Genomic DNA, 67,214 nt, shown 5'->3' with positions numbered 1-67,214 from the left:
CACTCTCTGATAAAATGGGTGCTGACGCCCTTAAGAAAACTGCCCTCGTCACAAAGAGAGGGATAGGGATCAGGGAGGCCTAGATGCTGAGACTGTAGCTAGTACAGATACTCCTCCAGCTGGGCTGGGCATTGAAGGACAGAGTGAATAGCCAGTTTATACTAGGAGTTAAGAATAACATCAGCATCGTTGCGGTTGCCAGAGCCTTAAAGGGTGGAGGTGCTCCCTTTCTGCCCGTGGATGAGCTTGGAAGCAAAGCCCAAGAATCTGCAGATACTCACCTGCTGAGCGTACTCGTTAAACTGGGTCATAAAGGTAGAGACATCCAGGCACAGATCTCTGCTCAGTGCCTGCAAGATGTCATGGGAGCTCTCCAGGCTGTGCAGATTTGAGGTCACAATCAGATGTGCCATCTGCCTGGGGGTCTTGACATCCAGGCCTTGAACCTAAGGGGACAGATCCAAGCAGGAGAGCAGAAAGCTAGAGATATGCAGATAGGAAGAAGAAACTTACTCTTCATCCCATCTAAATCCTCCCTCCTTCACTTCTTTCAGGCAGCTTTCCCTGCCTGGTATTAATCTTTGTTGTGATCTCTTGGAACACTTAGCTGAAAACATATAATGTAGCACTTTATTCTACCTTTGCTACTTTGTCTTAATTCTCTAACTATTTTGTATAGGTGAGTGTTAATTTTCAAACATTTGAAAGGGTGTTTCATGAAAGAAGGAATAGATCCATGCTGCTTAGCTCCAGAAAGGAGAAATTGAGTGCCATGTTTCTTCCTATATCTCTTGTCTCCCCTTTTGGTTAAACATGGAGCTAAGCAAACAGTGGACAACAGGAAAGGCTCTGATAGGCTATCACACATAATATTGTGTATTAGAGATTGTTATGCTCTCAGTAGATAGGAAGCTCCTTGAGGAAAGGGATCTTGCCTTGTCTAAACTTTGCATTTCACTTTGCTCTGAAACATAGGTGGCTTATAGTGTTTGTTGACCTGAATCGGCTAATTTGTGATAAGGGTTTTCTTTCCTGCCCACCACCCCCACCCCCAAAGAGAGGAGAGAAAATGTTTTTTTGTTGTTGTTGTTGTTGAAAAAAATAACTTAAGGCTGTATCCACATCATTGATGGTTCATGGTTTTGGAATCAGGGTATCTGGAGTCTAGACTAGATCTGGCCCTAACCTCCAATCTGACCATAGACAAATCTCTTTCCCTCGCTGGGTCTCAGTTTTTCCACTGTGGTTCTATGGTTCTAGAACCTGGCTGGGCCCCCTGACTGCCAGCCTAGAACTTTCTATTGCCTGAGAGAGGAGGAGCCTGCCTAGGACCCTGTCTGATGGATTGGCAAAGGCTGTCCTGCTGACTCCAGAGTTTGGGTAACATACACTGGCCTCCTCCCTGGGTTGCTCTACAGGTTCTATCTTGCTATGTGCCTGGTGTAACATGGGGATTAGCCAGAGGCAGGGAGGGTCCTGGGGAGAGGCTGCTCCAATGCCCTATCTCTGCTCCATGACCTGGATTGAATTACAAGCAAGTCACAAAGCTCACCTGCTTTCTCTGGCCCAGATGTGATAGGTATCAGCTCCCAAGAACTGATTTTTAAGTTTTTAGCATAAGCATTTATATGTTGGAAACTGGAAAATACTACAAATCAGGGCTTGATCGTCTAGACTTTAAAAACTGACGGAGACAACATTAATAACGCAGACTAACCTTAGGAGTGTGTTGTGCATATATCTTTCCCCTAGAAAGTTGGTTGTTAAATATTTACTAGCACATCTTTGCCAGAGAGGATCCTAAGAAAAACAGTGATGTGATTTACTCATGGAAAAATAGTTAGAACTGTACTCACTCTATTTTTTTTTTGAGGGGGCTAGGCAATGGAGTTAAATGACTTGCCCAGGGTCACACAGCTAGTAAGTGTTATGTGTCTGAGGCCAGATTTGAACTCAGGTCTTCCTGAATCCAGGGCTGGGACTCCATCCACTGTGCCATCTAGCTTCCCCTGTACTCACTCTAAAAGATGTGAAAAGACCTTGTATTGTTAGCACTTTGTTTTGCATTTTTCCGTATAATATACTTATATAATATTGTATATTAGAGATTATTATGCTCTCAATAGACTGGAAGCTCCTTGAGGGCAGGGATCTTGCCTAATGTAAACTATTCATTTCACTTTGCTCTGAAACATAGGTGGTTTATGGTGTTTGTTGACCTGAATCGGCTAATTTGGGTTCTCTCTCTCTCTCTCTCTCTCTCTCTCTCTCTCTCTCTCTCTCTCTCTCTCTCTCCCCCCCCCCCGCCTCTGCCAATGGAGAGAGAGAAAATAGATTTTTGTTGAAAAAAGTAAAATTGAATTGATTTGCCTACTCATTTGGGAGGTCTTCCTGTGGTATTTTCTGAGCTCCTTAGACCTTAAAATTGGTTTTGTTGGGTACATGGATGTCCAGGCTTAGCTAGTTTGATATAAGTTCTCATTACTTCTCCTTTCTTTATGGTCTTCATAGTTTCATAGATTTAGAATTAGAAAGGATCTCAGAGATTAACTAATTCAATGTCCTCATTTTAGAGATGAAGAGATTGAGCCCCAGAGAAATTAAGTATCATGAGCAAAGGATACAGAGCTAGGATTTGAAATCATACCCTTTGACTCAAGCACTCTTCAGTGTTCCACATTGGGCTCAGAATGGGCAAGGTCAGGATGATAAAGGACAATGCTTGTTGCCCAGGGTAGGTTGCCCTGGGAGTGTAGATGTATCCTTGCAAAATCACAGGTTACTGTTCACTGATTGATCAGAAAGTGAGAAGATACGGAACTAGGTCCCCCAAGTTGTTCTGCTCCATATTCCTCTTTTCCTTCATTCACTCTTACCACTAATTATAAAGGTGATACTATTAAATCAGGGAAGCAATGGTGTGGTGGATAGAGGGCTTGCCTCAGAGGTGGGAAGACCTGGGTTCTAGTCCCACTTCTGACACATACTCTGACCCTGGGCAAGTTATTTAACTTCTCAGTATCTTAGGTGACTCTCTAAGACTATAAATTAAATAATACTTGCTGTTCAGTATTAGCATAGGGAGTTTCCTATGGCAATGAAATCAGGTCCAGACCAAAAATTCAAGGAAGACATTCTCTGTCTTTAAGAAACTATTGCCCCATGTGAAAGGCAGGTCATCTGTAAAATTGTCATGTTTTCTGTTAGACTATAAGTTCTTTGAAGGCAAGGAACATCTTTCTTTCCATCTTTGTTTCCCCAGCACCTAGCCCAGTGACCAGTACCCTAGTAGGTGCTTAGTAAGTGTTTGTTGGATTTGAATTTGTTGAATTCCCATCTTGGCATTGCATCCTACAGCAATTAGCAGTGTCCTTCTAGGGTAATTTGACAGCGTTTCTGGCCCTGGGTTCTATCTCTGATGAGGGGCCCTGATGAGAACAGGTAGTAGGAGAGTGCAGTATTCTTGTGGTATTTATCCTCACAGGTTAGGGCTGCATCTTATATACCCCAAAGCATTTCTCAATCAGTCAGTGCCTATGGATGCACTGTGGAGGGATTTCATGTAAAGTGGAAAGAACATTGGCTTTGGAGCAAAAGGTTCTGGATTCCAATTCCACTCCTGATGCTAACTCACTGTGTGATCTTGGACTAGTTACTTCAACTCTCTGGGACTCAGTTTCCCAATCTGCAAAGTGAGGGATTTGGATCAGAAAGTCCATTTCCACTCCAAATCTATGATCCTAAGATGCTTTTGGACCCTGTTGATATGTCCAGGCTGTGCCGTCTACTAGGGAAAGGAGCTCACAGTGTTTACTCCCTCTGCGCAAAGGAGAGTGGCCAGCCCATGATTCACCTGAAATTGTCTCCTTCCAACTTCAAGAGGGCCTTGGTCCTAGTGTCCGGGGGTTTGGTGAACAAGAACCATGATTGTAAAAGTGACAATATTAAATCAGGGAGGCAGAATGGTGTAGTGGATAGAGAGAGGGCTTGTCTCAGACTTCCTTCTAATTCCCTTATGAGATTCTGAGAGATCTTTTGCACTTTATCCTATCCTTCCATGCTGAAAAGTCCTGATTTTAGTGACAGATTATGGAATCTCTGGGACTATAGAGTTCATCCAATCCAACCCTCTTTCTTTCCTTTTACCCTCTCTCCTTACTGCCACGTAGGAAGTCCCTCTATAGTGTGTCTCTGATAGACAGTCATTCATCCTCTGCTGAACACTTCCTGTCATGGTGGAGAGCTCAATACCTCATGAGCCACACTGTCCCACTTTTGGACAGCTCTCTCAGGAAATTCTTCTCACTCAACCTCTTTCAGTCTCAGTCTCTTCATCTGTATGATGGGACTAATAATAGCATCTACGTCACTGGGTTGTTGTGAGGCTCAAATGGGATCAATACATATTTGTGATTTGCAAACCTTTAAACACCATATGAATTTTAGCTATTATTATCACTAGTGTTATTTCAATTAAGTAGAAAACTGCCTCTCCATAGCCCTAATTGAATAAAATTTCACTAACATTTGTTGTTGTTGTTTAGTCATTTCAGCAATGTCTGACCCATTCCGGGATTTTCTTGGCAAAGATACTAGAGCAGGTTGCCATTTCCTTCTCCAGCTCATTTTACAGATAAAGAACTAAGACAAAAGTGACTTGCTAGGGAGTATATCTAAGATGAGTCTTCCTGATTCCAAGCCCAGGGCTCTATCCACTGTGCCAACTAGCTGCCACCAACATTTACCAAATGCCTATGGGGCAGAATAAGTCTAATCTTTCTTCCGTATAACTATCTTTCCATATAGCTACCTGAAGACTGGCTTCCCCTTCCCCATGAATCTTCCTTTCTCTATACTAAATCTCCCTAGTTTATTTCTGTTTTTTTCTTTTTTTCTTTTTTTTCTTCTTTTTAGGCAATTGGGGTTAAGTGACTTGCCCAGGGTCACACAGCTAGTAAGTTTCAAGTGTTTGGTCTGAGGCCAGATTTAAACTGAGTGCTGGTGCTCTATCCACTGCACCACCTAACTGGCCCCCCCCCAATTTATTTCTTTGATCCCTGTTTGGCCTAGTTTTGATTCCCTTCACCATCTTGTACCTTTTTCTGGAAAATCAAGTTTATTAATAATGGCCCCCCTCTAATGTGGTGCTCAGAATACTCCAGAAGTATAGTTTGACTTCGTATCACTTTTCCTCCTTACCCAAGTGACTCCCGGCATCTCCCAGTCCATTCAACTTTCCCTTCCAAATCTCCCCCAACTCTTTGATACCTCTTAAGTCATTTTAGTTCAACCAGTAGCATATGGTCTAGTTAAGCTGGTGATGATGGTTTGAATGCTCCCAGAAGTAGTACAGACTGGGGAGGTTATAAGCCCTGAGAGGGCAGCATGTTCTAGGAGAGTTTAAAAGTGCTAGGACAAGACTAAATTTGTATTTGACTCAGGGAGGCTCCTGAGGGGACAAATGTAGGAAGATTGGGGACTGTGGTTCCACTTTTAGATGCAATTGACTGAAAACAATGAGAAGGGGCCCTAGGTGGCTGCTAGTATTGGTATTTACTCAAATAAAAAAAAAACCCAATCCCTTAAATAAATGCCATTATGAACTTAGCCAGTCAGATTGTGGAAGTAGCTTTATTGGCGAGTATAAGAAACAGGTACATGGTAGATGGCAGCTCTGTGTGGTACAGGGAACATCTGGGAGGGCACACAGCCGGCCAGATGTGTGATACACACTCAACTATAGACATAGAATTTTAGAATCTCCAAGTTGGAAAGGACCTTAGAGGTCATCACCTGGTCTAATTCATAGCTGAACAGGAATTTTCTCTGTAGCCTCCTCCAACAAGGAGCCAGTCAACTTCTGATTGAACGCATCTAGTTCCCTATTTTCTGACGTATCTCTGAATTATTGAGTTCTTTTTCATATTGGACCAAAAGCCATCTCCTTATAATTCCCACCCTCTGATCCTGGTGCTTCCCTCTGGAACCTTCATTGTTGCCTCATAGGAGTCTAGGTACCTAATGAGAGATGGTCCCTATGGAACATTCTATACTGCCTGATTTTGGGGCCCCCACCCTCCTTCCTACTGTCATTGGCCTGAATTTCCAGGTTACACTTAGCCATGGAATGTTAGGAAAAAATAGATTTGAGCTACTAACAAAATCAATTCCCAGAAGTGACATGTCTCAGTCTCTTCCCCAATTAGAATCCTTGTTACTCAGGGCCAAGCCCACTTCTCCTTCTCTTGCTCCAAAAACACCCAGCACAAAAATGAGTATACAGCAGGGCTCTGTAAGGATTTATCAAATTGAACAGCATTTCACCTGAAGTGACTTGTTCTCACCAGAATGTTGGAATAACCGAATTCATTGCTACTGATTTCACTAAAACTGAGGGAGATGCCTCTGGTAGGTTTGAAAGATGAGTGAGTTGAAAATAAAAAATCAGATAAATGCAGAATGTCAGAAGTGGAAGGTACCTTAATGTGCCTCTAGTCTAACATCTTCATTTTACAGATGGAGAAACTGAGGCCCATGCTGGCTAAAAGTGATCCTCAAAATCCCACTTATTCTATGAAATTTAAAATATGAATTTAAGCCTGGAATGATGGAAAGCATTCCCAGATAGGCTGTATAGGTTGGGCACATGCCTCAGGCTTTAGAGATGGTCTATGGAGAGACTATCTCCATTATACTATGACATGAGGTCTGTCCCAGTCTCAGAGTATCAGGAGATATAGAAGCAGGATCTGATAGGTGCATAATCAAGAGACTGTTCCAGAGATGAGACAAAGAAGAATTTCTTGGATAGCTCCTAAAGCAAAGAAATAACTCTTATTTTAAATGGGCAACCACTATTCCCTTTGCCACCTTAGTCCAATCTGATTCTTGCCCTCAGGACCAGTCTGTTTAGAGACATCCATGCTAAGACTACAGGAGGAGTAATACTGTCCCAACCAGGAAAAGGAGAGAGGTGGGGCTCTCTGGGCTCTGCTAGGAGCAAAGCCTTTGACTCTAAGTGCTGAGACTGGTGCTGTTGGTGAGGCACCGACTGGAAAAACTTACTCCATCGAAGTTTGGGTAAAGAGCCTGCAGGTCACTGAGCAGGGCCTGTGAGCAGAATGGGCCCAGGTTCATCTGCAACCAGTCCCTGGTGTCAGACCCTTGTCTGTTACATGCTGAGCCTGTGGGACCAGAGATGGGTAGTTAGAGAGATTCCAGTATAAACCACTGTGTGTGTGTGTGTGTGTGTGTGTGTGTGTGTGTGCCCAGCACACCCTGCTGAAATGCTGGCTGTATCCCTTTTTTGGGGAAGAACCTGGGTTCTGGTTTCAGCTTTTTCACTAACTCCATATAACCTGGGATTTTACCTCACTGGTATCATCTGGAAAATGGGTATCAGGAAGGCCAATGAGATGGTGTAGGGGGAAGTATAAAGTATAGGGGAAATGTATAAAGTTCTAGGTGTGCTAAAGCCCCACTGTAATCTAGCTACCAGAGAGACTGAGGCTGGTAGATGGCTTGGAACTGCAGTGAGCTAAGCTGATAGTGTCCTCACTAAGTTTGGCATTAATGTGGTGAGCACTCAGGCTGCCTAGGGAGAGGTGAATTGGCTCAGGTCAGAAAGGGAGGTCAATGCCTCCTAATACCAATTAGTAGTGAGACTGGACTTGTGAGGTTAGGTTAGACAGGGAGAGGGCCAGTCTTAAAAAAAAAAAAGGAAAAGGGGGTGGGGAGAGAAAAAGAGAGAAGAGAAAAGAAAAAGAGAAAGAGAGGAGAGAGGTGAGGGGGAGGGAGAGGAAGAGAAAAAGGGGTGAAAGAGGAGAGAGAGAAGGAGAGAAAAGAGATGGTGGAAAGAGAGAGGGGAGAGAGAAAGAAGAAAGAAAAAAGTACTTTATAAGTGGTAATCTGTAAACTTAAAAGCATTCTGGAGAATGTAGTTTTTTTAAACTAAAACTTTGTTTAAAAAACCTATTGTTTATTAGTACTATCATCATTGTGAGCATACATCATTGAGTTAATGGTTAGGGATTTTAGGTCCTACCGGTCTCAGCAAATTGTGCAGCCAAGTACTTCTTCTGAAATCCGTATACAGCTTGTTTCTGCTGAGGCGACAATTCCTGGAACACTCCCCCAATGGCTTTTATGCTAGAAAACAAACCACCAGATTGGTGATCAGGTTTAAGCACCTTACCAAGGTCTTCCTCTCAAAAGATCCTCCCAGCTCATCTGTACCCAGCAGGCACCAGAATGAGAAAGCTAAGAAAAATGGAAAAGAAGAAATTTTCAGGGAGTAACACAATGTCACCTACTTGCTAACAATGATATTGCAGCCCAGCTCTACTGACCATTGCAAATATCTCAACAACGGGAGGAAAGGAGTCTAGCTTTAGGAGGTCTGAGTTAGAGGATCTCTAGGAATGAAAGAAATTCCTTGGGATTGAGGTTAGACAATTAAAGAAAAAAGGAATATTAGTGGGAGAGGGGATGCAGAGTTGAGAAAAGAGCTAAAAAATTCTCACTGTCATATAAAGTAAAACTAGCAGGCCTAGCTTATGGATGTCTTGTAGTGCTCAGTGTGGGTACTGTCTTAACTTCTTTTTTGTCAAAAGTTTTCAAATCAGTTTTAGGAGATGTTTTCCTTTCCACAATGGGAATATGTCCTTAATTTCATAGTTAAAGTCAGTGTGAAAATAGGATTCCCTTTACACTTATTTCTTAAATCATAGGATTCATAACAGGAAGGGACCGTAATAGGAAGAGATCATCTAATTTAGTGCCCCTTCCATTTTACAGATTGAATAAATTGGGGTTCAGGGAAGTTAAATGAATTGACTAAAGTCATACAGGTAGTACGTAGAAGAGCCAGGACATGAACCCAAATCTTCTGTCTCCAAATCTAATGTTCTTTTGACTAGATGGCAGCCATTCTATCTAGTGAGGCACACCTGTATGTGTATGAATAGTGTATCCTTCTGGGTATTGCTAGAGGGCAGGGATGGGATCTTAGGCACACGCAGTGTCTATATAGGAAACCACGGCAAACTTAAAATGTATATAAATAAATGCAGCTATGATTACTATCAATAGTCCAGGCTCATTGTCATCAAACACATATATTCAGAAGAAGACTTAGAAGTCTTATGTGACCAGTAGCTCAGTATGAATCATTGGTGTAAGATGATGTGATATGGTGGCCAAAAAAAAGCCTCACGATCTTGGGCTTCATTAATAGGAGAGAAGCGTCAAATTATATAATTGAAAGGAATAGCAGGTTGTACATAGTAGATTTGTAGTTTCATGTGTAATCATCTTTTTTTGGGTATTCTGCTATGTTATGTAAATGCATATTTTATTTCTTAAGTTCAGAATAAAATAAATAAAATTTAAAAATGAAAAAAAGAGGGAATGAAGCCCCCTCTGCTCTGATCAGGCCACACCTGACTATTGTAGCCAGTTTTGGGCATAACATTTTAGAGGAGCGAGTCAGAGCCTATCCAAAGGAGTGCAATTAAGATTATGAGGGGACTTAACAACATACAAATACCTATGGAAGAAACTGAGGTATATTTTTTTAGCCTGAACAGAAGATTTAGGGTGTGGGGAATGAGGAGCACATGGAATCATTGGACTTTGAGCTAGAAGTGACATTGCAGAACATTTGGTCCAAATTTTTTATTTTATAGACAATGATTTGTCGTTGTTCAGTCATTTCAGTTGTGTCTAAGTCTTTGTGACCCCATTTGGGGTTTTCTTGGCAGAAATACTAGAGTGGTTTACCATTTCCTTCTCCAGCTCATTTTGCAGATGAGGAAACTGAGGCAAACAGGGTTAAGTGACTTGCCCAGGGTCACACAGCTAGTAAATATCTGAGGTAAAATTTGAACTCAAGAAAATGAGTCTTCCTGACTCCAGGCCCAGTGCTCTATTCACTGAACCCTACTTAGCTACCATAGATGACGCTAGTTATATTCAAATATTTGAAGGACTATCATGTGGAAGAAAGATTATACTTATCTTGCTGGCCCTGGAGAGTAGGACCAGAAGCAATGATGAGAATTTACAAAGAGATCAAAGTCTAGGAATGGAATTGGTTTCTTTGAAATGAAGGGATCTCTCTAGTACTGGAGGTATTTACACAGATATGGGATGATCCTTCATTAGGGAGAATAAGATTTTGTTTTTTTGCTAGGAGGGAAATTGGACACCATTACCTCTAAGATTCTTCTAGTTCATGTTCTATGGGTCTCCATAGCAACAATGAGTGTCCCTAGCTCTCAGGGCCAGTACAGTACTTACAAGGCCTGGTAATGTGAACATGTCATGGAGAGTGGCAGCATCTCTAGGCTGGTGGAGTTCACCCCTGGGAGCAGGACTTTCAGGCGGGCAAACCACTCTTTGGCTTTTTCTGAGGACATGGTGGGGACCTCTGGAAAGATCATATCTGCTGCCTTGAACATCATGACGTCCTGTACTTTGGAGTTGGCTAACAAGTCTGGGCTCTGGGATTGCATCCAGACATGAAAGAGAAAAAAAAGACATACATGGTAAGCCCATGCATATTTAACCTGGATCAGATGATGGTACAGCTGTTGTTCTGGGGGACACTGGTTAACTGGTCTTGTATGAATGGGTGCATTTACCCAGGCAATAAGTACACATATTGCAGAATGGCTGAGACCTGGGATATATTCTGGTGACTCGGATATGGTCTGGCCCCTGCTTACCATGGCAACCATCTTTTCCTCTAAACTTCAACCCACACCCATTGTTCCCACAAGGAGCAGAAGTGATACAACCTCAGCCTCGGTCTTGCCAGACTAGCCTCTTCACTGTTCCCTGAAACATGCTGAGGTCCTTCTTGTCTCTGGACCTCAGCTCAAGCTATTTTCTCTGTTCCTCTGTGCCCATTCAAATCTTCCCTGCCCTTGAAGCATTCACACAGCTGGGCAGTTGCACAGACAGAAAAGAATCCATTCTCTGCAACTGATTTGCTATGTGACTTAAGCAAGTACCTCCCCTCTCTGGGCCAGGGGTAGTAGTAATAATACCTCCCATTTGTATAGTGCTTTAACGTTTGCAAAATACTTCACACAGGGTATCCTAAAAGGCTCAGTGCACTAAGCCTGCATAGACTTGTACCTCCTAACAAGCCTTCCGCAGAGGCACTACAGGTATTATTCTCCCCATTTAATAGAAGAGGAAATTGAGGCTCAGAGAAGTTAAATGAATTGACAGTGGTCACATAGTAGCTGATCAGAGGGGAGATTTGAACTTAGGTTTTCCTGATTCCAAGGCCAGCACTCTCTCCTATATGGAACTTTGTCCAGAAAACCCATGGGTGAATCCCAAATCAGGTCATGGCCTCTGAGAATGAAAGTCAGTATTCATTTTAGAGGAGTCAGATACTCCAGTTCTAGCAAGAATTAGGGACCAAGAAAGTCCAGAAAAGCATAATGGGGTAGAGTAGCTTAGAAAGTTTGGGTACCATTCTGACTAGGATGGTATGTTTTTCTTTTATATAGACTTCTAATCGCCTTACCCTGGAGTCTTATTTCTGAGTATCTTCTCTTTTCCCTTTTAATTAAACCCTAGGAAATCCACTTTCGTGATCTGGGATATGCTGCAGACAAGATATGCAAGAAGGGAAAGGGGGAGCCAAATTAGGCCAGTCATAGCAGGAGGAAATGCTAATTAGAGAGCAGGTGTGGTAGATCTCTGGCTGGCTGCAGGGACTGAGAAGGACTAAGAACAGAATGTGGTTCTCTTTCTCACCTCATCCTGTTAGATTTGGTATAGAACAGGGATTCTTCACCTGAGGTGCCTGAACTGGGATTTTAAAAATATTTTGATAACTTTATTTCAATAAAATTGGCTTCCTTTGCAATCCTGAGTATTTTATGCATTTAAAAACATTATTCTGAAAAGGAGTCCATAGGCTTCACCAGACTCTCAAAGAGTTCTAGGATATAAAACCCTTGGGGCTCCCTCTGATTAGAGACAGAAGGAGAGCTCCTCCCGGATCCTCCATTTAAGGGGGTTGCCCACACCAGCCATCTCTTCATTCCCCACCTTGTTGCATCCATTAAGACTTTATCATATTCGCGTGCGGGCTATCCTTTGTCCTCTCCTTTTTTGGCTTTTTTCCCCCTTCTTTAATTGTCTCCTTCCATTAGAATGTGAGCTCCTGGAGTACAGGGACTGTCTTTAGCCTTTTTTTTTTTTTTTTTGGTATCCCCAGTGCTTAACACGGGGCCTTGTACATAGCAGGCACTTAATAAATGTTTATTGATTAAGTGACTGATTGAATGGTGAAGGTGAGCACTTGGTAAGTAAACCCAAGGGGAAGAGAAGGGTAATAGGAGAAAATAAAGGGGAGTAGGAGAAGAGGAAATCAGAAGGTTAGGAAAGAGAGAGGTGGGTTTTACTTGTCCCCTGGAAGGAAGGTCCCAGCTGAGGGTAATCAGGGGCTTACCTTCAAAATGAAGGTGTTAAAGTCTTCCAGGTAGGAGGAGAGGTGGCTCAATGGGTCCTTCCTGGTCCTGATGGCCTCAAGGACAGAACCAGATGCAGAGGGACTATAGATGATGCCGCTGTGGGTGGTGATTTGGGCTAGGACACTGTCTGAGACAAGGTCCAGGGAATCCAGCTGGAAATTGGTCATTGGTTGGGACAGACAAAAAGAGCAGATTTTCTTGAGAATGAGTATGCATGTGTGTGTGCCTTCAAGTGTGTGATTGCGAAAGTGTGAGTATGTGTATATGCACACACAACCAATATATATGGTTTGTTATATTGTTTCTGTGAGTATGTTTGCAGAAGTGACTGGGCATGGGTGGTATTAGTAGTACATACATTCCCATGTGTCCCAAAAGGATTTGTGTGACTGTATGCATGAACTGTATGTATATACGAAATGTATGTTTGCCCAGCCTGTGGGCAGAGTCCTTTCCAACCATTGTTATCAATAGGTCTCTCTCATGCTTTATTTTGCTAATCCTATCATCTAACAGATTTAACTATTCCCCCTAGTTTCATGAAATCCACAAAATGGATGTGTGGCTTCTCTGCCTTTTTTCAAGTCATTGGCCCTGATCTGTTCAACTTTTAAAAATTAATCACAGAGTCCTGTGGCACTCCACTTGATACATGTCCAAGCTGCCGTTGGGTTCAGCCATTTCTGAACCTACTAAATTGTACTATCTCCTAGTCCATAACTCTATCTTTTCCAAAAGGATAACTTTGAGAGACTAGCAAACACCTTGCTGAAATGCAGGTAAACTGAGTCTATGACGTTCCCCTAATCTGCTAATCTTTGTTATTGATCAGTCATTTCAGTCATGTCCGACTCTTTGTGACCCCATGTGGGGTTTTCTTGGCAGAGATACTTGAGTGGTTTGCCATTTCCTTCTCCAGCTTGTTTTACAGATGAGGAACCGAGGCAAACAAGGTTAAGTGACTTGCCCAGGGTCATACAGCTAGTAAGTGTGTGAGACTGGACTTGAACTCATGAAGATGAGTCTTCCTGATTCTAAGCCCAGTTCTCTCTCCACTGTACCACCTAGCTGCCCTGATCTGCTAATTGAGTATCTTTGTCAGAAAAGAAATTGGGGATAATTTGATCTGACTTATTCTGTATGAACCTGGCACATAGTGATCACCAGTTCTTTTTTCAAATCTTCATAAAGTCATCCCTTTAATGATAGACTCAAGCATTTTTCCAGGAGTCCCCATGAAAACCCATGTTTACACTGCTTTTCCTACATTACTACATTCTACTTCACGATTAGGTTAATTGGCTGAACTGTGAGCCCTTGAATCCCTGAATAGCAAGGGTGCCAGAATGTTACTCACCCCCTGGAAATCACCCTTCAGCGTAATAAGGTCTTTGTAAGAGGCATAAGAGCTGAAGGTACCAAAGTATTTGCGCAGCCACAGCTGGTCAGTCACAGCATCCTGGGCACAAGCAGAGCCTGTGGGAAGAGGGAGGGTTGGGAGGGTTCCTGGAGCCAGCTCTGTCCCAAGACAGAAGGTGGTGGCAGTACTGAGATGATCAGTACTGAGATGTCAGTCAGGGAGATGAATGGATGAATGATGAAGCCTGTGACCTAGCTCCTTGGGTTCTGTAACATGACCTTAGATCTAGAGAGGAAAGGGGCCATCTAGATCTGTAGGTAGCAGGGCACATCTCCTATCTACATTCTGTAGGTACCAGGAGCTGTTTTTTTTAATTGCAGCAGAAACTGGTAGCATTCCATCCTCCACCCCATTCTTCAGAGCAGATTCCATCCCCAAAGACCATGCCCACTGCCTACTGCTGTTGATGGCAGGGAAGAGAGTGAGCTCACCCTCATGGCTGGGGCTAAGGGTTTGAGTTAGCTCAGAGAGGAGGATTTGAAGGCTATAGGTCCATTCCTGCCTTAGATCAGAATAGAGTCACAGTTCTGGTGACCATGTATTAGAAACCCTACAGAATAAATTGGACTGGGGGCAGGGAATCTCAGGGTGATCACACCCTGGGCTGCTTTGCCTAGGGAATCTCTGACCCTTTCCTTAGCAGACCCCCCTTCTGGGCACCTGTGTTTTGCTTCTGGGTCATCAATACTTGTTGCACAAAAGCATAAATGTCTGCCGGATGTTCATATGTTCCATTAGCCTTGTGGGTGTCCAGGACTTGGACCCTGGAAAGGACAGGGTTAATTCATTAAGGGATGTGAGAGGCAATTTTATTGGCTGTTCCTCAGGCTGGGACTAAGCTCATTGATTTTGCTATTCCTGCTGAACTGACCCCTGAAGTCTCTGTATGGGAGGAAGCCTTTGACAAATTCATTTACACTATGATGTGAGGGACTGAATGGGTAACTCCTCCCAGAGGAGCTTACATTTCAAAAAGAGGAGTGGTGAGGGTGATATTTAACCCCACTAGCAAGTGATGGTGCACCATGGGGACTCTTAGAATAGAACTCTATACACACACTTCTCCTACTAAGAAATCATCAATGCCTTCCAATTGCCTAAAAAGGCAGCCTGGTACAATAGGAGCATTAATTATCTCTGGAGTCAGAAGCCCTGGGTTCAAATCCTACCTTTGATGCTTACTATCTGTGTGACCTTGGGTAAGTAACTTAACTTCTCTGGGCCTCAGTTTCCACATCTATAAAGTGAGGAGGATTGGACTAGCTGGTATCAGAGGCCCTTTTTCTGTCTAGATCCAAGAGCCTATGACAGAATCCAAACTCCTTAATCTGGCATTCAAGACCCTCTAAAATCTGATCCCCAATTTACCTTTCTATCTCTTACTATTCTCCCTCAATCATGTTCTATGCTCTGGCCAGGCTGGTCTCCTCTCTCGTTCCAATTCTAATTTCAGATGATCCAAGTTCTTTCTGCCCCAGGACCACTCCAGAACACAGTGCTTTTCCCCTCCTCTGACCTCATTCATCCCTGTGGCCCTCATTTGGTCCTCGGTATATAAGACCTGGTGACATCAGTTGTCTTTCTGTGTCTACACAATTTGTCTCCCCAACTACTAAGGCTCATGCTTTGTCTCTCCACAAAAGTGACTCATACGGGACTGGACACACAGTAGGTACTTAGTAAGAGCTATGGAATTAACTGTGCTTGACTGGCTAAACAATGTCCTGGCCCCTGGTTATTTTCCAGCCCTCATCACCGCCTCCAGGTTCACCCAGGCTCACAGGGCAGCTAGGGAGTCGCATGACATGTCGATGGGTAAAGAGCCAAAGTTCTGAGCATCCAGGCCGGTCAGGAAGAGGGCCAGTTTGTCTCCGAACCAGGCAGTATACTCCTCCGGGCCAAACGTCAGCATTGACGGGCTCAGGTGGCAAAGGATTTGCCCCAAGATGGTGCGTCCTACTTCGGCATTCGGAAGCTGGGTGAGGTGATGCTGTGGTCAGAAGAGTCCAAAAGCACAAGAGATATTAGGGTCAGCCTGACCCCTGGGTTCAAAGGAGAGGTCTGGAGCCTGGGAAAAACAGGGATACGGACATGGTCTGGGCAAGGCTGCTCTATGATTGGGGCACGGTCCTGGGGCTAAGATCAGGGGTTTGGTGAGGGAGCTGATTCTTCCCTGACTGATCCATGTCACTGGACATAAGGAGGACCAGGCAAAGGCAGCAAAGGCTTGCCACCTTTCTAGATACGTTCCCCTGGCCCTGTGGGTTAGCACTCAGGGCTCCCTTACCTCCCGGGCCTCCTTGTTGAAAGCATCCAGGAATGGTCCAATGTCAGCAGTATTCAGGGATGCCATGACCCTGCCCACTCGGACACTGTCTCTCAGGATGTCGCTTGTCACTAAGAACCCTGCTACTTGTTCAGGGCTGAGGGTGCTCAGTGTGTCCATCTGGGGAGAGGCATGGAAGATGGGGTTAGGAGAGGGTAGGAGTAAAGGAGATGGGGAGTCCAACTGGGGGAAAACATATGTAAAACTCTTGGTAAATTGTTATTATTTTTTTTAGGGCAATGGGGTCAAGTGACTTGCTCAGGGTCTCTCATCTAATAAGTGTCTGAGGCCAAATTTGAACTCAAGTCTTTCTGACTCCAGGGCCAGTTCTCTATCTACCGCACCACCTAGCTACCCTTCTTTTTAAATCGTAATGAGCTACGTAAATGCTAGTTATTATTAGCGTCTTTTGAGCACTGGAGAAAGGGAAGACGTGTCTCACCTTTTTTTTTTTTTTTTAATATGAGGCAATTGGGGTTAAGTGACTTGCCCGGGGTCACACAGCTAGTGAGTGTTATGTGTCTGAGGCCGCATTTGAACTCAGGTCCTCCTGACTCCACTGCGCCACCTAGCTGCCCCTGTTGTCTTACCTTTTGCAGCAAGTCTTTTCGTCCTCTTCCCTCTGAGATCACCTTTCCCTTATATATATCTTGTATGATCATTTTTTTGCGTGTTTTCTCTCCCATTAGAATGCAAGCCTGAGGGTAGGTGATGTTTTTGCCTTTCTTTGTATCCCCAGGGGTTGGCATGGTCTGGCATATAGGAGGTGCTTAATAAATGCTTACAGAGAGGCATAGGGAAAGTCTAAGGAGAGGCCATCAGAATGACCAAAGGAATGGCAAAGAGGACCAGTAAGAGATGGTGTTGAACAATCTGGTGACTTAACAATTGCAAGTCTCTTCAGGTTGTCCCAGGTCCCTTTGGGCTCAGCCAGCCTCATTTTTGTGGAGCAAACAGGAGGGAGTAGGTTCAAAATGGGTGAGGATTGAGCTAGATATTAGGACCTCCCCGGGGTCAGAGTGGTAAATGCTGGAAAGGGAGTTTGAGGAATGTCTTCCTGGACAGCTTCTAAAATACACTCATGATGCAACTGGGAGGCAGGAGACTAACTCATATGACCTGCTGAGGAGGTCACTTCTGAGAGCTTTGGTACTACTTACAGCATTGAAATCTCGATACAGTTTGACAAGATCATTGTAGGAGGCTAGGGAGCTGAAGGAGCCCAGGTTTGCCTGCAACCATCCAAGGCTGCCCTGGGTGTTTTCAGAGCAGGGAGCACCTGGAACAGAGGGGGAAAGATGTATGGCAGCAGCTGGGGTGGGGGCTTCCCAAAGGCAGGGCTGCTTGGGTGTCTCTCTCCTTTCAGGCCAGGGGCTCCTTAAAGGTAGGAGCTCAGCTCAGACCAGGAAAGACTTCACTGCCCAGCTGTTGGCACAGCCATAAGGTGCCCATAAGGGGCCCTGGTGTCTGCTAACCTCTCTCTCGACTCTGGTCCTGAGTTGATGGTCCTGAACTAATGTGGGCCTTGGGTCACTCAGCTTCTCTTGCTTCTGAGTAGACAGAAGGGTAAGATCTGGTAGAGTCCTCAAAAGTGACATTGAACATCAAGAATGCCAACGTGTCTTACCTGTCTGCACTGGGCGGGACACCAGGTAGCCTTGGGCAAAGTTGAACACATTCTGCCGGGTGGTGGGAGCCATCTGGGAGAAGCTCTGCTCTAGGCTGCCCATGCTATTGGCAAAAGGGAAAATTCAGTGTCTTCTTAGGACCCCTGACTCTTCTTCTACCCTGATTTGGAGTCAGAAGGCCCTGGGTTTCAACCCCGCCTTAGCTACTATCTGTCCACATACCCTGCTTGTTCCTGCCTACCACCCAGTGTCCCATGCCTTTGTCTTCCTGCTTAGCATAGTAGGTACCAGGATCATAAAAATTCCTCCAAAAACTTAGGCATTCCAGGCTTGGTGCCTGGGGAATCTATTACGGGAATCTCTTACAAGGTCCCTTTCTCCAAGTGAAGGTGTCCTAAGGACAACTTTTGCCCTGTCTTTTCCTGATGAATTAAATGCCAAAGAAGATGAATGGCATGGAACAGACCCAAGAGTCATGTGGATTTGGAGAGGCAGTCACCCCTAGCATTAGGGGCCTTGTTCTAGGCGAGAAGTGACTGGGGGAGAGTGTGGTTTGAGCCTCTGAGGGTTCCCTTCTATTCCCTGGCCTCAGGGAATGGGTCAGTCAGCCCAGAAAAAGTTGTCCCATGCTTCAGGCTGGGCCCCAGGGATAGCAGGCTAACCTCTTCCCTCTCCCATTATAGAATTGTAGACTTAGACAGTACAACTCCTTCATTTTACAAATAAGGAAACTGTGGCCCACAGAGGTTAAATTACTGGCTCAGGGTCATACAGCTAGCAAATACCTGAGGTAGGATTATAACCCAGGTCTTCCTCACTCCAGGTCCAGGGCCCTATCTACCATACTATGATGCCTCTCAAAGGTATGTTGTCCTCCCAGGTCACAGGTACATGGCTCCATGTATATCCCAACAATATGATTAAATATGGGGAGAAAAGGAAGGGGACATATATGTATATATATATGTGTGTGTGTGTGTGTGTACACACACATACATGCATGCACACGCGTATACACACACACACACACATACATATTTGGAAGGGGCAAGCTTCATGCTTTTTGGGAACCCTGGGAACTGGTAGGTTGAGGCTAAGCTCCAGCAAAGAGAGCTCATGGTCTTACACAATTTGGAAAATGCCACATGGCATGTTCTTGGGAAGGCCAGCAAGGGCTTCAGCAGTGATGCTAGGCAGCCAGAGGCCAAGCTTGTATCTGAACCAGTCCTTGTACTCCTGGGGGCTGAGGCGAGTGAGGCGTGGATGCACTTTGTTGAAGATAACAGCAAACATGGCGTCCCGGACGGGCACATTGGTCAGGGCTGAGATTCCCTGCTGTAAAACCAAAAGGAGCCTGGGGCATCAGGACATCATAGGCCTGGGCTTTCCCCCTTCCCACCCTCCCAGGATCCTGGGCCCAATAGGGGTGTATTGTAGGGCATTTATGGGGATCATCTTCCCCTACCATAATTTCGGGCCTTGATTATATTTAATTCAATGAGTGATTCTATCCTCTATCATTTCTCTATGAATACAAGTACTATTATTAGTAACTAGCATTTATATGGCATTTTAAGCTTTGCGAATCACTTTACATATGTATCTCATTTGATCCTCACAAAAACCCTGAGAGGCAGGTGTCATTATTACCCTTACTTTACAAATGGGGAAACTGAGACTAAGAGATGTCAAGTAACTTGCCCAAGGTCACACAGCTAGTAAGTGTCTGAGGTAGGATTCAAACTCAGCTCCTCCCGACTTCAAGTCCAGTCTTCTGTGCATTGTGTCACCGAGATGCTTTCCTTGTATGTACAAGTCTTGTCTCCCCAGCCTTAAGGGCAGGGACCTCACCCTCCTTTCTCCTCTTTTGTCTCCTCTCTCCTCTCTCTCCTTCTCTCTCTTCACATCTGTCTCCTTTTCTCCCTCTCTCTTTCATTATTTCTCTCTCTCCCTCTCTCTCTCCCTCTCTCTCCTTCCTTCTTTCCTCCCTCCTTCTCTCTCTCTTCCTATCTTTCTCTCTCCTTTTCTCCCTCTTCCTCTCCTTCCCTCCCTCCTTTCTCTCCATTTGTCTTTCTCTCTCCTCTTCCTCTCTCTCCCTCCCTTTCCTTCTCTCTCTCTCTCTCTCTCTCTCTCTCTCTCTCTCTCTCTTTCCTCTCTCTCCTTCTCTCTCTTCACATCTGTCTCCTTTTCTCCCTCTCTCTTTCATTATTTCTCTCTCTCCCTCTCTCTCTCCTTCCTTCTTTCCTCCCTCCTTCTCTCTCTCTTCCTATCTTTCTCTCTCCTTTTCTCCCTCTTCCTCTCCTTCCCTCCCTCCTCCTTTCTCTCCATTTGTCTTTCTCTCTCCTCTTCCTCTCTCTCTCTCTCTCTCTCTCTCTCTCTCTCTCTTCCTTCTTTCTTTCTCCCGAGACCATAAGTTCTCTAACATCAATTAAATACTGTATTTATTTCATCTGAATTTTGGCCCTAGGATAAAGGGGTACCAGGAAGATTGTTACATTTGAACATTTGGGTACAGGAACAGTTTCATTTTTATCTTTATATTCCCAGTGCCCAACACAAGGCCTGGAATACAGTAGGTGCTTAATAAATGCTTCTTGATTGACTGTTTGCGAGCCCTGTGTGAGAGCAGTAATCAAGCCTGTGCAGAAAGTGTGATAATAATGTGATAATAACCTCTATTTGGGAGTATGGAGTTCTTTTCTTGCTTCTGATTCCTTGCATTTCCTGGAAATACTCTCACATCTACCCAGAAATCTTAGGACCCCAGGGGTAGCTCCCTCAATCTGCTTTCCATGGGTGTTTAGCATCTAGTTGCCCCTATCTGAGGGTACTGAGTTTTTGGTTACCTGTTGGGCCATGGTGACAAATTCTGTGACAAAAGCAATCATGCCGGACATAGTTCTGCTTTCTAGTGTCAACAGGAGGGTGCTCACAAGGCTAAAGTCTTCTAGGACTCCAGGAGTAAAGAACACGTGGGCCAGCTGTGTTGACGTGAGGTTTTCCTGGACATCAAACTGGCAAAGAGATATCTTCACTATACTTTAGATTTCTCCCACTCACTCCTCTTTTATATCAATTATCTCTCTTAGCCCTAAACCATCCCTTAGATGAAGATTGGATGAGGAATGCTGTCCTCATTGACAAAAGGGTAAATGGAGTCCCAGAGATCAGATGATCTGCTTAAGATCCCCCAGTGACAGAGAGAGACAGAAATGACACCAGAACCCAGGGAATCACTTAGCATAGACAGAGGTACCTCTAAACAGATGTTATAATCTGGGAAGGGAGGAACCAGAAGGAGAAAAAAACAAACAAACAACTATGGCTCCTCTTACTGGCTGATAGAACACATAGGAAAAGGAAAGTTTGAAGGACCTTAACCCTTCCCAGTAAGCTGACTGTTAAGCTGTAGTGGCCTTGCCAGAGGAGGACTCAGCACAGACTAGGGGCATACCCAACCTGCTTACACTATTCATAGGAACATAGTCTTAGAGCTGAGAGAGACCTCGGAGGCCACTCAATCGAATCCCCTTATTTTAAAAAATGAGGAAACTGAGTCCAAGGAGATTGAGTTACTTGTTAAATGACAGAACCCAAAGCCTGGATTTCCCCCTTCTCCTGACTACCCCACAGGCCCACACAGGAGTCTCAGTAAACCCTCGGTGGGTGGTTTAATGTTTGTTGCAGTAAGAATGCTTTTTTAGCAGGTGATGGGGTATTGGGACTCACGCCATTGAAGTCATCCTTCAGTTTTATGAAATCTCCATAATCAGCATCAAATGCAAATGGCCCCAAATTCTTCCACAGCCAGTCCTGACTGCTCATTGTGGCTTCCATGCTGCCATCACAGGCCGAACCTGCGGGGATAGGGGATTTTTCCGAAGCAGACCCAGAATTCCAGGGTGCTTCCTCTCTGGGGCTGCTTGTAGGATGCTTTGGGTAGAACTTCCCTCCCCTTGCTCCCCTTGTCCTTTGGGTCCCTGGGATTACCTGTAGTGTTTGCCTGGATTCCAAGGAAAGCCACCAAGGACTGGGCCACGCCTTGTCTGTTCTCTGGGGCCATGGAGGAGTAGGCAGCCCCAAGAGATGCCACACTGAGGAAAGAGCACCAGATGGCATTGGGGCTGGCTTACCACCGCACAGAACCCCCGGTCATCTGACCCTTCCTATGTTCGGCAGAATCTCAGCATCATAGCATGTGAGAACTGGAGCAGATCTCAGGGGTTACCCAGTCTGACCCCCTCATTTTGAGAGGAGAAAACTCAGGCCTAGAGAAGGCAGTGATTTGCCCAAGGTTATGCGGTGAGTTACTGAAGGAGCTGGGCGCCTGGTGCCCGATAAGGATCGATCCTTTATATCACCAGGATGTCCTTACAGCTGATGCCTTTAAGCACAAAGAAAACCTATTCACAATTGGTGTGGCCTTGGCCACGTCACAGAATCACATAATATGGGTCTCATTCTCAGTAGAGAAGAGGACTTGACCAGATGATTCCTGTGGTCCTTTCCAGCTCTAAACTATATGTTTCTTGAGCTCCCATGCCTGAAATGTCCTGTCTCCAAATCCCTACCCATTGATATCCTTCTCTTCCTTCAAGAAATAGCTCAGGTACCATCTCCTCTAAGAATCCTTCCTTGATCTTTCTCCTCACTCCCACCAAGCTGAAAGTAATCTCTATTTCCTCAGATTTTTCCTAGAGCACTTCAGATCTCCCTTTGCTCTTAACACACTTTACTCTGTTTATATTTATCTCCCATCTCCACACCTTTGCACTGTCCATGTCCTCTGCCTGGAATGCACTCATTCCTTACTTCTGCCTTATAGAATTGGTCCCCCCTTCTGCTTCCTTCAAGATTCAGCTCAAGGACCACTTTCTACTTGAAGTCTTTCCTGATCCCTTCCTCCCAAACTACCCTGCATTTAACTATTGTGCACCATTTGTGCTTCTTCTTCTTCTTTTTTTTTTTTATTCATTCTGTATATGCTTATTTGGGCAGCTACATAGCACAGTGGATGGAATGTTGGGCTTGGAGTCAGAAAGACTCATCTTCATGAGTTTAAATTTGGCCTCAGACTTATTAGCTGTGTGGCCCTGGGCAAGTCACTTAACCCTGCTTGCCTCGGTTTCCTTATCTGTACAGTGAGCTGGAGAAGGAAATGATAAACTACCCAGTATCTCTGCCAAGAAAATCTCGAATGGGGTCACAAAGAGTCGGATATGACTGAAATGATTGAACAACAACAAAATATGCTTGTTTACATGAATGTTTCATCCATACGAATGCATGCTCCTTGAAAGTAGGGATTGTTTCATTCTTTGTATTTGCATGAACAATCTGTCAATCAATCAACATTTACTAAGCACCTACTCTGTGCTTATTGTATTATGTTATTGTATTGTATTACTGTATTATGCTGAGCAGTGAAGAGTGCCTGGCGCGCTATAGGCATTAAATAAATACCTGTTGACTGGTAGCCAATTATAAGCATTGTGAGGGCAGAAACTCTGCCATTTTCAATCTTTCTCATGCCAATGCCTGGCATAGAACCTTGCACATGGTGGACATTTAATAAATGATGGCCAAACTGATCTACAACAGGGAAAAAGTCAGCTCTTGTCACTGATCTTTCGCCCCTCCAAAGTCCTTCCCCACTAGTTTGCTTTGGCCTAGGATTCTTTTGACATCCACTCACAAAGCTTGGAAGCTGTCACATCCAGAGATGTAGGACAAAAGGAGCTGGGTGTCCTCGGCACCCAGGCTGGGGAGGAGAGGCAGGAGCTTGGTCGAGAGGAAAAGGGTCCAGTCTTCTGGTCTCCAGCTTAAGAATCCCCCTTGAACCTGGCCCACCAGTTGCTTGAGCATCTTCCTCCTGACCACTACATTTCGGATGGCCCCAGTTGACTGATGGAACCGGGAGAAGAGAATGGGAAGTAGCAGAGGATTGAATGAGAGAGAGAGGCCTTCTTAGTCTGAGAATCAAAACCCTTTAGGGGCCGGGGCTGCTTTCCCCGATCCTCTTTTCAGTCATTAATATATCAGAAGAAATTAGCTCATCAAATCAATTTTCCCAGTGATATCTTCACTTAGGAATGTGAGTTTGGACAGGGTTGGGGGGAGAGAAAGACAATTTTGGAATCTTGGATATGGTGCTGGGAGGATACACTTGGGTGCATACTGTAGAGGTGGCCCAAAGCAGTGGGTGAGGGTAATGATTGAGCCACTGGAGGGCTTCAGGAATTCCAGGACAAGGTTGAGTGGCAGAGAAAAGGGAAACAGGCTAAACATGTAGGGGACCCCTGGGTTTCCCATGCCATGATCATGCCACCAACCACCCCCCTCCAGTCACTGGCAACCTCAGGGCCAAGTGGAGTTCTCACCAGCTTCAGTTCCATGGTGAGTTGGCTCAGGAATTGGTCCACAGCTTCTGCAGGCATGCTCTGGAGCCTGGCAAGGACCAGATCCATGTCTTTTTCAAGGCTGATGGTGCCAGACTGTATGATGAATGAGGCCAACTGGATGGGAGTCATTTTGTCCAGCAAAGAGAGCTACAGAAGATGTAGGGACAAAGTGAGCCAGAGGCCCTATGTAGGTAAGATCCTGAGCCTGAGAACTGAGGGGACTCTGAAGGTTCTGCAGCCCATGTCAACTGCTCTGCTCTATACTAAGCTTTGCATTATTTGTAGGGGGAATATTGGAATTGGAAATAAATGATTGCATCTTTTCCTGACATCCACCTGGGCCTTAAGACAGTGTGAGTACAGAGAATGAAGACTCTAATATTAATTGATAACAAAGATAACCAGAAGGAGAAACCCAATGAAAAGGCTTAGGACCATAATGGAAAGGACCTTAGAAGTCATCTCATCCAACCCCTTTATTTTACAGATAAGGAAACTGAGGCTCGGGGAGAGTATGTAGCTTGTTCAAGTTCTTGTGGTTATATTCTAAAGTCAAACAGGAATCTTAGTTTTTGTTTATCTGTTTTTGAAAAGAGAATTTCTATGCTGTTCTGCCCCCTTTGGAGCAATAATGATAGCAGCAGCCCTAGCAATCCCAGTACCCCCAGCCTGCCATAACCAGATAATTCAGGCAAAACCCCAGAGGCAGAGAAATGTGGAAGGGAGGAGAGATTTAATTTGACCTCAGCATTTGAAAGAAGGTAATGGAATAGGTTCTGGGACCCTGAGAAGAAAGGGAGAGACAGCCTACCCTCTCACTGGCTTCAAGCCCAACCCACCTGAGCAGGGACCACTCACCCCTTGGAGTTTCGCATTCCAGTACAGCAGGTCCTGGTAGTCAGCGAAGATACTGAAGTTCCCCAAGTATGTGTCCAGCCACACCTCAGAACTGGGTATGTCATGCCCACAGGGTGTTCCTTAAGAGATACAGGTCTGGGGTGGGGTCTTTGACCTGGCTGCAATCAATCTGGGTCCCTGGGATTTTCTCCCCCTTGGGTACACCCTGCCTATCCTCTGGCTACCTCAATGCCCATGAGTACCTCCCTTCAGGGGCAGGGGCTGGAAACCTAGTCTTCTGGGGAAGGACTGCTAAGGTCCTTTCTGACTTAAGATTTTAGGATGCTATGACCCAAATGGGATTGAGTGGCTAACGGAGGCCTGGAATTTGTATATTTCATTTCTTCAGCCACTAGTGAGGTGGTACAAATGTGGACCAGAGAATTATACTAGCCCCTTCTGAGTCAAATAAAACTTTTGTTCACCATCATAAACTGTTCTCACTAGACCCTTAACTGCAGTCCCAGGGTGACTCCTTACCTACGATTTCAGCCTGACCCTTAAACCTAGTCCTAAATTGACTCCTATCCTAACTTCAGACTGACTCCTATCCTAGTCCCAGACTGACCTTGGCCCCCAGTTGATCCCTAACCGTAATTATAGCTACAGCCCCAATAGCAGTGGTGGGGAACCTGCGGCCTTGAGGCCACATGGGGCCCTCTAGGTCCTCAAGTGTGGCCCTTTGACTGAATCCAAACTTCACAGAACAAATCCTCTTAATAAAAGGATTTGCTCTGTAAAACTTGGACTCAGTCTAAAGGCCACAACCAAGGACTTAGTAGGCCACATGTGGCCGGCCTCAGGGCTGCAGGTCTCACCTCTGCCCAACACCATGTCCAGAATCAGCTCAGTTCTAGGTTTGAGAATACCCTCCCCCTCCCAGTCCCAGCACCCATCTCTTGAATGCATCTCCTTGGTTATAGAGCAGGACCTAGAGAGAATGTGAATGACTCAGTGCAGTTCATATCCACCACAAGGGACAAAGTCCATGAAGGATGGAATATTTATTCATAGCTATTATCATGAAGATACTGACATGGGCACTGTGGTAATAGTCACATACCTGACTGAGCTCTGGCTGTGAGGAAAGCTTTGCAGAATCCATATACACTGGGGGCTTTGGGGGCAGGGATGAGCTGATAAACATTATTGAATCCTTTCAATCTGTTGGGGGGGGGAGGAGAGCACAGAAACGGAAAATCACAGAAATGGATGGTGAAGGTATCAGACATAGATGTGTACAGGTGACAGATGGGGTAATTGAAGCCCAGAGTGTTGAAGTGACTTGCCTCAGATGTCCAATCAACCAATAAACATTTATTAAACATCTACTGTGTGCCAGGCACTGTGCTCACGTACCTTGGTGTGTCACATCGACAGCTATGTTCAGGTCCCTTAAACCATTTTTTCCCCCTGAATACCAGCTAAGGTTTTTGTCCTTAATGAGTTTTATGCTCTAGAGATTAGAGAAGGAACAAGAAATCCCATCTCCCACCTTACTTCACTAGAAAAAAAATCAATTCTTGTAGAGACATTGTTCAATAGTGACTGCTGTCCTTCTCTGATCTCCCTCAGCTGGACCTCCCTCCCTTCTCCCATCACCTGAGCCTGGCACTCATCACACTGCTTTGTATCATGGCTCTGTATATTGCTTACTGCCCACACTAGACTGCAAGCTCTTCGAGGCCAGGAACCGGTTCTTACCCTCATGGGATGATAGATTTAGAATTAGAAAGAACCCGAGAGGTCATCTAGTTCAAACTACTTCTTTTATAGGCTAAATGACTTACCCAAGGACACACAGCTAGCAAGTCACACAGCAGGATTATATATTTTTGTTTCTTCCCTAGGGCTTGGCACAATTCTCTGCACATTGTAGGTGCTTAAAACTGTATGTTGAATGAATGAATACGTCGAGAGGGATTTGTTATTCTGATCTGAACTGAAACCAACTTGTGGCAATTTTGTTTTTGAAAAAAAATTTTTCTGATGTATGGAACAAACAGGAGTTGCAGTAGCTAACGAGGCTCTTGGAAAACATTTAAAGGGATATTTCTGTCCTGTTTTTGTTTGAGGTTGGCCCATTCCTTGGGACCTCTGTTCCTCACTGGCAGTAAATGAGGCCCAGGAGAGGGAAAAAAATCCCTTTTTCTCTGGGTGTCAAGAGACCATTTAACAGGTTACGAATAGGTGGAACAGACCTGGGTAATCGAGTAATGAAGTTGGCACCGCAGGTCCCTAAGTTCTGTTTCCTCCAGTCACCCGTGTGAATTTCCTGGAAGAATCTCAGAACTGAAAGGGACCTATTTCGGAAGTCAATTATGCCAACTTTCCACCCATCGGGGAAGCCCTCGTGCTGTGTCCTTGGCATCTGAGCTGCCTCTGAAAATCTTCAGCGACAGAGCCTGCACCCTGTTTTTGAAGTAAAGCCCATTCCACCCTTGGATTTCTCAAATGATCAGAAAGATTTTCCTTAGGTTAATGTGTTTCTTTGTGACTCCTACCTATTGCTCCCAGTTCTTTCTGCCTTCTGAGGCTTGGTAGAAAACTCCTAACCCATCTTCCACACAATAACCCTTTGTTATCAGGTATCCTTTGAAGTCTTGGGTTTTCCAGGCTAATCCTCTTCGATTCTTTCAACCAGTCTTCATATGGCATGCATTCTGGTCTCTTTGCTAATCTGGTCACTGCTCAGTTTGACCAGGTCCTTCCTAAAATGTGACGTCCTGATGATCCGACAGAGGGCAGTGTGGTGCAGTGGAAGTCTCACTACCCTGGAAGCTAGGAGACCTGGGAGCCAGGTGACCTTGGTGAAGTCACTTCCCCACTTGGTGCCTTGGTGTCTTCAGCTTTAAGGAGGGGTTGGACTAGATAACTCCTGAGGTCTCTTTCAGTTCTAAAACTATGATTCTAGGTATTTAAAGTCTCTTCATCTCTCATAGTTTCTAATTCCGGAGTATAGCATGTTAACTCCTTGAGGGCAGGGATTGGTTTTTGTTTTGGTCTTTCTATTCCCAGCATCTAGGTCTATGCTTTGAGCATAGTAGGTGTTTAATGAATGCTGATTGAATGAATTGAATTAATTACTTTTCTTTCTCTGGACACTAAACTTCTATTTTAAGGGTGGGGAAACTGCAGCTTCAAGGCCACATGTGGTCCTGTAGGTCCTCAAGTGTGGCCTTTTGACTGAGTCCGAGTTTTATAGAACAAATCCTTTTATTAAGGGGATTTGTTCTGTGACTTAATAAAATAAAACCATTAGATTATATGTAGAAAATAAAATTAACCTCTCTGAGATTCATTTTTGTTAACTGTAAAATGAAGGGATTGGACTAGACGACCTTTCAGATTCCTTCTGGCCCTAAACTGCTGTCCCTATGATGCATCAGAAGGATCCCTCTCCCTAGGGAGAAGAGGCCCCTGAACAATTTTCCCGGTGGTCTTGTCTCCTGGATATAGGGACAGGGAATAGGGGTAAGCGAATGCTCCCGGCCAGCCTCAGGACCTACATGTTCTGGTAAGCATCACATGAGATGGTCAGGGGGATCTGGGCAACAAAGGTCTCATTCACCGCCTGCAGTACATTCTGGAGGCCACTCTGGAACCAGTAGGCAAAGTCTGTGCTCTGGAACTTGGGAAAGTGTTGAGATAGGTGCCGGAAGGCCAGGCCGAGCAGGAGGCTCGCGTGGACGCTGCCTTGGAGCTGGGCCTGTGAAACCAATATTGGCTTGTTCAGAGCTTTCTTGACAACCTGGGGACCAGGTCTTCACAAGCCCTGGGTTTGCCCAGGCTTCACTCCCTAACTGCATCAGTGAGCCCCCCAGTTATTTTTGCTTTCTTATACTCACAATAATAACCACCATCCCAACAACCAAACCAGACTTTATAACTCTTAGATGGATTTCCTAGAATATGTATGCAAATTACACAAATGATCCCAAAGACCCTTGGGAAAATGTTTACCCCTTACAGAGATAACCCATGAAGCTTCCTCCCTACCACCACCCAGAACTAAGGCTAGGAGGCCTGGGAGCCAATACTCACTTGGGATAGGGCATTGAGGCTGTTAAAAAATTGTGCCAGGTCCAAGGTTGTACTTATCTGGCCCATGACTTTCAGAATGGTAGCTTCATCAGCGATCGCACCTGTCTGCACCATGACCTGGGCCAGCTGGCCTACAGATAGCTCGGTCAGCGCTGAAAACTACCGGTAGAAACCACGGTGTGGTCAGATATATGACTATGAAATTTCTTCATCCACATGACTAAGGCAAACTCATTAGATCAGTTAGGAAGTAGAACCCATGGTAATACATCCCATGATGCCTCCTAGTGCCCAGCTGAAATGGTGTTCAGATTAATGGTCATCCTGCCTTTTTGAATGATTATCTGGACAAACAACTCACATTTCCAGGGCTTCAAAGTTTACCATGCACTTTTCTTACATCAACCCTGGGAATGTATTATCAACCCATTTTACAGATGAGGAAAAGTGAAACTCAGAAGTAGAAAGTGACTTGTTCAGGGAGACATGGGAGGTAGGATTTGAGCCCAGGTGTCCTGGGTGCTAGTTTGGCATTCTTTTCTCTCTGCTACATGCCCTCCGCGGTTTAGACATTATCTGGTGTTTTGATTTGCCTAATCTTTTGGATTATATATCAGTGTGTCATTATCTACCCCCATGTCTCCCCTATTGGCATGAATATTTAAGAGGTAATGTACTTTCTTCTCTTTCCCTCTCTCCCTCCTTGGTATTTGGAGTTGATACTTTGGATGGAATGATTGGAGTGGATTGGATTGGTAGCCCAATATGACTGACGCTCTCTGCAACTTTTGTACTCCTTTCCTGCCCGGTGTACACATCAGAGAGTGCAGTTGTAGGGGGAAGTATCATGGGGCCATGATACTTACCCCCTCAAAATTCAGATTGAGGGTTGAGAATTCTTCCATAGTGGCAAAAGCCCGGAAACGCCTGTAATTGTGGGTGATCCAGAGGCTGCTGGTAGCATCAGCAGAACAGGTGGTGCCTGCAGAGCAGCCTGGGGTCAGCTCACAGATGCCATCCACCCTATCTGGCTAAAAGCTGGACTAACGGCACCTCCCACAGAACGATCACTGACTCCAGGCTGACCTGTGGCCCCAGGCTGTGTCTCTGACCTCAGTTCTAGCTTGATTCTCTTACCCTGGTCACAGACTCAGATCTGTCCCTGATTCCAACACAGCCCTGGCCCAACTCCGTGCCTGCCATCTATGTGATCCCTAACTACTAATTCCATCTGTCACTCTAAAATCCCAGTTCATCAGTCACCCAGGAGACTGGGTGGGCTCAGTGGGCTCTAAGGACAAGAGGACCTTGTGTCTGAAGATGGGCCTCAAGATAGCTTCGGATCCAGTTGTGCACTAGTATCCTTTGGTCATCTGTCAAATGGTCAAACACGCCATCTAGGGCAGCCACCCTGCATCACGGGGATAATAACAGCAGCAATGAACACTTATGCAATAATTTTATGGTATATGGAGCACTTTCCTCACAATAGCCCCGTCCAATAGATAGTTCAAATATTATTGCTTCCATATTACAGATGGGAAAAACTGAGGCTCAAGGAAATTATATGTCTCTTGAGAACACACAGCTAATGAATGTCAGAGCCAGAATTTGATCCAGATAACCTGATTCCAAGCCTATTGTTTTTTTCTATCGTACTATGCTGTCTTGACACAATTGATGGGATTGAGACGGGGAGGGAGGCAGGGAGAACTGGGGAGGAGAAAGGGAAGAGGCGAAGGATGGAGAATTACTTTTAGACTTTGAGTGGAACAATTCCAGGCCACCAGATTGGCCCAAGTCCTGAGTTCTCAGGTCCTGGACTGCAGCCTTTGTGGATTGATATGATACGCTAAGAGGGTCTGGGCTAAAAGGCCAGAGGTTAGCAGTTCTATCTGTGAATGACCCCAGAGTGAGGTCCTGGGTGGAGCCTGGGGCTGGGGAGCTCACAAGTTCTGCTGGGCTCGGCAGTCGATGTCCTGGGGAATCAGCAGCAGGAGCCTGCTATTGAGGCTGGGCAGGAAAAGTGGCAACAGGTGGCCAAACCAGAAGTCATAGTCCTGGGCTGTGAAGGTACGGAATGGGAGCAGCTGGAAAATGGACTCGAGGGTGAGGGCCCGGACACGGGCATCGGGCAGGATGGTGACGCCCTGCTGTAGGGTCAAAACAGAGGACAGCCCATTTTACAGAGAGGGGAACTGAAGCACAGAGACAAGCGACCTGCTCAAAGTCATACAGTTGGCCAATGACCAACTGTATGGGCTAGGACCTAGGTCTCCAGACTCCCAAACTAGTACCTTCTCCACTGTATCTTTATTTTATACAGGCTAGGAGAGGAAAGCCCCTTGGGCATAGCATTTGTTGGCTTTGAGACAGACCAGGGGAGGGGAACCTGCAATCTCGAGGCTGCATGTGGCCCTTTGACTGAATCCAAACTTCACAGAACAAATCCACTGAATAAAAGGATTTGTTCTGTAAAATTTAGACTCGGTCAAAAGGCTGCACCCAAGAACCTAGAGGACCACATGGCCCTCTAGGTCCTCAAGTGCAGCCCTTTGACTGAATCCAAACAAATCTTTGTTCGGTGAAATTTGGAACCACACTTGAGGGCCATACGTGACCTCAAGGCCACAAGTTCCCCACCCCTCCTTAGACAATGCCTCTCTAAGCCTCAGTTTCCTTATATGTAAATGAAACTAGATGCCCTCTAAGGGCATAAATTCAGGAATATCATAGTAATGAGTCGAGAATAGTTTGAAAAGTCCAAATAAATAGAAAACCAGGTTGTGTTTGGGAGTGACATATAGAGGGTGAGACTGATCAGTCAGTTAAAGTTTGCTGAGTGCCTGCCCTGCGTAAGGCACCCTACCAGGCTCTGTCCTTGATGATGTCTCATACAAGACTATGTATAATGATGAATTTGATTAGGGGAATATTTTGGCTTATGGAAAAAAGAATAAGAAAGGTATTAACTAGAGGCATAGCGCGGGACCAGATCTTTTAAAAAAGAAAGAAAACACCATGAAAAGACAAAAATACTGTCTCGGTGTGAGAGCTGACAATTGTTTTAGAGGGCTCAGAGAACAAAGACAGGGTTTCTCTCTCCTGAAGGCACATGGTCAAGTGACGACATTTCCTAGGGGCTGGTCCTCTCCTGTTAGTACATCAGCTAGGGTTCATTTATCCCTCTGAAAGGGGAAGCAAAAGCTTCTAGTAGGCCTGGGTGACGGATGCATTGAAGGGCAAGGGGAAGACCTTAGGGGCAAAGGGGGACCCTTGAGACACTGGGTAGAGGTTGTTGCCAACAATAAAGCAAAGTCAGCTTTTGGAGACAGAGCCCGGGGAGATGGCCCTCCTCTTCGAGGGCAGAAGCACTTACCAGCTGGGCCACAGCATTGAATCTGGCCAGGAATTCAGCAATGTCCCCGAAGGGTCGCCTCTCCATCTCTATCAGAATTCTGATGGCTGAACGCTCATTCCTCGTTGCACCTCCTACTAGCATCATCTCCCCAAGCTGCTGGGCTGAGAGCCTCTCCAAGACTTCATACTAAGATGAATGGTGAGGAAAGAAGGCAGACTGATATCTTCATGTACCCATTGGAAGCCACACTACTGTCATCTCCCCAAGCAAGGTACTGCCTTTCCCATTCCGCCATTTGACATTCCCATTTGGCAAACGAGGAAACTGAGTCATAGAGAAGCTCTCTCCCTGATCAGTTTCCTTACTGTCTCCTACACAAACTAGATCCACTCCTACCTCTTTTTTCTTTTTAAAAATTTATTGTTTTTAAAGAAAAAAGCCTGTTTTCTCTGTCTTTCCCTTCCTCTTCCTTCCATTAGGGGAAAAGAAAAAAGAAAAGCAAAATCCTTGTAAAAATATTCATAGACAGACAAAACAAATTCCTTCATCGGCCATGTATTAATCTGCACCTGGAGTCCATCACCTCTTTGTTCACACAGTTTTCCTCTGCTGGAATGCTCTCCACTCATTCTTTCCCTCTATCTAAGCATTCCCTGTCCTTCAAGCCCTAGCACTAATCCTACCTCCTCTAGGAGGCCTCCCCTGACTCCTCCAATGTTGTCTCCCCCTTCCCCTCCCAGATCTCTTCCCTTCTTTCCACTCCTCTACCACCCACTCAATTGTCCTACACTTCAGGCCAGAATCTTGGTCTTCTTTCAAGCCTCAGCTCTAGGCTATCTCCTTCACTGAGTTTTTTCTACTGGTTCAGTTGCTCAGGCTCTGTCCCTTATCAAAGTATCTTGCATTTACTTCTCTGTGTACGTGTTGTGTTCCCAAGAAGAAAGTGGTCTCCTAAGCTGGTTAAGTAAGTACTCCAGGGCACTGGTAAAAGGGCCTTCTCCGTCTCCTTTGCTGGTTCATTATCCAGGTCATGACTGCTAAGTGGGGGTGTTCCCCAAAGCTCTGTTTCAGGTCCCCTACTCTTCTCTTTCTACATCCTCTCCCTTAGTGACCTCATCATCTCCCATGGGTTTAATGATTATCTCTTTGAAAATGACCTCCAGAACTACGTATCTGGTACCAGCTCCTCCCCTGAACTTCAACCTCTCGTTACCAATTGATTATTGGACATTTCAAACTAGATGTCCCAGAGATGTTTCAAACTCAGTATAACCAAAACAGATCTTATGAGCTTTCCCCCTCTTCCAAAATTCCCTCTTTCTATCAAAAGTTCCACCATTCTTTCAGTCTCCCGGGTTCATAACCTTAGCATCATCCTGCTACCCTCACTCTCCCTCACCGCACAGATTGAATCAACTTACAGATGTACAGTTTCTACTTCTACCATATCTCTGGAGTCAGACTCCTCCACTCACACTGCCATGATGTTATTTTGTTGTTCAGTTGTGTCTGACTTTTAGTGACCCCATTTGAGGTTTTCTGGGCAAAGATACTGGAATGGGTTGCCATTTCCTTTTTTGACTCACTTTACAGATGAGGAAACTGAGGCAGAGTTAAGTGACTTGCCCGGGGTCACACAGCTGGTAAGTGTCTGAGGACACTTAGGTCCTCCTGACTCCAGGGCTAGTACTCTATCCACTGCACCACCCAGCTGCCCTTAATTTAGGCTCTTAGCAATTTTTAACTAGATTATTTTTCTCCCTGCCTCCAGTCTCACTGTCCTTCACACTGATGCCAAGTGATTCTCCTTAAATACAGATCTGACTATGTCACTCTCCTACTCAGTCAAGTGCAGGGACTTCCTATTGCCTCTAGAATCAAATATAAACCCTTCTGTTTAATTTTGAAGCCCTTACCAACCTGGTCCCAAAGGATCTTCCCAGGCTTAATTGTCCATTATTCCACCTCTTGTACTCTATGACCTAGTTCTAGCCACACTGGCCTTCTCTCTTCCTCATACATGACGCTCCATCTTCCCATCTCCTTGCCTTTACACTGGCTGTTCTCACCTTCTCCTAGTTGATGCCCTCTCTTCCTTTAAGATGCAGCTGAAACACTAATCAATCAATCAATCAATCAATCAATCAACAAGTATTTATTAAGCACCTACTGTTTGCCAGGCTCTGTGCTAGGCAAAAGGGATATAAGCAGTGCTGTGCTGGTAAATGCTTAACCAGCTCTATGAAAAAAAAATATATATCCATGGCACACTTTGAAGTTTAATCTGAATTATTAATACTTTCTTCATTGCTTTCTTAAGTCTGGAGTTTAGACTTCACAGAAAAAATCCCCTTAATAAAAGGATTTGTTCTGTAAAACTTGGACTCAGTCAAAAGGCTGGACCTGAGGACCTAGAAGGCTACATGTAACCTTAAGGCTGCAGGTTCCCCACTCCGGATTTAGACAATCAAGGAAACAATAAATTAAGCCTTAATTTGTACTGATTGCCTGTTTCCAAGATGTCAGTGTTCATACTGAAAATTTAACGATCGACTCTCCCCAGCTGGTTGAAACACCTCACTAGATACAAGTTAAACAAACAAACAAACAAACAATCACAATAATCCCTACTCACAATTAGCTTAAATTCTAATGACAGAGACAAGTACATGTAAAATAGATGTATACAAGGTGTTTACCTTTTCTATGAAGACCTTTCCCAATTCCCTTAACTGCTAGCGTCCTCCCTCTCAAGCTTGTAGCTAATTTTGCATTTAACTACTTGTATCTAACTACCTTGTATTTATTCTCTTTATATTTATTCTATGTATACTTACATGTATCTTTGTTGTCTCCCCTGGTAAAATGTAAGATCCTTGAGTAGGGATTATTCCAGTGTTTGTATTTATATCGCTAGTGCTTGGCACAGAGGAGGCACTTAATAAAATTGGAATTAATTGGAAGTAAAAGTGGATTGATTGACTAAGAAACTTGCCTGATCCAAAGGAGTTAATGTCAAAGCCCAGATTCAAGTTCAGGTCTTTTCCCATCATATGTGACTGCAGTGTTTGGGGTGGGGGGGACCCACCAGCTAAATGAAGGCTTTTGGAAATGACCGTCTTCTCAAGGGTCAAGGAACAGGGTGGGAGATAGGGAAAGAAGTCTATGACTAGCAATGGAAGGTCCTTCTGCCCTTGATTCTCCAGGGAACCTAGACTGCTCTGAGCCCAAAGGCCCTGTACCTTGAGGACTGCATGGTCCATACCTACCCCATTAAATGCCGGGTAGAAAGTGAGGAGCTCAGTGTAGTTGGCGAAGCTTAGAAATGGACCAAAGAGCTGAAGATAGCTCTGGCTGTTGTTATAGGCTTGAGGGAACACGGAGCCTACCCCACCAGGAAATAAGAGGAAAAGAGAATGGTCAGAATCAGGGAGGGTCCTATTCATATCAAAGTACCATCACTTCCCTATTATCCAGTGGTTATATTCCTAGCTATACGTTATCCAACCGTCTCAGACCAACGACTTTAGGGGAATACTTTACCATCATTGCCAATTATTCTAAAGTCAATAAGTTATTAATAACTATTGCCCACATTTCTATAGCCTTTTTCAATTTACAGTCTGCTTTCATTACAACATCCCACAAAAGTGACCTTTTTTTTGGTCAGGACCAGCAATTTTATCAGGATAAGACTCCCAGTGTGGGAACTCCTTCTATTTGTGTAAATTAGCAACGCATCCGTAACTTATGGTCTTTTATGTATTTATGTATATATCTATCTATGTATGTATCTATGTATCTATTTATCTGTGTATCTTTTTTTTTTTTTGAGAATGAGTCTACCTAGCTCACCCAGGCTGGAAGCATTGTGGCCGTTCACAGGGCTCATCCTACTGCCGAACAGCAAGGAAACTTCAAACCTGCTCTGTTTTTGACGTGCGTGGGTTCACTCCTCCATAGGCAGCCTGGTGGGCCTCTCCCCTTCCACCCCGCCCAAATTGGCTTCAGACTTAATGCAGGCACCCGACTGGCTCTGACCTGACCGCGGCTCAGAATTCCTGAGCTCAAGTGATCCTCTAGCCTCAGTCTCCCCTAGGAGCAGGGATCACAGGTATGTGCCGCTACAACTGACCATAACTTATGGTCTTGGAGAACTGCGTGTTCTACCTGAGAGTCGCCCATGCTCACATAGCTCCTCCGTGTCAGAGGGAGGCCTTGAGCTCAGGTCTTCCTCTCTACCCAGTATGTCACACAATCTCTAAAAAATTTTATAATAAAAATTGCTGACATCTACATAGAAATTTAAAGTTTGCAAAAGTACTTAATATCCATTGTTTCTATTGAGCCTTACAATAGCCCTATGAGATAAGTAGTATAGATATTATTATCCCCATTTTACAGATTGAGATGCTGAGGCAAAGAGAGGTTAAGCAATTAGCCCAGGCTCACAATGCTTGTAGGTAATAGATCCTAGGTTTTCAGATTCTAAATTCACTCCTCCTTCTATATTTTACCACCTCTTCTTTTTAAAACTTATTTATTTATTTATTTATTTAATTTTACCACCTCTTCTTAACACCCATGAAACCCTCAACTGCACTCCTTCAGGCACCTCACCTAAGACCATATATCTAATCAGTAGCAAAGCTGAGACTAGAACCTTGGTGCCTGGATTTGTATTCTATATACTTGCCAGAGACCACACTGCCTCCATCTTCTTCCTGCCCCTTTTTTCCTGTGGCTCCTGGCATGCCAGAAGGAAACAGTTGGTTTGTTTCTTAAAGGATGCTGACTCCTGTGTGGGAGGGCCTCTAATCTATCCCAATCTGACACTGCTTCCTCTGCTTTATGATACCAGGCAAGACTTTTCCTCAATCTGGACTTCAGTTTCTCCTTCCATAAAGTGGGTAACTATCCTTTCAACTCTGATATTCTATGATTCTATTAACCCTTCCCCACCCCCAACTCCTCTCCCCCTATTATTGGGGGAGGTTCTTAGGATCTGTGCTGGACATGCTGCTGCATAGCATGTGATGCAATTCCCGCCCCATTCACCCCCAACATTGGGACAACAGGCAAAGCTGGGATCAGCTTAGTTACCTGAGACTCTAAGCTGGTAACTCAGGACATTTTGGATGAAGCCATAGATATTCTGGGATGTCTGAGGGGAACACTGAGAGAAGACGTCACTGAATGCCTGAACACTGTGATAAGGGAGAAGAAAGGGAGTGGAGATGGAGAGAAGTAATTTAATCATGGTGCTCTAGGTGGGAGAAGTGAGAGAGGATTGAGTGACAAGGTTGTCATAGTGACCAGATGTTGGCAGTAGGTTTGAGGCAAGGGAGAACCAATCAGAAAACAGGATGGTATCCAGGTGGGAGAGCCTGACCTAGGGCACCAGAAAAGGGGCAGAAGTCCCTCTGAACTCACCTATGGGATTAGATGCTTCTGGTCTGTTTTTTTATTTCTTCAAATGTCCACTATAGTCCCTTGAATATAGTAGGCACTTAAAAGGAATTTGTCTAATCGGAGTGAGATTCAACCAGACTGGGAGCTCCTAAAGGGAGGGCAGGGGCACAGTAGATAGTGTGCTGGGCCTAAAGTCAGGAAGAGCTGAGTTCAAATCCAATCCCAGAGACTTACTAGCTATGTGACCCTGAGTGAGTCACTTAAACTTCTGTCTGCCTCAGTTTACTCAATTATAAAATGGGGATTATAATAACACCTACCTGCCAGTGTTGTGAGAATCAAATGAGGTAATATTTGTAAAGCACTTAGCACAGATCCTGACACATATGTTGTTGTGAGAATCAAATGCAGTAATATTTATAAGGCACTTAGCACAGTGCCTGACACATAGTAAATAATAAGTAATAGTAATAATAACGATAGCTGACATTTATATAGCACTTACTAAGTACTAGATTTACAGATGAGGAAACTGAGGCAAACAGAGGTTGAGTGTCTTGCCCAGAGTCACACAGTTAGTAAATGTCTGAGGTCAGATTCAAATTCAGGTCTTCCTGATTCTAGGTCCAGCACTCTATCCACTGTGCCAAATAAATGCTTATTTTCTTCTTTTATTCCCTCCTTCATTCAGCACCTACTATGTGCAAAACACTATTCTATTCTCCTCTTCTCTTTTGTTTACCACTCCTTCCATACCCTCTCCTCGTCTAACTCAGTGCAGGGTTGGTTACACAGGGGCCTTAGTATTGGTAGGTTTCACTGCCTGGTGCTTGGTGGGGGTAGAGCCAATGCAAGTACCATCTCTTCTATTTCCTCAGGGTTCACACAAATTCGTGCCTAGCTAGGGATCTGTGCACCCAGGCCCCACAGGGACTCACATGGCACTGTAAGAGGAATAGCTGAGGTCCAGTGGAAGGAGACTGAGGCCTTGGGCACTGATGTCAGGAAGCAGGAGATGCAGGTTCTCGTGGAACCAGAGCTCATAGTCCTTCCCGGAGAAGGCTGTGAAGTGCAAGGCAAGGCTAGGAAGCAGTATATCCAGGATGCTTTGTCTCACGTGGGTTGGAAGGGCAGGGCTCTTGACCTAAGGTGAGGAAGTAGGGAGTATCAGCCTGTGCCATGTGGGACCCATTGCCTTACCCCCATCCCTGACCCCGACAGCGATCCTCCAGGCTTGCCTCCCCTCTGTGTACCCCTGCCCCCATTTCTACCCAATCCTCTGGATTCCCTTTTACCAACCCTGTCCCAAGTCACTCCCACACCAAACAGGGAGAACTGGAAGAAACTGTAAGGATCATCAACCCACCCCACTCATTTTACAGAGAAGAAAAATGAGGCCAGGGTAGGGGAGTAGGGAAGAGATTTACCTAAAGTTACATCCTAAGGCAGTGGAAGAGCTGACTACAACCCAGGCCTGCTGGCTCCCAGTCTAAAGCTGCCTACATCACTTGCTGATACTCCGAAGTAAACACTATGCCCATGGGAGGGCTTATTATTATTTTCAGTGATACATGAAATTCCTTGGTTCTCTGAGCCAGCTGGGCCTACCCCAAGAAGACCAAGCTAAGAGGACTCATGTCTGAGGCTTAAGACGTCACTGTTCCTTTGTCCCCTAGGAAAGAGTCCCAAGGCAGGGCCCATTTGTCATAGGGTGCTAGGGTTTAGAGATGGAAGAGGCATTGAGGATTATCTAGATCAAGGCTCTCATTTAAAAGATGAGGAAACCAAAACCTAGAAAAAGGAAGTGACTTTTCTAGTTCACACAACCTTATAAATGACAAAGCCCAGGATTTGAACTTAGGTCTCTAGATCTAATACTCTTTCCACCATGCCAATGAAAATCTAATACTCTTTCCACTAGTCTACCTCCATCAGGGATTCCCATCCCATGTGATCTACAGGTCCTGAAGCCCATAAATTTATAGATTCCAAGAGTCTAAAGCGTCTCATTTGGACCAAGCATGGGACTAGAAGCAAGGCAGTATCCTCTTTGCTGGTATTTATTGGTTTTAGAGGAACTGCTCACCTTGGTGAGAGCCAGGTTGAACTCTGCCAAGAACTGGTCCATCGTGGCCAAGGAGATCCTATCCTGGCTGGACATCAGGCTCTCTAGAACAGCCCTAACTGCAGTGACATTGGAGAGCACATCTGGGGTAACCATAAACTCTACCCGCTGTCGGACATCCAAGTAGCTTAGAACATCAGCCTGTGAAGAAGGATGTGTCAATTAGGGAACTTGCAATAGTAGCTGAGGCTGGGTATATATTAGGTCTAGGACTGAGGCTTAGCCTGGGTCCAGGGTTAGGGGCTCAGTCTGCTAACAACTGAACCCTTGACCTGGGGCTCTACAACCCCAAGACTGAATCATTGGGGTAGCCAGCCCAGCCTCCACGGCAATATGTTCCTAGGAGAACCTGTTGATAAGAAGCACATACTGGATTGAAATTTCCACTGAGAGACTTCACTTCCTCCAGCGTCACCTCTGAGAAGAAGGAACCCCACATCGTCTTTATCCACTCGATGAATGGCTCCACAGGGACAGCTGAAAGAAGGTCCGTTATCAACTCTCTTAGCTCAGCAGAAAGGAGGATAGACCCAAACAGGTCCAGGACTAGCCTGTCTTTGCAAGACATCCAGCTAAATCTAGATGTCAGGCCAGGCACATCCCCTTAACCATGTCCAGCAAAAAGTGGCCTGAATCCTGGGGTCACCAGGGAATGACCTACCATTCAGGGTCCTGAGATGCTGCAGGATCCAGAGGGCAACTGCTCTCCTGGAGGCTTCAGGCATGAGGCTGTGAGCCGTGTTCAAGCTTGACACACTGAGGAACAGGAAAGAAGAATGGTAACTTTGGGTTTGATGAGCGAGTCTAGGCCAACAACAGGTAGGAAAGGGCAGCCCACCCTCCCCAAGCCTAAGTACCCTCTGTAACTTGATGTGCTCTCTCTGGTGGATGTGAGTAAGAAACAAGTCCTGGATAGCACTCATTCTTGGTGACATGCTGTCACCATCACTGGATTCCCTGACCTTGAGAGCCTGGCACACTGTCACAGCATCCCAGAGGCCATTGTAACATGGAAGCTGTCATCATGCCATATTTGTGGCTGTCATGATACCTTCTCACTGTCACACGCTCTTCCAGTCAGTGCATCCTGGTGTTGTTACAACATCCAAGAAGCTACCATGACATCCCAGCAACTATCATGACAATCAATTCAATTCAATTCTACAAGCACTTATTAAGCCCCTCCTATATAGCAAGCATCACAATGGACATTGGAGATCTGTTTTTCAATCAGTCTGAAACAAGTCAATCAACAAACATCTATTAAGTGCCTACTATGTGCCAGGGACTATGCTAGGTGTTGGGGATACAAAGAAAGGCAAAAAGCCCCAGACAAATAAAAACCAGTCCCTTCTCTCAAGGAGCTCTTAGTCTAAACCTGTGATCTTATTTATATACAGAATACCTGGTGAGGATACTTTATCTACCAATGCAGATAGGCAGATGTTCTGCAATTTGTAGTTTTAGAGAATTTTATAGGGCACTGAGAGGTTAGTTGATTTGCTCAGGATCACACAGCCAACATGCGTCAAAGGTCAGGGTTTGAACCCAGGTCGTACCTGGCTCCAATATCATTTTATGATCTACCGTGTTGCCTCCCAGGTGCTAGGGATACAAGGCCAAAAATGAAACCATCTCTGCTCTCAAGAAGCTTCCATTCTATCTACATTCCATCATCTGTCATCCTGGCATCTCCAGGTGCCATGAGTGCATCATGGCTGCCATGATGACACGGTGACATTCAGAGATAGGACTAATCTTTTGGTCAACAGTGTCTGCCTTCACCGTCTAAATACTGTGCCAGCCCTTCAGTGTAATATTTCTTGGAGTCAAGGGTGGCCAGACTTCTATGCACCATCCATAGACCTGAGGAGAAAGGCCTATCTAGCCAGAGGGGTTAATCAGTCAGACAGATATGAACATTCCCTGAAGCCTAAGCATAGGCAGAGAACAGGACTTACATAGTGACCAGGGAGGGGACATCCCGGGGGACAACCAACGCCAATGTAGATTCATTGAACATGGGCAGAAAGAAGACCAACTCTTCCTGGAAGGTGGTATTCCAGTCTGTAGTGGTGAAGGTCTCCCTCTCAACTGACGTGAGGGTCAAGAAACTTGTCAGGAGCCACTTTGCAGGCTCTGCAGGAGGCAGCACTCTGATTCTGCACTGAGAGGAGCCCTCAAAGGAGGAAGACAGAAAATTTGGACCTTTCCCTGCATTGAAGGACTGAGGACAGACATGAGGATGGGGAGGACTGTCACTGAGTCAGATGATCAAGTTAGGTTAAAAAGAACCAATCCCTGTCCAGAAGGGCTTAAATGTCCCTGCTAAGAGGCAGGAAAAGGGTTATCTTTTTTTTAAAAAAATAGATTTTTACTGATATCTTTTGTTTTTACATCACCTAGATTTTCTCCTAAATCCCCCCTCTTACCTTCTAAGACAGCCGTGCCTTATAATAAAGATTTTTTTTTTAAGGAAAAGTGAGAGAAAAAAATCAGGTAAACCAATCATTTCATTGGAAAAAAAAAAACCTGACAAATTGTCTTAAAGGTCTTTCCTTGGCTGAGGACTCTTCAGAAGGTGATACCTCCCCAACTTTGGTACCCACCCTCTCATGTGGGACCTGGCTATGAGTCCAAGTAAAGACTTTAGAGAAGAAACCTTAAAACAGTTCTTCTGCACAGTAGACTGGCCCTGGTGCCTACCGAACGGGCAGTCCTGGTGAATGTGGTCAGGATCTGGTGTACAGCCTCTGTAGTGCTTTGCTGGAAGAACCGTGTGAAACGAGGGTCCAGCTCAGTTGTGGTCAGCAGGTCTGAACAGGCCAGAGCATACCCCAGCTGGTTGTTGGTTAGGAGGTCCAGCACAGCTCCCTGGAGGAGTAAGGGTTGGTTGAAATTCCTTCTCACTTTGATGCCGCTAATCCCCTTCTGTTCTCAAAAGTCTACCTGTCTCAAACTTGGGGCTCCCGGAAGATAGGGTCATGTCTTCTCCATCAGAATAGGGACTCCCCAGAGTATGGTCATATCTCCTTCTCGGATCAGGAGCTCTACCTTTCTCTGAAACCCTTAAGGGCAGGGCTATTTTTCCTCTTTCCTCTGTATCTCCCTACCCCTCTTTCTACTCTGGAGCCCCAAACTCATACCTACCCCTTCTTAAAAATTGGCTCAACCCCCCAGTGATTAGCTTGTTTTGGAAGCTCCACCATGGGACACTCCCTGACAACCAGACTCACCACATCAAACCTCTGGTGGTAGCTGACCAGCTGGAGGTATGTGGCCTCCTGGGAAAACCTTCCCAGATACTTGGTGAACCAGTTCCTGGTGTTGGTGCGCCCATCACAAGCAGGACCTACAGTAAAGACACCCAACATGACAGACTAACAGAAGACCTGTGGCCCTGAGGGGCAGGACGGTTGAGGGCTCCCAAGGAGTAAGGTTTGGGCAAGATCTGGGTCGGGGGGAGTCTAGAAGGAAAGGGTTGTCTTTTGTGAACAACCTGCAACAACCTGCTGGTAAATGTTTAGCAACTGGCTCTCTGGAAAAATGTATTTATGATACATGACATACTTTTGAGTTTAAACAGCATTATTAAGGTTGCTCCACCATTTTCTTAAGTTTTGACAATCAACAAAACAATACTTCGAGCCCTGACTTGTAGCATTTGCTGATTTTTGAGGTGTAAATGCTCACACTGAAAATCTGACAATCAGCTCTCTGGCTGGGTGGAGCTGGCTCCAGTAGACCCTTGCCTGTCTATCAGTTGTATTGTATTTTTGAGGTAATAGGATAAATTTTTCTAAAACCCATTACGTGCTATTACTCATCTCCTACCCTTAGTTAGCCAAATGATTATAAAATAAGATAGGTAGAGCACCAAATGCCCACCAGTAACCAGGATTCTGATTGACTGGTCATAAACCTAGGATTATAGAACAGACAAATGAGCTTGATCGATTTGATTGGAAAAGCAAATCAATCCCTAAAGTTGGAGTTGGGGGAAGGGGTGGTGGTTATAAGCTGAACATTGAAAGAATCATGAGCCTCGGGGAAATGGAGCTGGTCGGATATAGAACTGGATAGTTTTATATGCTAACTTTCTTTTATATGCTAATTACCTTAGCCTGGCATATTATTTCTGAATTTATATGTTCTCTTTTAGTACATTTTTCCTTAAGTAAATATTAGAAAAGTCACTTTTATGATCTGGAGGGCATAACAAATAGGGATTAGGTGGGAAAGAGAGTAGATGCCACAATTGTGGTGGCAGATAAAAAGGGGAGGGTGATTACTAGCTGGTTCTGGTAAATCTCAGGACCCTTGGGGGCCCAGGAAGTTCAGGGACTATAGAAGTCTACAGTCTTTGCAATCTGGAAAGTTTACAAAATACTGAAAGGGAGAGCCCTGGGGCCAAAGAGAGTATCCTTAGGTTTCTCTAAGGAGATGGAATCTTTTGGAAGCTGAAGATGGTGAGTCAGGCCTCAGGCCCAGGGGTTTAGATTAGGAAACCAATTAGGGATTAGATCAGGAAGCCCATCAGGAAGGCCTCAAAGGGCTAGTAGAAAACCAGTTGTCTTCCCCCTATAGAACTTTCTTGAACTGTAGCAGCTCCCATCTGTGGGACTGCACACTCAGGCCTCTCTTCACGGGAAGCTGGGAACTGTGGAAGGGTCAAACTGTGTCTTGGGACCAAAGCGAGAATAGGGTAAAGGGTATGGTTAAGTGATGACCTCGGGAATGTCATCTAAATAGGGATAAATCATGGAACTTCAGAATCATCAACTCTCAGAATCATGTTTATGAATTGAGTGGTATTGGTGTTACAAGGAAGCTTGCGGTATAGTGGATAGAGTGCTGAAATTGGAGTCAGGAAGGCCTGAATTCAAATCCTCCCTTAGTCATGTACTGGCTGTATGATCTTGGACAAGTCACTTAACCTCTCTTGGCCTCCATTTTTCCCTCTGTAAAATGGGGATAATAACAACACTTCCCCTTCAGCATTATTGTGACGATAGAATGAGATAATATATATGAAGCACTTCTCAAACCTCAAGGCATACATGGTAGTAATTATAAAAGTTAGCTGTTATTAGCTATTATGTTCCCAATATGTGCAGCTGATAGGTAAGGAGGATGACCTTTCTTTGTCCCACCTCCCGCCAAGGCCTTAGCATCTCACCTCCCACACGCACTGCCTTAAATCATAAACTATTGAATCTGAAAGGGACCTTTGAGATAAACTCATTCACAACCCTCATTTTATAGAAGGGGAAACAAGCAAAGTGACTTGCCTAGAGCTTAAGCCTAGGCCTCTGTCTCTAACTACACTGTTCTACAACAGCGGCATCAAACCCAAATAGAAATGGGCTGCTCATTTCTACATAAGGGTCCCTGTGGGATGCAGATTGTCTTAATCTTAAAATGTAACGTCTTTGATGTTTTATTGTATTTTTATTTATTTTGTTAAATATTTCCTAATTACATTTTAATCTGGTTGGGGCAGCACTCCAGGCCGTCTGACTGACATCTCTGCTCTACCATGCCATGCTTTCTCAGACCCAGAGAAAATGGCCTTTCCTATTGGCCCTCCTCTTTCCCTCCTGGAAGGCCCTCCCTGGCCCTCTCTATTAATCCATATTCATTGGACACTCATACATGTCTGCTTTACCTCTTCTAAGAAGCCTTCTCAGGCTGAATGCAGTTCCTTGCCTTGGCCTTACTACCCCACTTCAGTCTGTGCCCCCTCAGAGCTGGTGTGGTGAGACTGGTCCATGAGATATGTCTCTCCATCAGCCCATCTCCTGAAGAGGGAAGGAGGAAGGAGAAAGGAAAGCTAGAGGAGATTGTAGTCAGGATGAGGAGAGAAGTGTTACCTGTGTTCCGGGACTTCTGTGTTAGAAATGATTTGAGAAAGTTAAACACATCCCTCTTCTGAGACTGGACCAAGTCCTTGTACCTGGTGCTGATGGCTGCGACCCTGGGAAGAGGCAAAGGGTCAGACTGTTGTTAGGCCTGCAGGTAGCTATGCCATGACCCTGTAAGGTCATCTCTTCCAGGCCTCTGTCTTTGGGCAGGGCTTTCCTGAAACCTGGGCTGGGTGGGCTCCCTAGCCTAGTCTGTGCAGATGGTTGTCTAGAAGCAACGTGGATTAGTGCAAAGAGTCAACAGATCTGAGTTTGAATCATCTTTCTGGCACTTAATTACTGTGTGATCATGGGGAAATCCTCTTTGAGCTTCAATTTCCTCATCTACAAAATGGGGATAATAATATCTGCATGACCCAGCTCTGGGCTGTTGTGAAGAAAATACTTTGCAAACTTTAACAAAAACGTGCTTTGTTATCTCTGGATTTGGAGATAACGTCTGACCTTCCTTTAGAAGCTAAACCAAAACGTAAGGAAATCTTCTATGCTGGCTAAAAAAATCTTCCAGCCCAATCTCCCTCCCACCCTGTTGTTCCACCAGGGGTCATATGGTAGCCTCCAGGAGTAATTTGAAATGGAGAGAGAGAATGAGAAAATAACATCTAAGTCCCTGAAAAGACCCCAGGACCCGAGATTGTAGATTTAGAGCTGGGAGGGACGTTAGAAGCCATCTAGTCCCACTTTCTCATTTTACAGATAAGAAAATTGAGGCACAGAGAAGGGAAGTGATTTGCCCAGGGTCCTACAGCTGATAAGTGTCTGAAGCAGGATTTGCACCCAGGTCTATCCTAATGTCAAGTCCAGCACTTTATGCCCTCTTCCATGCGTTCTTCCCAGTGGGGAGGATCTGAAAAACTCAATGGTAAAAATACTGTCAATCTTCACTTGTTTGAGGGCTGGCACACTAGTTATCTAGGCCACTTTAACCCCCCTTTTTGTGGCATCAAAACTTCTCCCTTCATTCACCTCATAGAGATGAAACTCAGACTCCAAACTAGCTCACCTCTATAGGGACACCTAACCTTAGCTGTAAGTGGAGACAACTGTGGGCATGAGGGGTGATGGATAATTTTTTTTATAATCCAGGTTCACCTTGTCCTTAATTTTTTCATCCCAACCTATGAGATTTCATTAGCAAAGGGAAGTCCCATTGGAGAAACTCTCTTCACAGAAGCATATTGCAACTCATTAGCAACAAATAGTCTTAGGGAGTTGTCTGGGACTCTGAGAGATTAAGTCACTTGCCCACGGTCACATAACAAATAAGGATCAGAAGAAGATGAAGGGGAAGGAATAAGCATTTATATAGCATCTACTATGTGCCAGGCACTGTGCTAAGTGCTTTTTGAAAATACAATCTTGTGAGGTAAGTTCTATTATTACCATCCCCATTTTACAGTTGAGGAAACTGAGGTAAATATAGATTAAGTGACTTGCTCAGGGTCACACAGCTAGTAAGTATTTGAGGCTTTTTTCCTGAATCCAGGCCCAGCACTCTATCCACTGAGCCATTAGCTGTCTCTCATATTTAGTTGCCCCTAGGAATTGGGAATGAGTTGCCTTTGGTTCTGAGTATCAACCTCAGCCTCAGAGCCTCATTGGCTCCCCCTTCACGGACCTCTCCACCTTCTCCAGACCAATCCTAATCCCTTCTTTCCCACTTTGGTCCCAACTCACAGAGCTCTATAGGGACCACAAGGCAAGGTGACAGGGATGTGATGGAGCACAGATGCATCAATGGTGTCCAAGACAGATGCCAGCCGTTTTTCAAGCCATTGGTGAACCTGAGATTCAGCCAGGGTGGGAAGCTGGGATCCCAGATGCTCCAGGGTCCGGACCAGCATGGTGTGTCTCACGTCCACAGAAACATTCCCAGGCTGAGGGGAGATCAGAGGGCAGTTCCCCTTCAGAAAATCCCTTTGTGTTGGAAGGGCTCATCCCCAACCAGCCCCAGAAGGCAAGGTCTCAAGCCTGGACTGTGGACATACTGTGTCATACTGTGAAATAACTTAACTTCTCTGGGCTGCCATTAGTAGGGCATTTTGGCAACATAGGTCCAGAGCACATAGTTACGGGGGCCTTGGGGAGATTTTATAGGATCACAGAACTCTGAGCTGGAAGTAGCCTTACAGACCTTCTCATCCCCCGTCTCATTTTATAAAGAAGGAAGCCAAGGCTCGTCTGTCTCATTCAAATTCTGGTACAGCTAGTTCATGGCAAAGCCAAAACCCAAACTCAGGTTCTTTCTCTAAGCACAGAAATGACTTCCCAGTTCAGTGGTCTTTCTCCTATATTGCACATTCCCGTTCAGTAGAATGAATGGGATCTACTGTATAAATGAACAGATAAAATTATATTGCTACCTTTATTCAAAAGAGGGGAGTTTTCTGTGGGACAGCCCCCTGTGAGGATAACTAGTGGATATTCCCACTCCAGCCTTTGGGGACCAGCTCCCCAGAGCCTGCCTTGGAGGCAGAGGTCCACGCATGAGAATGACCTCTTAATGAGGCACTAACCTTGAGGTTGGATTTGTGTACCTGTCCCTTTCCCCACCCCTGGTCCCTTTCTCTACCTTTGCCTGGGGGCTGCTGAGCTCATCCCAGAAGTCAACCAGGGTCTGGGCTCCAGGGATGGCTGCCAGGCGGTCAAACACCTTTTGGGCAATGGTCACAGAGATAGCTCCAGGGATAGTCCACAGCTGGCCCAGCTGAAATGGCAACAGCTCTTCCACTCGCTGTATCTGAAATTGAGTGGGTGGGTAGGAATGAGAAGGGTCAGGGCCAGCCCTGAGCTCAGTGTCCAGGTCTTCGGTGACTCTAGAAGGTGCCTTGATATTGGCCCAGACCCTTTTGCCTCACATTTATGGTGAGGGATTAAAGTGCTCTCAGAATTACGGGTCACAGAACATTAGAGCTAGAAGAAACCTTAAAAAAGCATCTGGTTAATTTTTACAGATAGAGAAACAAAGTCCAGTCAAGGGAAACAACCTGCCTGTGTCATAGTTAGCAAATGGCACTTAAATTTGGGTATCTGGACATGACACCCAGGAGGGTTTGCATTTAGAAAGGGAAGCCTCTACAGAAATCAGTACTTCCTCCAAAGGGATGAATGGTGGCATGTTATACACAGGGACAGGTATGGGGGAGAAATATTTGGAGTAGAGGGGCTGAGGAACTTTTATTAAATTTTAATATCAAGAATACATGTTAGGTGGGCTGGGGGAGGGGATTTCTTCCTCAGCTCTGATTTTGAGGAATTGGCCTGGCCCCCTACCAGTCTAGGGTCCATCCTTACCACATCAAAGTTCTGATCAATGGCTACAAGGTCAGTGATGTTCACAATGGTCTTGAACCTCCAGAAGGTGTGGTCCAGTCCGTCTCCTGACATGCTGCATCCTAGAACCAATGAGAAGGACCAATGGGCCATGAGAGGATCTCAGGAAGAAGAGTTAGAAGTTCCAGGCAAAGAAACACTGCACAGTGCTATACTTTTTTTTTTTCCTGAGGCCAAGAGGACCTTCCAACTATCATTTCCCATTGGTATTAGAAATACTCCTTTGCCTACTCTGGCAAGCAGCTCCAACTCTGTCGCTTTTATGTCTTCACATAGCCCGTGTCTGCTGAACAAAAGATTTCATTTTCTGCTCATAGTCCCCCATCTCTTTTCTCTATTCCATGGCAACTCAATGTCACCTCTTCCAGGAAGCCACTCTGAATTTGATTTCCCTCACTTTCCTTGTCAGATAAAATGTTAGCAACCTATAGGCAAAAATAAGCCTGCCTTTCCCTTCATGGCAGACTTTTCTATATCAGATAGGCACTTGGTAGGCTCAGGCAGGACTGATTGAGCAATAGTATACTGAGTTAGTTTCCCCACTATTGGTTCAACATTTGCTTTTAGGGCTGAGGCAGTAGGCAATGTCCATGGTGGGGATAAGAGCTAAGGATTTAAAGAATTTTAGTGCTAGAAAGGAACTTAAAAATCATTTTGTTCTCCCCTCTAAAACAACAATCACCACACACAACACACAAACCACAAACACACAGACACACACACACACACACACACACACACACACACACACACCCATACACGCTTCACAGTTTAGGGAACCAGGGACTAGAGGAAAGGAGTGATCTATGCAATGCCATAGAACCTGTACATTCAGGAAAGCCTGAAAGCTGGCAGGGGGACAAAAAGGATAATCCTGTTGGATGTCAGGGACCCAGCTCCTGGTTACCACATGGATCTCTCTCCTGGGGTCCAGGGTCTAAAATAGATTGCTCCCACCCCAACATAGCTTCTGCCCAGAGGAAGAGCAGTTCCTGGTTCAATGCCCATCTGTGGTATCCAAGTCAGTGCTTGACCAAGGACCCACCAAAGTACTCTTGCCTGGGAAGAAATAGTCCTCAGCTAAGTGCCCACTTGGTGGGAGAGACACTCACCGAGGCTCGGGATGACTCCTACCACCCAACGGGCCACATCACTTCTGGTATCTGTGCCCATGTGGTCAAAGGCTAAATCCACACCCTTGACACTATGGGAGGAATACAAAGGTGGAGGCGAGTCAGTGCACGTACGAAAGCGGGTATATGATGTGTATGTGTCTCTGTCTAAAGTGTATGTATCTGTATGGGCCTGTGTGTGTAAGTGGAAGCCCTCCTGTATTCGTCTCCCAGGGGCCTTGCTAGTTCTATCACCTGATAGAATATAAACTCTTTGAGGTCAAGCTGTGATTCATTCTTGTCTGGTATGTAATAAATGTATGTTGATTGATTAATATCTAGGATTTGGGGGACAGTTCTCCTCTCTGTTCCCTCTGAGATGATACAAATGTGAACCTCCAACCTCTCTCAGTGTTTAGTATCCAGCCCAGCCCCTTGGGGTCACACAGAAGATATGGAAGAGAGAAAGAGGGGACCACTCACATGGCCTGCAGCTGTTGGCAGCTGGCAACAGGGGTTAGGATGGTCAACTCTCTGGAGGTGATGTAGGTTAGGTACAAGGTCAAATTTCCACCAAACCACTCTTCAACGTTGGCTGGGCTCATGGAGGGTAATTCTGCCCTCAGGACTTGGAAGATGCCTGTGAGGATTGCTCTGCTGACTCTGGCATTGGTGATGGATGTGATATTTCTCTAAAAAAAAGAAAGAAAACATGGATAAGTGATCAAAGGATATGAATAAAGTTTTAAGAAGAAGAATGGCAAGCTATTAACAACTGTTTGAAAGATTTCTCTAAGTCACTAATAAAAGAAATGAAAATTGAAGCAACTTTGAGGTTTTACGGCATACCCAGAAAACTGCCAAAGATGGGAAAAAAGGGGAAATAGTGTTGGAGGGACTGTGGAAAAACCAGTACATTGTTGGTAGAGCTGTGAATTGTTCCAGCCATTTTGGAAAGCAATTTGGAATTATCATAAAACAGTGATTAAAATGTTCATATCCTTTGACTCAAAGATCCTACTGTCAGGCATATGCCTCCAAGAAAATCAAAGATAAGAAAAATAGACCCCATATCTGCCAAAATAGTCATGGCAGCACTTTTTGCGATGGTAAAAAGAAAAAAAAAACTAGGAACAAAATAGTTACCTATTGACTGCTTAAATAAATTATGACATGTGAATGTCATGGAATATCGATATACTGTAAGACTTAATGTATGTAGAGAATATAGAAAAGTGTGGTAAGACTTATATGAACTGTTGCAGGGTGAAGTAAAAAGAATTTAAAAAACCCCCCAACATCCACAATGACTACAACAATGTAATTAAAAACAAACACTGAATGAAACTAAATTCTAGCTGGTTATAATGGCCAAGCTTGGCCACAGAGAAGAGTTAAGAAAATGTATTTCATCCCCATGTAGCAGAGGATGGGGACTATGGGTGTGGAATATTGGAGACACTGTCAGATTTAGTCGATATGCTGGTTGGTTTTGCTGAGCTGTGTCTTTTTTTCCCCTTTCTATTTTCTTAATCTTTGTTACAAAAGAAGGCGTTCTGGGGAGTGGGAAAGGGGGAATGGATATATTTCACGATGTAAAATGGATCTATTTGTGACGTAAAACAAAATGCATTAATAATTTTTTTAAAGGAGGAAGAAGAAAGAAGAGGGAACACATGATGCTTACGTGCATTGTCTTCTCTCACTCATTTAAACATACCCCCTGATATCTCGTTGGAACAGAAGTGTGGCGAAATGGAAAGGGTACAATAGAGGCCTTGGAGTTAGACCACATAGATTCAAGTCCAGGCTGTACCATTTAGTAGCTGGGTTATTATGAGCAAGTCACGTCCTTTCTCTGAGCCTTGGCTTCTCCATCTGTCTTCTTGTACTACCTACCTAACAGAGCTATTATGAAGAAAGCACTTAATAAACTACAAGTGTGGGTTGCTGTTAATGACAATAATAACTATATTAAGAGTTAGTCATAGAATGGGGATTTTAATCACATTATCATAGAACATAATTATCTCATAAAACCTATTTTGAAGACAGGATATAAAAGTTAACTTCATATAGGCGTATCTGACTCTGAAGTCAGACAACATAGGTTCAAATCCCACCTTCAATGTGTGGGAACTTGGGCAAGTTACTTAACTTTCCTGGGCCTCAGTTCTTTCATCTGCAGAATAAGGGGACTGGCTAGATGACCTCCAAGAACCTCACCATAGGATCTAAGATCCTATGAATTATACCAAATGGCTCTTTCTATGAAGTAGATGCCCATTGATGGAGACTGGCTGAACCCATTGTGGTACATAATGTAGTAATAATAGAATATTACAGTGTCAGAAGAAACAATGAAAAAGCCTGGGAAAACTTAAATGAACTGATGCAAAGTGGAAGAAGATCAATAAACATAACTACAACAATATAAATGAAAGAACAAAAAGAAAAACTGATTCCTGTGTGATTATAATGACCAAGCTTGACCCTGAAGAAGAGATGAGAAAGTGAAGCTTCTTAACTTTTCAGAGGTGAGGGGATTATGGATCTGGACCATCGTCAGCCTTGATAGATATGTTGGTTAATTTTGCTGAACTATTTATTTCCTCCCTTCTTTCTTCTTAGTTTTTCAAATTTTGTTTTGTTTTGTAACAAGGGATGACTCTCAGGAGAGAGGAAGGGAGAGTGATATATTTGGAAATGAAAGTGCTGTAGCAACAAAATCAATAAAAATGGGCTTTTAAAAAAAAAAAAAGAAAAGAACAATCTTGGGTTGCAAGATAGTGGAGTCAGACGTACTAAGGTCTGACTGGTCCCTGCCCCTAGCCACAACTATTTAGCCAAGCTTCAGGGGTTCACCTGAGTAGCCAAAGAGGTCACTGCCTGCAGGAAGATTTGCAGTTCTGAAATATTCCTCTGCTGGAAGGTTTCAATCACTTTGAGGGCATTGGATTCTGCATCCACCTTGGTGGTGTCCACGAGGATGTTGGAGGAGATCAGTAGTTCCCCGAGTTGGGTGGCTGTGAGCAGGTCTGTCACCTCAAACTAGAGGCAAGGAAAGGGCAGTTGAAAGCTCAGTTAGTCATAGTGAGGCGGTGTCTACAGGGTCTGTGTTTGGTAGATGGGAGGAAGAAGCAAAGGAAAGAAAAGAAACTCTCTCCTCAGAGAGCTTCCAGTCTGATAGTAAGAGGCTGACTCCCACTTCCAACCAGAGGTTCATCCAATTGGAATATTATACTCATTTTAGCACCTCTATCTTCTAGTTAATTAGTGGCTTCTTTATTTAAGTGATGGCAATGGTTCTAGATAAACCACGGTACACAAGGGGCAAACACAGGCAGACTAAGCCCCTTTGTCCATGTGTGTCCTAGCTTGCAATCTTCATCATGGTGGCCTGGGTGGGGGAGGGGAGGAGTATCTCATAGCCCTCCATCAGGACCACTGTCCTTGCTCACCCCTTTGAAGCCTGGGTTCAGCTGTAGGAAGTCACTGTAGTTTGCAAACACACTGGAGAGGCCAAAGTTGTCCTGGAGCCAGATGCGACTATTGGCAGCAGAGAATGTACATGCAGAACCTGTGGGTAGAAGGAATGTAGGGAGAAGTCGCTGGGGTCCATGGGAGAGTCAGGAGGAGATTTAGAAGGGAGAGGCATAAGGGAAGGAATGAGAAGAGAAGAATCTGAAAGGAGATTTAGCAGAAAGAGATTCAAAAAGGAGAGTCTGTGGTAGGAAAATCAGAGGATGAGAATCAGTAGAAAAGATACTTAGGTGGAGAAGATGTGGAAAAATTGGAACACTAATGCATTGTTGGTGGAGTTGTGAAATGATCCAACCATTTTGGAGAGCAATTTGGAACTATGGCCAAAGGGCTATGCAAATGTGCATACCCTTTGACCCAGCAATAGCCCCTCTAGGGCTATATCCCAGAGAGATCATACAAATGGGAAAAGGACCCACATGTACAAAAATATTTATAGTAGCTCTTTTTGTGTTGGCAAAGAATTGGAAACTGAGAGGGTGCCCATCAGTTGGGGAATGGCTGAACAAGTTATGGTATATGAATGTAATGGAATACTATTGTGCTATAAGAAATGATGAACAGGCTGACTTCATAAAAAACTGTGGTCTGATGCTGAGTGAAGTGAGCAGAACCAGGAGAACATTGTACACAACAACAGCCACGTTGTGTGATGACTAATATTGATAAACTTAACCCTTCTCAGCAATGCAAGGATCTAAGACAGCTCCAAAGGCCTTGTGATGGAAAATGCTATCCACAAAGAAGAAAGAACTATGGAGTTTGAATGCAGATAGAAGCATACTATTGGCTATTTTTTTTATTCTACTGTGTTTTGTTTCCTCTTTCTGGTGGTTCCTCCTACTGGTTCTAATTCTTACAACATGACTAATGTGAAAATATGTTTAATAGGAATGTATTTGTGTACCTTATATCAGATTGCATGCCGTCTAGGAGAGGGAGGTGGGGAGGGAGGGGGAGAAAATTTTAAAGCTCAAAAGCTTGTGGAAGTGATTATTGATAAATCAAAATTAATTAAAAAAAAAAAAAGAATGTGCTTACCAGCCAAAAAAAAAAAAGATACTTAGGGAGGTCTCTGGTTGGGGAGAGAGAAAGAGAGAGACAGAGACAGAGAGACAGAGAAAGAGAGACAGAGACAGAGAGAGACAGAGAGAGACACAGAGAGAGAGAGAGAGAGAGAGAGAGAGAGAGAGAGAGAGAGAGAGACAGAAAGAGAGAGACAGAGAGATTCAAAGGACAAGAAACAGAAATAGAGGGAAGAATCAGATGGGTAGAAATCAAAGGGAGAACTAATGAAGATACCAGAGTGGATGACTTTCTCAGACAGTGACAGCCCCCCCTAACTCACCGCCCCTACCCCTCACAGAGAGCATCCCTCAGTGCCCAGCCCCCCATCACCTTCTTTGGAAGCCTGTTGTCTCAGATAGTTCCTCCTGGCCTGAAACACTGCCTCCTGGGTAGGTGGGGCCAGTACAGCCTGAACAAGGTCAAGGCCCTTGTACCTGAGGTGAAGGATTGGCTTTTGGCACAGAGAGCATGGCAGGGTAGGACCCTCAGAAAGCCCAGGGAGGCAAGGCTCAGATCTGTCTCTTCTCTTTGTCATCCCAGGCTGAGAGCTCCCCAAAGCCTGGGCTCAGATCTGTTCCCCCTTGGGTTTTACCAGTCAGGGCCCGGGCCTGCTGCTCTTCTGCCTTTCCAAACTTGAGTTCCCTGAGGGAAGCACTCGGGTCTGTTCTATCTCTGCCTCCCCCCTACACTGGGTAAGGCCCAGCTCTGGTCTTCTTCTGTCTCCCCAGACTGGGATCATAGTGGCCATGTCTTATCTGTGCCCCAGGCACACAGGGCATCCCAGGAAAGGTTGGATGGCTTGACTAGACCCGTGCCACTGATTCATTGAGACTTTCAACAAGTGACTAAGTCCTTCTCAGCATCAGTTTCCCTAGCAGTAATAGGTTCTCCCTCCCACTCCCCGCAGGAAAAGGAAAGTATTGCCACGGTGGGGGTGGGGTGGGGTGAGGGTGGAGAGGCACTCACATGGCCTGGAAGTCTGTACAGCCCACCTGAGTGGGCAGCAACTTGAGTAATTCCACGTCAAAGGCAGGCAGAAGACCGGTCAGCAGCTCTTGGAACCAGCGCTTCAGGGTGGGTGAGCAGAGATCAGGGAGGGTGTGGGCCAGCTTATGTAGCAGGGTCTCCAGCAAGGCTTTGGACTCTGAACTATTTTGGAGAGGACCAGGAAGGGCTTCCAGGAAGGCCTCAGTGAAGCGGATGTCACTGTGGTTCAGAAGCTGGAGCAGACGAGGGGCAAGGGTGGCATTGGCCAAGGCATCCTGGCTGGTGGTAAACTCTGCCAGCTGTGGGCCCGTCAAGGCACTCAGAGCATCTGCCTGCAGGGGGCAGAACGGGAAACACATGACATAGAGCACAGAGGTATGTCAGGCCCCTCCCTCTAACCTCTCCTTCCTGAATCCCATTCATGTTAGCCCTTCATCGAGGGCAGGCTCACCCCATCAAAGGCTCGCCAGGTGCCCACCAGCTCAGCATAGGAGACATGGTTCCGGAAGCTTCCCCAGTTGACCATGATCCACTCCTGAGAAGAGCTCTTGGGGCATTCTGAGAAAAGGCACAAGGGATGTGCATATCAGGTTCTGACTCCATCCTGGGGGATGGGGCTCTTTGGGGGACTGTGCCACTCACCGAAAGTGGTCAGGAAGCGTTTGATCCAACTGGCAACTGCCCATTGTCTACTGCTGTCCATACTGGGGTACACGCTGTCCAAGGCCTGGACTCTGTGTACAGAAAAGGGCTTCAGTCTCATCAGAATGAGGGGCTCAGATTGGACTCTTGCTAAAATTCTTCCCAATTTAGAAAGTTTATGATTCTTGGATTATTACTTCCACTTTACAGAGGATAAAACTGAGGCCCAAGTTTCAACTCTTCTTAAGGACTTTATGATCTAGTGGGGATGATAAGACATTGGGAAATTAATATGGTTTTAATCAACATATAAAGTGCTTTAGAATTTATAAAGTTCTTTCCCTATTGGAGTTGGTAATATGAGTTATTATTAGCCTCCCTTTAGAGATGAGGAAACTGAAGCTTAGAGAATACAGTGTGACAGATGAGTGGGAGAGGCCCAGACCACAGGCTATGAGAAATCTGAGGAAGAAGGAACTATTTCTATGCCTGGAGGGTGGGAGAGGGGTGAGGGACTATCAGGGAAGGCTTCATGGAAGAGGTGACACCCAAGTGAGAACTTCAGGGAAGAGAAGGATTTTAGCAGGTGGGTTGAGATTGAAGCATATTTTCCCCTGTTTACTTTTCTTGCTTTATTATTATTATTTTTGCAACATGGCTAATATGGGAATATGTTTTACATGACTTCATGTGTATAATAATAGGTATCATATGGCTTGCCTTCTCAATGGATGGGGGAGGGGCTGGAGGGAGGGAGAGAATTTGGAGTTCAAAATTTTTTTAAAAAAAATGAATATTAAAATTAATTAAAAATAAAACAACAGGTGGCATGGGAAATGAGCACTGATTGGAGTCGGGAGATTAGGGTTTGGATGCCAATTCTGGCATTTACAAGCTAGGCACTTGGCCTCGAGCAAATCTTTTCACCTCTCCAAGCTCCGATCTCCTCATCTGTAAAATGAGGGTTATTAATGCTCACACTGGCCCCTTCACAAGGCAGTTGTGGGGAAAGTGATTTATCAACCTTAAAGGGCTGTATAAAGGTGAGCTATTAAGAGGCAGAGATAGGGGAGGATGCATTCGAGGTGAGGGCAGGTCGGAAGCACAGAGAGGGGAGGGGCAGGATAAATACAAGGGACAGCAAAAGGCTTAGTTTGACCTGAATGTGTCCTGTCTGAAGGAAAACAGGAAGAGATAAAGTGCTTGATTCTGGAGATGGAACAGGGGTCTGGGATACAGACTGGCTCGGGTTGGGGGGAAGGGAATAAGACTGGGAATCTCTGGACTGGGATGAGGTGGGGACCAGGTTGGGAGGGCTAACACTTACATGGCAGCCAGCCCATCACACTGTACGGGCAGTTGGCTCAGACACTCCAGGATGCCCAGATCTATGGTTGGGAGGTAGGCGTGGAGCGTCTCCCCAAACCAGGAAGCCAAGAAACCTGCATTCCTTGCCTGAGGGTCAGTCTTGGCCACATCCCACGCTGCCGTCAGGATGAGCTGCTTGGTGTCTGTAGGGATCTGGGTACTGTCAACCTGCATACCAAGGAAGTTAAGTAGGGAGTGCTCAAGGAAAATATAGACGGGATGGATGAGATGGGAGGGATGCTCTGCCCCCTATCCTTGGAGACCCTGACAAGAGGAATTGAGCTTACAGGGTCAGAAGAGGTTGCTATGCAGAGGGCTGAAGGGGAGGGGCCGTTACCTGCACACTGATGTGGTTCAGGGCAAGGCGCAGGGTCTCCACGCTGACCTGGTGGAAGAGCAGCAGGAAGGCATTCTGGTCCAGGGCCACAGCTGGCCCCGTGATGTGGCAGCTCAGGATTGCAGCAAGCTGGCTTGAGGTCAGATTGGTGCTCTGGTGACAGTGGACATTACAGGGTTAGTAGGCACCCACAGCCAGGGACTGTTTCCTAAACATACCCAGACACTTCTCACCGATGCCATTGAATGATACACTTAGGTTAACTGTTTTCTCCTCCCTCCTCTTTTCTCTGCCTGTGGAAATCCTATCTAGCTTTCAAGTCTCCCCTCAAGTGTCCCCTTCTCCGTGAAACGTTTCCTGTTAGGTTTCTCCTTCTTGAACTTCTCACATCCTATCTCGTACTCTAATTATTTGAGTACACATTTTATTCATATGGTAGATAGTAAGTCCACTGAGGGCAAGGATCCTGTCTTATTCATCTATTTCATCCCTGTTGAACAGCTCAGTATAGAGCTTCCCACACAGTAGGCATCAGGGAGTGTTTATTGACTGGATGGATGAATAAATGAATAACTGAATGAATGAGCAAAGGAATGAGTGAATGAATGGAAATGGGAAGTTTAATATGGGAATTCACACCTCCCCCAACCTGTCATTACAGTCTAGGGCCCCTGTACCTTAGCACAGGCAAACTGGGGCAGTGTAAAGGCTGTACAAAGGGCTGCCTGGTCAGAGGGCACAGTCACATTGACACTGCAGGGAAACAGACACTATTACCACAGGACATTGGGAGTGGGGCAGTCTCTGCACTTGCCTGCTGAAGCATCTTGTTCCCAGAGGCTCCCAAGGCCAAAAGGATGTCCGAACCTTTAGGAGCAGGGGCACAGCCTTGGGCTATAACACCACTCTGGTTATTAGGGTTTCTCTTTCCCAAAGAGAGAACTTTTGCCCTCCCCTGAACCCTCAAGGGTTCTCTCTTACCTGTTCACTGGTGCACAGTAGGTTGGAGCTGCAGGAGAAACAGACCTTAAAGCATCAATGAAGGAGCCTAGGAGGCTGGGATTGGTATAGGACTAGATAGGGGTGGTTGAAGATGGGGGGGAGCAGTAGGGCAGGAGAAGGTATATTTACTGGTGCCCATCCCACTTGGTCTTTATCTCCCCTCGTCCTCAATCCCTCTGACCCCATTCCTTCCCACCCCCTTTCCAGGAGTCTCTAGCCCAGGTTCTTGGAGCCTGGGTCCCTGGGGACTGGGGGAAGGAAGGGATTCCCAACCCCATAGGTCCTCCCACTTATTACAAGGTTGACTTACATATCGGGAGAAGTGGGCACTGAGGGAGAAAGAAGAGAGAAAAGTGGGTGTTAGGAGTGAAAAGACAACATTGTCCCTCAGGGCTTAACTTCCACATGATTTAGAGAGATGTAAGCCACGGAAAGAAAGCTACTTGAGACCCCTGACAAGTCATCCCCATTTTTAGAAAGGATCCAGTATAAAAATCTATAGCTGCTCAATAAAAATGTGATGATTGAATGAATGGATGAATGTCTAAACCGTCTTTCATCTGGAGTATCATTGCTTCTCCATCATTAAGACTTGAGAAGGAGAGTCAGCCAAGGATTTTGTTATCTCTAATATACCAATAGAGCCACTGAGACCCAAAGACATTAAGAGATCAGTTCAGGGCTGCACAGGGCCAGCCTCTAGCCAGGGGCAGTACCAGGCTCAGAAAACCAGGTTCCATGACTCCCTGCTTAAGGGTTCTTTCTTCCATAAAGAAGGCACAAGGGTATTTACCTAGTCAGGAATTTAGGTAAATACAAGGTATTTATTCAAATTCAAGGCAGCTCTCTACCTTGCTGGCTCCAGCCCTATCCCTAGTGATATTAAGCAGCAGCCCTGCTCTGACATTGTCAGCCCCATTTGGCTCACATCTATTCGAACATCTGGAATAATGCAAGGGATGGAGAAACAGACAAACCTACCGAATTCAGGGCCTCTGCTCCTGGGGGACCTATGGGGGAGTCAAGGAGAACAGAAGAAGAGTGGGATCAGAAATGGGTAATTCTTTTTTTTTTTTTGCTAGAAATGGGTAATTCTACTCTCTCCATATCCACATGTCCTCCCAACTGTCTCATATCAACTTGCCACTCTCCAGTGTCTTCAGGACTCACCCCCAAGGAGCCACATGGCCATAGAAACCAGGGCCATCAGTGACGCCTTCATCTCCCACATGGTATCGGGGCCTCAGCACCTGGAAGAATATTAGGAGAAACTCATTTATATTCAAAGTCCAGCCCATGGTCCCTGCCAGCCTGAAATGGCTTTGTGAATTATCCAGACCCTCTGGGATTTTTCTTCTTCTCAATCATGCTCAGTTTTCCTTTTGTGGGGTAGCGTCAGAAGAGTAAAGGAAACTCTCAGTTTTGTTAGCCCCACAGGTGAAAGGCTGTTAGGTTAAGGAGAGTCCTGCCTCATCAGGTTTCCTTTGGATTATCTGTGGTTTTCCATTTTTCAGACCTCTATGGCCCTGGTTATGGTGAAGCTACCTCTAAGGGACTATGGGAAACCTTGGGGGTATCTCGATCTGTGGGCTCTTTTTCAGGTAGCCAGATGGTGCAGTGGATAGAACACTGGGGCTGAAATCAGGAAGACTCAAGTTCAAATCTGGCCTCAGGCACTTAGTATCTAGGCAATCTTAGATGGTCCCAGGTGGTCATTTAACCTCTGTTTGCCTTGGTTTTCTCAATTGTAAAGGGGATAGGGGCATAATAACAGTACCTATCTTGCAGGGTTGTTATGAGGATCAAATCACTTTAGCACAGCACATGGTACACAGTAGGAGATATATAAATTCTTATTCCATTCCTCCATATTTCTCTGGAGAGGGAATGTCTAATTCTTCAGATATATTAGCTCACAGTTTAGTCTTTTAGAGAGGGCATTCTGCAGAGGCTAAGCAGCTCTCCATAGTGGATAATTCAAAACCATAGATAATGCAAAAACCAGGAGATCATTTGTAGAATGACCCCAAATTTATGAGGATGGTATCCTGGTGCTGTAAGCCTTGCCATGCCCACAGAGAAATAGAAGATGTGGCCCCGATATTATGCTCCTAGTACTTTGAGGGTCTCATTACTTATTTGGTCCATTCCTCTGTCTCTGGCCCTCCCCAAGAGAGTCCTTCCTCTATATTTTTGGTAAACCTCTCCCAAGAAGGGGACTCAAATATCCTTCCTTGGTGATGTGCCCCTCGTTAACCTCTTGAGTCTTCTACCCACAATTCCTGTGTGAGCGGGAAAAAAAGGAGAATGGATGTTGAGCTGAGGAAGTCAAATCATCCAACTTGGACAATAAATGACTACGGATGAGATCACCAAAGGACAGTGGATAAAAAGAGAAGAAACTCAAGGCGTCTAGAACTTGGGGGAACAGTCAAGTTTAGAAGGTCAGAAGATGGAGCTGAGTCAACAGAAGAAGAGGAGCCGAGATGTTTGCAGATCTCAGGGGGTTACAGAGAAGCTGCAGAAGACTAGTCCCTCCCACAATCACCATCCCCCGAAATGATTGCCCTTTATATAGAACATCACAGGCGAAAGGGCTTTAGGGATCCAGACAAGTCCAGAGAGAGGAAGGTCACACAGCAAGTCAGGGGCAGACCCCAGTTCTCCTGATGCCCCAACTAGGATTGTTTCCACTACAAAATACTGCCTCCCTACATTTCCTTTATTCATTCCCCCTTCCTTTTGCCCAGGCCTCTGGGCCCATCTACCCTGGCACACTCCTCTTGGGCTAACTGCTCTCTCCCCGATAGGACCCTAGCCAAATGCCATCCAGCAAAAGGAGGTAGCCAATCTAGTGACATCTCTAATGGCACCTGACTCTAGGCTGGAGCCTTGATGAGTGGGACCTGAGCCAGAAGATTGTGCTCTTAAGGTATGATATGAGAGGTCCCTATCTCCAATAGCTCTCCTAGCTGCCTATCACCACGTCTAAAATTCCACCATCAGAGGAGGCTTTTCTTTGCATCATAAAGGCTATTCAGTCTTTTCAGAGTCTCTTATGAATTCAAGTTCTAGGAGGAGGAAACTTTCTTAGCGTGGATTAAGTGATAGCCATTTAAAAACAGAATCATTAGGGAAAAGGGGGTCCTGAATAAGGAAGTGGAGTTAGGGGATTGCCAGAGACCGACTTCCCAGTTCTGCCACTCATAGGATGGCTATGAGCCTAGAGAAAGGTGAGGTCCTAACCCAGGAGGCATTGGCTCAGATCACCCAGCCTTGCTCTTGGAACTAACCTCTAGGATTTCAGGAGTTTCCAATTCTCTCCCCTTCTCAGTTTGTGACCTTGGATATACACACTTCCTCATCAACTCTGACTTTCTACACAGTTCTTCCTGGAATGCCTTCCCTCCTCCTCCTGTTTAAAGCCCAGAATCGTAGAATTATAAGTGGAAAGGGGTGTAGAGGTCATTGAGTCCAGCCTCTTTATTTATCAGATGAGTAAAACAGAGACCCAGAGAAATTAAGTGACTTGCTTAACGCAGAGACATAGTAGCTCCTGGAAGATAGTATCAGAGTTCCTCATCCTTCAAGGCTCTGTTCATCTCATCATAGCCAGGAAGACTTTGTTGCCTACTTCCAGGACCTGATCAGGGCTCTGACCTCCTAATAGTATCATACAGCTTAGCATGGAACTGAACTCTAATTGATTCTCTTCATGCCACAAGAGATCCCTGAGGGCATCCTCCTGTCGTTCCTACAGTGCCCAGAGATATACCATAAGTTAAAGCCTGTTTGATGGGTAACTAGAACATCCGTAAGTCTAGAAAAAGATTTCCCCCATCATTATTCACCCAAGAAAGCTACCTCCCTTTGGGGACAATACCACACTACCAACCTGTCTGTCTGTTGGAGCTGAAGGCAGGTCTGGACACCTCCCCCTGGGTTCCTTGTAAGTCAGGTAGGTCCCTGGTCAAAGTTACAGCACCTTTTATGCCCAGGAAGGAGGAATGTGGTTATATCTGAGCAACTCCTCCCCCTGCCTAGTCTTGACCTGGTGCCCCACCTTCCAGCAGAACAAAAATCAGAAGGGGTCATCCCATGATAGAAGCAATGGGACTCCCACGTGGAACACTACGGGGGCAGAATCACTTCCTGTTTGTTCATAGAAAGGGTTGGTGCTTCCTTATACTTGCATATTTCTTGAGAGGTAGATGGTTTGGGGAATGATAGGCTTAAGGCTCAGGTAGGGGAGAAGACTCAGACATTAGAGATAGAGTGGAGAAAATGATTCTAAAGAAAGAAAGGATGACAGAGTATTCAGTGGGAATAAAGAGGCCCCAACTTTGACCTTTAGGTATACCCTCAGCCACCATAAAAACTAAATGGAAGAGAAGCTTCCCACTTCTCCCCTCCTCACCCCCATGAAGCCTGGACCCTTCATAGCCACCATCTTAGCTGACTGTCAACTAATCCGGGCTGAGATGGTGCAAGTGACTAGTGATAACTTAGCCATTCCCTCTGCCAGAGTGAGGTATTTATCTGCCTTTTGACCTGGGACAGGAAAGTCTGAACTGCCTTCAGCACCACAGACTTGGAGGAAGACTCCCAGAAATACTGAATTGAACAGTCTATGAGTCTATGAGTGAAGCACTAATTTTAGAATTCCAGGCCACACTAGAAATATTCTGAACACATCCTGGATTTATTTCTATTGGATGGTCCCTGAGAGAGTCAGCCCAGCTGGGCCCCAGATGTCTGTTCCCACCCTTGGGCAGCAACTTTCGTGATCTGTCACCCTTCTCACCCTTGAGAAGAGAAGAGTGACTGTCAGTACCTGGAGTGATGTGGGTCTGGAGTTCTCCATCTAGGCTCAGGGAGGATCAGATGGGGAAACTGAGATTCAGAGAATGGAAGTGATTTACCCAAGGTCACATGGCTAGCTTGAGGCAAAGTCTGGATTAAATCCCAAGTCCCCTTGATAATGTCACCCTCCCACCCCCAAGTTCTAGTACTTTCTCTAGCTTCCTAGGGTGTGTGTGTGTGTGTGTGTGTGTGTGTGTGTGTGTGTGTGTCTTGGGACCCTAGGTGTGGGTGTAGGGACTGGATTGGTAATGTCTTAGAGTCAATGTCTCGTTGTCAACTTCCAGGATATATCCCAAGTTATTATCTTCATACCCCTGTGATATAGAAAAGTTTTTATTAACTCCAGCTGACTGTAGCATCAAAAAAAGCTAAGAGACGTGTCTTTGGGCATATGGTAAACTTGGGGACGGAAGGCGGGGAAGTCTATCTGGCTGACGGGCCCCTTCGTGGAAGTGTGATGAGAGCCAAGCTTGGCCTTGGGATCAGAGAGAGTTCAGCACCCTTTTCCTCCAGGGGAAACTGGTTCTCCTGGTCTCTCCTGGCATCAGTTACCTGGGAGAATTCCTTTCAAAATGAAAGAAACTGGGGCAGAACCAGGCCAGGCAGCCATGCACAGGGCTTGGGCACACTCTGCTTTCTGGGCCTGATAGTATCATCTCTCCTCCTATCCAGAGACACTCAGCCATGCCTCTGGTGACTTTTGTGACTTCCAAGGGGGCTTCCCTCCTGAGGGATAGCCTTGCTTCGGGGAAAAGATAAACTAGATGACCCCTAAATTCTTGTCAAACTCTGACGTGGTTCCATGATTCCCCCAAGGTACACGCCCTGGCCATTGCCCAAAGCCCAGGGTAACGAAAGTAACCTTGAATTGACGACTACAATTTGTCATGGACTTCACAGTGGCTGAGGGCCTAGTCAATAATCTTGCCTTCCTATTTGTAGAGTTAAATCTTTCTTTAATATCACTCCAATATATTATTCCCCACATGGCTTCCAAATTGATATTCTTTTTTTTTAAATTTTAGTCAATTGGGGTTAAGTGACTTGCCCAGGGTCACACAGCTAGTAAGTGTCAAGTGTTTTCATCTGAGGCCAGATTTGAACTCAGGTCCTCCTGACTTTAGGGCCGGTGTTCTATCTACTATGCCACCTAGCTGCCCCACCAAATTGATGTGCTTAAAGCATAGGTCTGACCATGTCAACTTCCTTGTTCAAGGAGTTTCAGAGGCTCCTTGTTACAGACTTCTTGTTTTGGCCTTGAAAGTCCTGCAAGGTCCGGCTCTAACCTATGGTATTTGTCCAGACTGATTTCACACTCTTTTTCCTCATACATTGTAGATTCCAGTCAAACTTGTGTACTTGCTATTCCGTGTACCCAACGCTCCCTCTCTTGTCCCTTTGCCTCTGTAGAGGGTTTCCTCCACTCCTGGAATGCACTCCCTCCTCCTTGCCATATCTCGGAATTAGATTAGATTGCAAGCTTCTTGAGGGCAGGGACTGTCTTTTGCCTCTTTTTGTATCCCCAGCCCTTAGCACAGTACCAGGTACACAGTAGATGCTTAATAAATACTTATTGAACCGAACTGAATTGAATTCCTAGCTCCCTTCAAGGCTTAGCTCAAATACTACCTCCTGGATAAGGCCTTTCTGGGTTCCTTCAGCTGATTGTACATTCTCTCCCCAATTATTTTATATTTACTGTTTTGTATTTATTTTCTACGCATTTTATTTTGACTTATCGGTTTATATGTTATTCCCCTTAGGAGAATATAAGCTTCTTGAGGGCAGGAATTTTTCATTTGTCTTTGTTAGTATATAGTAGGCACTTAATAGATGTTTATTGAATTGCATTGGATTGAAGCTTTCTCACACAGGAGGTTCAATTCAACACAAATTTATTAAAGGTTTCCTGTGATCCTCCCAGTTATTAGGGGTCTTTCCGTCTTCAAATTTTCCTAGAGCACTTTGATCTATATATTTCTACATTGCTGCCTGCTATCATGTAATAATAATAATAATAATAGCTAGAACCTATATAATACTTTAAGGTTTGCAAAGCTCTTTACAAGTATCATCTCATTTTATCCTTGCAACAATCCTCGGAGGTGCTATTATTGTCCCCATTTTACAGATGAGGAAGGACACTGAGACAGAAATGTTAAGTGACTTGCCCAGGGTCACATAGTAAGTATCTGAGGCTGGATTAGAACTCAGATCTTCCTGACTGATCCACCAATTTATTTGTGTACATATATGTAAGTTCAGTAGAATGTAAGTTCATTGAGGGTAGGGGCTATTTCATTTTTGCTTTTGTATCCCTACCATCTAGCAGTGTCTTGCACATAACAGACAATTAACAGATGACTGCTGATTTGCCCAACTGAACCAAAGGGTTTAATCTTGGTTCCATTTAATTCAACCAGTTTAATTCAACTGATCTTCAAGGTTTCTTACAGCTTTACATTCAATAATATCTATTCATCACAATAAAGTTGTTCAGTTGTGTCCAACTCTTCATGACCCCATTTTGGATTCTCTTGCCAAAGATACTGGAGTGTTTTGCCATTTCCCTCTCTAGCTCATTCTACGGATGAGGAAACTGAGGCAAACAGGGTTAAGTGACTTGCCCAGGTCACACAGTAATTACCTGAAGCTGGATTTGAAGTCAGGTCTTCCTGACTCCACGCCCACTGCTCTATCCACTGAGCCATTCAGCTGCAAACACAGTGTCAATATGTTGCTATGGATATGAGTCAAAGATAACATACTGTCTTCCTCAGGAATTTTACTGTCTAGTAGGAGGGATGATACCTAGACACAAATGTGTCATTTGTGGATAATCAGGGAAGCCCCTGTGACCTGCTACACGAAGAGCAGGTATGGATATGTTGGCTCACAGCTAATGGCCTTGGGTTTTGGGGTGA

At 45.2% G+C, this 67,214-nt stretch overlaps 2 protein-coding genes and 1 long non-coding RNA gene across 3 annotated transcripts; all 3 read right to left on the bottom strand.

Annotated features, from left to right (window-relative positions):
* Window positions 1-30,466: 30,466 nt before the first annotated feature.
* LOC144456642 (uncharacterized) lies at window positions 30,467-40,246 on the bottom strand. The gene is made up of 6 exons (XM_078151918.1): window positions 40,073-40,246; window positions 38,925-39,130; window positions 37,678-37,781; window positions 35,844-35,959; window positions 32,593-32,760; window positions 30,467-31,366 (listed from the first exon to the last, which is right to left on the bottom strand). The coding sequence occupies exons 1-6, from the start codon at window positions 40,205-40,207 to the stop codon at window positions 31,160-31,162; spliced, it is 936 nt and encodes a 311-aa protein (XP_078008044.1). The 5' UTR covers window positions 40,208-40,246; the 3' UTR covers window positions 30,467-31,159.
* A 242-nt stretch (window positions 40,247-40,488) lies between these two features.
* LOC144456641 (uncharacterized) lies at window positions 40,489-42,282 on the bottom strand. Its single transcript, XR_013485651.1, has 3 exons — window positions 42,073-42,282; window positions 40,773-40,867; window positions 40,489-40,588 (listed from the first exon to the last, which is right to left on the bottom strand). It is a non-coding gene; the product is annotated as an uncharacterized LOC144456641 (long non-coding RNA).
* A 442-nt stretch (window positions 42,283-42,724) lies between these two features.
* Window positions 42,725-51,085, bottom strand: LOC110221833 (uncharacterized). The gene is made up of 9 exons (XM_078151710.1): window positions 50,964-51,085; window positions 50,481-50,572; window positions 49,330-49,430; window positions 48,608-48,775; window positions 47,713-47,912; window positions 45,985-46,088; window positions 43,348-43,463; window positions 42,818-42,985; window positions 42,725-42,739 (listed from the first exon to the last, which is right to left on the bottom strand). Exons 1-9 carry the CDS (start codon window positions 51,083-51,085, stop codon window positions 42,725-42,727), a joined length of 1,086 nt encoding a protein of 361 aa, XP_078007836.1.
* Between the last annotated feature and the right edge of the window lie 16,129 nt (window positions 51,086-67,214).

Source organism: Phascolarctos cinereus, unplaced genomic scaffold (genome assembly GCF_003287225.1).
Source record: "Phascolarctos cinereus isolate Bilbo 61053 unplaced genomic scaffold, phaCin_HiC Scaffold_4;HRSCAF=312, whole genome shotgun sequence".
In the NCBI taxonomy this organism is placed as follows: domain Eukaryota; kingdom Metazoa; phylum Chordata; class Mammalia; order Diprotodontia; family Phascolarctidae; genus Phascolarctos; species Phascolarctos cinereus.
This window is presented reverse-complemented; position numbering and strand designations above follow the sequence as displayed.

Bases quoted from the DNA above. Each gene is read 5' to 3' on its own strand.
- LOC144456642 (XM_078151918.1), bottom strand. From the start codon at position 40,207: ATGGTTACCCCAGATGTGCTCTCCAATGTCACTGCAGTTAGGGCTGTT. The intron at 35,960-37,677 runs GTAACTAAGCTG...CTGGTGGGGTAG, and splicing joins TTACCAGCTTAGAGTCTCAG to GCTCCGTGTTCCCTCAAGCC. The intron at 31,367-32,592 runs GTAAGTGCTTCT...TTGACCCTACAG, and splicing joins TCAATGCTGTGGCCCAGCTG to CAGGGCGTCACCATCCTGCC.
- LOC110221833 (XM_078151710.1), bottom strand. From the start codon at position 51,085: ATGAGCCCAGCCAACGTTGAAGAGTGGTTTGGTGGAAATTTGACCTTG. The intron at 50,573-50,963 runs GTGAGTGGTCCC...TTCCTCCCATAG, and splicing joins TGCCAACAGCTGCAGGCCAT to TGTCAAGGGTGTGGATTTAG. The intron at 48,776-49,329 runs GTAAGGATGGAC...ACTCAATTTCAG, and splicing joins TTGATCAGAACTTTGATGTG to ATACAGCGAGTGGAAGAGCT.